The sequence below is a fragment of the Apis laboriosa genome, unplaced genomic scaffold (genome assembly GCF_014066325.1).
Source record: "Apis laboriosa isolate Shangri-la unplaced genomic scaffold, ASM1406632v1 scaffold14_cov150, whole genome shotgun sequence".
NCBI lineage: Eukaryota > Metazoa > Arthropoda > Insecta > Hymenoptera > Apidae > Apis > Apis laboriosa.
This window is the reverse complement of record NW_025221798.1, coordinates 1564970-1637058: the sequence shown is the minus strand read 5'-3', so window position 1 is coordinate 1637058 and position 72089 is coordinate 1564970. Positions and strand designations below refer to the sequence as shown.

Sequence of the window (72089 nt, the reverse complement as noted above, 5' to 3'; positions counted from 1 at the left end):
TCATCATAGTGAAATTACCATTACCATTACCTCCTCCTCCATTCTTCGAACATGCGCGTCTGGCATGCAAAAGTGTCACCTGGCCCCTCCAAAACAAGGTAAGGCCTCCGCTCGAGGAGGCTCGTACATATCTCCGGGAGCAAACGTCCACGTTATTAATGGCACGTCAGGTGAACGAAGAAACACACTTAAGGAGGAGGAGGCGAGCGTGCGTCGAGCGTGTCGCGTTGCGCAACACGATTCGATCGGGTCGCGAGGACTCGTCCCGAGTTATCGGGTCGCATCGATCACGAGGAAGTTTCCGCGAGGCGAAGGTGGATCGGTCAGGTGGACATCGAGGTCGCCGCGGAACCTGGAATAAGGTCAGCCGAGTCTCTCGGCCCTCGGCCGAGTGGCCTCGCCTCTCCTGGCCACTCTTGCCTCTGAACGTAGATATCATATCGGAGAGGACGAGCGACCGGGAGAGTGTATAAATTTGTAAAGCCGGGAGCCAGGCCACTCAAGCCGGAGTGGCATTAACGGCCGGCAATCGCCACTAAAACACTAAAGTATTAATGTAAAACACATTCTGATAGAGATACCCCCACGTAGGCTTCGAGACTGGGCCCCAACCGATTTTGCGTCTCCCGAACGAACTTGCGGAACTTCTTGTTTCTTCTTCCGTGATGAAGCGATAATTGAAGTTTTTTTTCTTTCCCTTCTCTTTTTCTTTTCTTCCTTCATCTTCTGTTTCTTCTTATAATCCCGATCTTCGTGATAATAAGCAACCACGATTCACGTATATGCATTTTTCTTGCGCGTGAAATTTCTCTTAAAGGGGGGGAGAATTATTTTACAAAATTACGTAAGAATTATTCGAAGATATTCGAAAAGTTATTCGAGGTACACTCGTTCTAGGCCTTTGTCCTAAGCGTATTGAAGGATCGTGAAATTAATAAATCGATGGGATATTTTCTTAAAGGTGAAGTAACGATTGTTACGTATCGGGCCATCCGTAATTCGATCGATCGATAATTTCTCGTCGAGTGAAAGGGTGACGAACGTTTCGCAAGACGGCGGCGCATCGAGGCGAGGTATCGAAGAAACGAATGGTTGGAAGATCGGTCGGCTGGCGCGAACTAATTGCCGCCGCTCGTAATCAACCGATCGTTTCGCTTTATCTGGTCTCGAAACCTGTTGAGAAGCGTTGCACGATTTCCAAGTGTTCGCTGTATCGCTTCCTGTATGTAAGAGCACGGTTGTAAACCTCGTTGCCTCGTTGAGAAACGTGATTGATGAACGTCCGCGATGCTCTCGACGGATCGGTGGAGAAAAACGAGCGGAGAAATCGTAACGCGATTGATGTTAATCCAGTTCCAGCCTCGCAGACGTGGAACGGATCGATACGATTTCTTGAGTGTTAGTGTCGGATCCAGTGTTGCAGGAGAAACGAAAAGTATCTAGAGGAACGGATTGGGTTGGAGCGTGCTCGATCGCGTGTTTTTGCCGTGTTTTGCGAAAGGGAAAGTTTGTAATAATTCCTCCTAGTGAAAACTTAAAATGAGTGTAAAAGTTGTTATCACGTAATTTTGTTATATTCCTTTCCAGAGAGAAGAAAGGAAATTATCAATATATGACACGAATGTAAATGACAAGCGATGGCTAAGGTCATTTTTTTTTAATCTATTGTCTATCAAAACCAAAAATGTATTGAATTGGAGTAGAATATTGAATCCATATTAATTTACAAATGATTAATTTTGACCTAATTAACAATTAAATATATTTGAATATATATACTCTCTCCACTTTTGATTCAATTGCTGTTAAATTAATTATTGAATTTTTTAATCCATTGTCTATCAAAACCAAAAATGTATGTTTGAATTGGAGTAGAATATTGAATCCATATTAATTTATAAATGTAAATTACTATTGACCTATCATTAATAATTGAATATATATACTCTTTCCACTTTTGATTCAATTGTTATTAAATTAATTATTGAATTTTTTAATCTATTGTCTATCAAAACCAAAAATGTATGTTTGAATTGGAGTAGAATATTGAATCTATATTAATTTACAAATATAAATTACTATTGACCTACAATTAATAATTGAATATATATACTCTCTCCACTTTTAATTCAATTGCTATTAAATTAATTATTAATTGAATTTTTTAATTTATTGTCTATCAAAACCAAAAATGTATGTTTGAATTGGAGTAGAATATTGAATCCATATTAATTTACAAATGATTAATTTTGACCTAATTAACAATTAAATATATTTGAATATATATATTCTCTCCACTTTTGATTCAATTATTGCTATTAAATTAATTATTGAATTATTAAAATTGATATAATTATTATAAACGCGAAATTAAATACGTTTCAATTTGATTATGATGATATTTTTCGATTAATCGAGAAAATTAGACATAGATCTGCTATTGGTTTCATGGCAAAAGGAGAGCGGCTTTTGTTTCCCGGATTGGTAATTGGGCGGACGTTCTATTATTTCGATGAACGGGCTACAAATTTAATAAAGCCGGGTTAGGTTTAATGGTCGAGCAGTGGTCTGTCCATGGTGTACGAAGTGGGGCAGAAGGGAGGTTTAATGATAAAACGACTAGATCCTCGGAAAGATAACGGTGCGTAATTAAATTCAACTTGATTTTATTGCCACGGACTCGAGGCCGCTTTATGTGGCTTTTATACCATCGCGAGCAAATTCTCAGGCCACGCTTCGATGCTGACTCGAGAGATGAGCATTATACGTCAGTCAAAAGATTCTTCGACATTTTATCACCCGTAATTCCATGCTGCAAATCCTCGTCCCTTTTGTTAGGTACACGATAAATTTCTATGACAATTAATTCCAGTCGATCAGCCAATCACTCGATTCTTCGTTGGTAAGTATTACATGTGAATTTAATCCTCATATTTGTGTAAAATTTTTGAGTAAGTAATTCTGTAGCGATAAAAAAAAATGTAATTTTGAAATAACGTTTAAAAACATTTGTTCTTTAACAAAATTAAAATATTAATAACTTACACTCTTCTCGATTGTCTCAATAAATTTTATTTCCAACTTATATTTCCTCAATCATCATCAAACTTATACTTAAGCTGAAAAACATTTATAAATCCACATTAAAATAAAAATACACATAAAAATTAATAAACTTAATTATTCCTATTATTCTATACAGACTCTATATTATATCATTATATATATACTTACAAAGCTTAGAAAAAATCGGAATGAAAAGAAATCTCAGATTCCCAAAATGTTCGATTTCCATGCTTTTCATTCCTATCGTGTACAAGCCGAGGAATTATAATCGAAGGGAAGAGAGAATTCGAACGACCGGATGTCCCAAAGACAGAGGCGGCCTCACGGGCCCTCGTAAAGCGTGAAATAATCAAGCGGACGAAAAGTGGCAATAAAATGTGTCGCCAGCCTTGGTAACGAGCCCGAATGGGCCGGCGACGGAGGCGGCGGACCACCCAAAGAATCTCGTACGGGGGGCGGCTGTGGTGGCGCAGGGGGAGCGGCGGACGGGGTCACTCGGCTACTCATTATGCATCTCGGATCTCTGCTCGCACCTCTGTTGTTAATCTCGCTAAGCGTTAATTTAATTAAACGCCTCTCCACCGTGGTCCGCGACCGCCCCATTCATTCTCTTTCTGCGTTCCACTCTTGTCCTCTTACCCATCCTCACTGTATACTGTGGCCAGATACCGCGGGGTACGGTAATTAACGCTGGTCGCGATGGAACGCTGGCTATCCTGACGGAATTATTCGCCTGTGAAAATGCGTACTACTTAAAATATTTCTCGAGGGAACCAATAGTTTTTCTCAGTTCATCGGGAAATATTGGACGATTTTAACGTTGTTGTTGTTATTATTCGATTTATTTTAAATCTCATCGATTATTGTATTGATATTATAGTTACCTTGTAGAAATATTTCAGTAGATTTCATAATTTTATCTCACCTCATTGCGCATTCTTTTATGATATTATCACAATGACCATATTTAAAATTTCTCTTCATTCGTTGTCGATTAACGAAGACTAAAATGAATTGACAAGTCAATTAAGTTATTATTTTCGTATTATTTTATGTAATTCTATTTTATAATATATATATATAGTATATATATAATTTTCTATTAATATTCGTTTTTAACTTTTATTGGCTTACATTGACTGGTTTCTATTTGATCGATTAGAATTTTTAAGGAGGAAATTATCGAGTGAATCATTCATAAAAATCTTTCGAAACATTCGGTTCGTTTCCTATTTTTAAACACGAGAAACATTATGGTTCCATGAAAACACAATCCAGGAAATTCTTACACTTGTACTTTTATAAAACATCCTTTCACCTTTCCCGTGTGACTTTCACAATATGAACGAAAACAAGTATTCCCACCAGAACGAAATATTCGAACATTAACTAACCTCAAAACATTTCTTTAAAAATGCACCGAACGTCGCACAATGATTTACATCTACATATCATTCAGTACTCTTCAAAGGATGATTCTTTTTATATTTCTTTCTTAAGCTTCATTTCTTTTTTACACAATCGACAATAGGGTCGATTGTCTTTGGTGTAAACAATGACCATCCATTGTCCCCATTATTACAGGATTACATGTCGCTTCTGGACGAGTAGAATACGCAAGAGGGCGCAAGAAATCGAAGGTAGAACGCGCGTCTACTAGGCGTCGCATCGGTCGGATTTTGACTCGATAGATCGATTGAAAATCAACGCGACATCTCGTTCAACTTGTCTAGCCCTGAGTCATCGATTCACAGACGCGTCTCTGGTATGGTCGCGCGACGCCAGGTGCACCCAGAATAATTATGAACGTGACACGTGGATCAGTGGCGTGTAATGGTTTCTAAGAAATAGTGAAGTGCTAGAATAATAACTTTTAATCAAATAAGAATAAGAATTTAAGATACTGAATCTTTGTTGAATAGACGGTGTAAGAATATTTTGATCAGAGAAGATTATAGGTTATGTAAATTAGATAAATTATTGAATTACATTTATACATATAAATATACAGTATTTTAATAAAATGAAAGGATAAGAATGTATGAGAATAATGATAATGATTGTGATAACATATTCGTTCGATCAAATTTTTATATGTATTGTTTTTTTAATCGAGATAATCTTTCGCTTTCCATAGTGTCTATTTCTGGCGTTTATCGTTCTCGACGATTATCTAATTTTGGCTCGAAATACTGTTTATAGGTATATACCAATTAAGGGGATCCGAATTCGTGGCAGAAGCATGTAACGGTCAAATTATCGACTGCCATATATCAACCGCCAGAATTTCGATATATTCGACATAGTGATCGATCTACAGGTTACGCAATAATTATGGCTCATTAACTATCTCTATCTTTCGATATTCAATTTCGATAATTTCTCTACCTCTTATAATATTTTAATCGCTTCAAAAAATTTTGATATTTAAATTTTGAAAATTAATTTACTTTTATCTATTATTATTATTTATTTCATAGATAAGTATAGTAATCAAGAACATCATATAAAAAAAAAAAATATGAGATATAAATGTTGAAAACCATTGGTTAGAGGCTATTGCAGAAACATTATGAACGAATAACAATAATGGATGTCAAATATTTTGAAAATAATCTAATGGAAGAAGTAAAAGGGTAAGAAAGCATTCTAACATTACAAATTGAAGTAGAAAAACGTAAGTTTTGTTAAAAGACCAGATTCCGATCATATCTTTTTTTTTTAGCTCCAAGAGGGAAGAAAAGGCGACAAAAAAAATTTTCATACGAATCGAAGTATGATTCACTTTAATGCGTTTATTATGCGCGACAAGGAATGTCGGCGTGTCGCGTTTAAGTGACAACGACAATGGCTCCGCCGGTTGTAACGATTTAGCTGGAATACACCAGGCCAAACCTAGCGACAATAGGCCGCCACGCGAATAGAGAGGAGAAAAAGGAAAAGATGAGGATAAAAGGAGGGAACGTAAGCCGGTGACGATGTTCCTCGTGGTACGTGACAGGATGCATCGCCACGTGCCCGCTTTGCGGGTGGTTGGCGAGCACATTCAAAGGTGGAACTTCGTCATCGAGTACGTGGAAGACACTGGGCACACGCTGCATGTAGATATCTGGACAATCGACACGCGATCAACCCCTTCTTTCTTTCTTAACGAGGCTTGAGAGAGGAACGCCTATTTCGATGTGTGGAAAGAAATAATGCTTCCTTTGTGGCTTCGTGTCGCGTTTGCTTAAATTTCTTTGATGAAACATTTTAGAATTCGAAATCGAAATTTATATATACGATATCCCTAAAGTTTTTCAGAATCTTTATATTCAAAAAAAAAAAAAAGAAATGAATAATAATTATAAATAATAGATGTACCATTTATGCACATAATCTACAAATATCAAATTGTATTTATCCTCATTGATTTTTCCTTTATTAATAAATGTAATGCATATGTACATGAATGTAAATGAATATAAAATAATAATTTTAATTTTAAAAAAGATCTTAATATAACTGTATTGTTCAATAATAATCAATTAAAAATTACATCAAATCTAATTGATCCAATCAAAGTAAAATAATCTCAAAAGTATTATAATTATTATATTTAATTCAATAGAGAAATATATGAAATTTATATATTTTATAGAAAATTGATGATTTTCTGAAAATAAATTAACATTAGAATTATCAAACTAAATCAAATTGATATTAAATTTTTCAATTTTTGTTAGATTTTTTGTTTTTGCAATTAAAAATATCCTCTTCAGAAATATAAATAATTATGTATCTTTACAACTTTAATATTTTAATTTTGTGAATATATTTAAGTGTACTTATTCCAACTATTAACTTATATTGTGTATTGAATTTTTATTAAAAAAACAACTATCCCAAGATATTCCATCGATATTGTCTCGCAAGAAGTATCTGTTCAACTCATCGCAAAACACACAGCCCCACCAGACCCAGGACAAAGACAATAGCCGAGATAGATCGCGACTTCCGTCTTCTTCGGTACCCCGGAAAGCGAGGAAAAAAACCGGGTGTCCTTCTATCGCGCAATCTCATCTCCTCGAGATGGCGACAGGCCCGCCTGTCGGCCAACGAAGAGGGGCCCCAACCGAGGAACAACTGTGCGTAGCCCGAGCAAGAAGAGAGCCAAGCCAAAGGAACCAAGAAAAAGAAACTTCGGTCGGAGAAAAGTCAACCGATGGAACAACGACAGAGGACAACTCACCGAGAAAGAAGAAGAAGAAGAAGAAGAAAAAGTCGACGTATAGACTCGTGCGGCTGGCCTTGATTCATTCAGACCCTTTTTATCTCGAGAATTCGTCCCGGAAAGGACGCTCGATTTCTCGGAACCTTCTCTCGGTCCCCTCTGGGTCCGAGATTTAGGCCGGGGCCCGTGGTCGCTGATAGCAGAAGAGAGAAGCGGACGCATCAATGGGCTCCATTCAAACTCGGGTCCAGATCCTATCTAAGAGTGGTTTTCGGGGCCCAGGACATCGATCTTGGTCCCCCTAATTATTTCCAAGATGGAGATCGTCGTGGTCCTAGCACACGGCTCGGTATCGAGGCTATTTTGGGTCCACGAGGAGAGAGAAGGAGAGAGAGAAAGAGACAGAGAGGAGTGTACCTGCTTTCTTTGGGCCTTGCGTATCCTATGGCGACGGACGCTTGGCCGATTGGTCACGCTCGCGGGCCCGCTTCGAAACGATTTCGCACGGTTTTCGTGGACATGTCTCTCGATGCTCTTGCCGACTTTTGTACTGGAGACACGAGAAAGATCGCCGTGGATAATCGCTCCTTGGCATCGGTCAGACGATGTTGTATCAATTTAGCTTCCGTTCCGACTTCGTTCAGAAAAGTGAATATAGAGTGATATTATATTCATTTGATAAAGTGATTGCAAAATATTGAAATTTTTATTTCAAATGTTTAATTTTTCATGGAATTATTGCATAACGAAATAATTTTGATTCGTTTGATGTTGATTTTATATACGTATCTTGTTTGCCATCGTTTCGACATTACAAGGATCGTTGTAGCATGTATTAATGTAATCAAATGCCACGTGATAATGAAGCTATTTAACATAATTTAGAAACCTTTCATCTATATTATCGCGTGACAACTTTCCATTAATTCTATTCATGGATTTACCAAGAATAAAAGCTCGTCAATTCTAACCTATTTGCAATAGCAATTGTACAAACTTTGTGCAATTTCCTTGAAATTTTTCTTGGCAATATAACGCATTCTATATATATAATCTGAATCATTTATATCTGAAACAAAATTTCATATTTTTAAAAGTAATATAGATATAATATAATGTAATATAAATTATTTGTGTGAAAAATATATTTACCGATAAAAGGTTATTTTGGATTAACCTATATAAACATATCCTTTCTACGATTCTAAAATAAATATATTGCGATTTATACATAAGATAATTAATGTTTAAATAATGTCTGTGATTAAACAAACATTCGTTGAATAAATTATAACTGATCGATTAACAACAAAACACCTTTACCCACGAGACAATGGTTCGAAGCGAACGTTCTATCAGCCTCGTGTCAAACGAGATCGACAACTCTGCGGATCCAGCCACGAACTCGTCCGCGAGTATCGCTGATATCTGGCGTCTAATGAAAACGTATCGTCGGAACGAGGCGACGAGGTACACAGAAACGTCGTTTCGTTTTAACAATAAGGGGCGTACAGTTCGAGCCGACAGCGACCCATCATCTCTCCTCCTCCTCCTCCTCAACTTACCACGGGGTAACGGATGAACTGGAACACCACGAGCATTTTTCAATTACGCGCAATAGGATCGGGTTGTTAGAAGGTTGGATGGATGGAATTCGTCTGGTCGACAGATTCGATACGTATACGATGTCCACTCACCTGTACTTTGTCCCTTTTACTCTTCCGTTTGGTCGAAGAGCTGTCATATACATGAAATTCCATCCATCTTTCTATACAAAATTTAAAATAGTTGGAAATAGGTTCGATAAGTTTTAAACTTGGTTAGCTTCTAACTTGGAAATGAGAAAACAGTAGATTACATTCAGTGCTGCCACCTAGTTAGAATTTCATCAGCCTAGTTACTTTTATGAAAAATAAAAATAGAAAGGAATATATTCTGAAATAATTTCTGGGAAAATAGATGAAATGTAATAATCATATCATAGTTATAAATAAAAATTATATAAAAATAATATAAAAATAAAGATCAAGTTTGATTATTTATTTATTCATTTATTTGTATTTATTAAGAAAGAAGAAAACGAAAATTTGTAAGATGAAAATTCTAATGTTATCATCAATTTAATTCCATTACATATATATATCGTAATAGTAGTAATAAAGTGCAAAATTACAATGAGAATTATACTTTACCCAAATTTTATATATATTTTATATATATGCATAATTCTTTCATCATTGATTATAATTTTAATTGCATGTTATACAAATAATAAAAACCTTTCTTTTATAAATTTTCCAATTTTATACATACAATTAATTATTATATATTACAATTCAGACTATAATATTACTCATTATAATACAATTGTCTAAAAAGCACATCTAATTACATGAGACTTTTTCCAAATTTCTATGCAATTGATTACTCTCGTTCCTATCTATAATTTTACTCATTACTTATTCCACATAAATATCCACCACGGTATTTTACAATGGAATTTACTTATCATCCTCTCACCATCAAATTTCAAGTTTCAACCGAATTATCCCACATAACCGATTACACTTTTCAAAATCGCCGCCACGTCTTCACTCGAACACCAGGCCAAATAAAACGCAGTTTCGGAACCCGAGTTAATGCCGCGGGAAGAGCGGCGTCCGTGTTCTGCATCTCGCGGCCATGTTTTGGCCGGCTTATGAATTTATTGGGGGCCATTCATTAGACATTAGGGACAGCCCCGCGAGCGCGTAGGAGTTTGGAAAAAGGATAGCCACTCTCCCTGCGGGTTACCGCGTCTCTAGCGTCCTTTCTTCTTCTACCTGCGCCTTCTTGCAACCAACTAACCAACCAACCAACCATTTCTGCATCTGCATATCGGCTCGAAACTCGAGCGTACCCGCGGCGTGAAACAAAACGCGCGGCTCGCGAACACGCGAGCTCGTTAGAAACGGGGCCGAAAAGGGATCTTTCCACCGTTCGTTGAGGTTAAGTTCGCGGATTCGGTCCGCGGACTCGGTACGCTGATTTATCTGCGCGGCGAGGAAGATCGGGCAAGGCTACTTTTTTTCGCGAAGGTAGATCGTGGTGATTAAGTGGCCGTGGTACCGCGCTGGACCGTTCGATAAATAAATAAACCGCGGTGAATTAATTGGCGCACCCTCGGCCGAGTTCACCTCGTGTCGAGCGTGTTCTCCACCGGGCCTTTCATTTCTCCGCGATCGATCGACGCCATTTTGTTCGCCTTCTCGCTCCCGATAAAACTCTGAATTGGGTAAATCGTTCTCTTTATTTATTCAATTATTTTCCCTCTTTTTTTTTCTTTTTTTTTAGAACTTATATCTTAACGTTTTATCGTAGTGTTGTATATCATATTGTTTGTTATATTGTTCTTAAAAGATTATATCTAGATAAATATTATCACACTTGTTTCTACTTGAAATATACACAATCTTGCGGAATTGGGTGGATTTATATTTACACTTGAAAAATATCGAAAATTCTCGAGAACTTGAGAAATATTGAGAGAGAATCACATTATGAACTTTAAAGAAACAAAATTTGGGAATACTAAAATGAAGAATTTAGAGAACAAAGATTCAATTTACGCTTAAAAGAGAGACTTTAATTTTTAAAAAAATTATTTTGTTTTTCTAAATCGAAACGCACAATTAACGCTCGGCTTGAAAAATTTATTGCAAGCCGTTCTTCGAAAGGAAAATTAAGGAAATTTCGTTTCCCCGTGTGTTGGAAACGAAATAAACAGAGAACGATCTCGAAATCGAAAAGGCGTCGAGCGGATTGATAAGAGGGAGCACGAGAGCCGCGTATCGTGGGTGCATGGAGGCGCGTAGATACGCGCGAACCCGCTCGCTTTCGTGGCCGGTGGTCGTATCCACGCGTTACGGTGATACGGCACAGTTTATGATATCGCGTACCGAGGTAGGCATGCCGTGGCGTATTCATTTCCACGCCAACCTCGTAAAACTGACTTAATTTAATGCGCGTCGTCTCTTCCACGCGCGCTTCTCCTCGACACCGCGGCGGGGCTCTGCTGTCGCGGGGTAACGTGCCAGAAATGAAGGGCTTTTATGGCGCGATAATGGTTTTCGATAATGGTGATAAAAGGTGGGATGGAGTTTAGTTTATTATTAGCGTACGTATACATTGCAATTTTAAGATGTTAATCGGTGATAAAGTTGAGTTTGATTTTTTTTTTTTGTTAAATTTATCCGCAGAAAGTTCTGTTTCCGAAATTTTAATTGTGGATGTGAATTAATTAATTGTGGATGTTGAAAGTTTTTGTATTTTTAATTATTAAAGAAAAATGGAATATTTTATAGTTATTATATGATTCAAATTTCTGGATCTTCAATGGAAACTTTAATTTTTCAGAGTTCTTAAGTATTTCTTCTAACTAGAACGTTTTATAACTTTTTAAAACTTTTATTTTTAAGATAAATTAACTTTCGATTTCCTCGATTCCCAAATTCGAAATTCATTAATATTGAAAATTATAATTAAAATTTCGCGCTCAATTTCCTAATTTCAGAATTTCAAATTCTCGAAAACTTCCATAATTTCCAAATATATAAACAATTGTTAAAGAGAAATTAATTTTTTATTTAACTGGCGAATAATACAACGCGAAAAATACTAATTAAGGAACACTTTCAAAAATACATAAAACTCGACGAATATCGAAGTTTTTTGGACCGTGAATGTAATTTGCAACAATGTATAACCATTCATCGACTCGATCTCCTTTTCCCCCCTGTGTAATTACGCTCGAGTAATTACCGGTTATAAACATAAGAAAGATGTTGGATAACATTTTTTCGAAGCTCGATCGTCGAAATTGCGTTAAATGGGTAACTCGTTGGTTAAGCAAACGAAAGACACGCCCGCGGCGTATCGCGTGTTCGGTGAAATTTTTCGTCGGGCCGGCTTAACTTTTCCTTAATATCCGGCGAGCATGATAATTGGTCGTTGCGAATTAATTAGACTCGAGAAAAATCGTTGTAATCGTATTTGCCTGTTTCGTGCATGCATAGATGTAACGTAATTACCGGCGAACACGGCCGAATTATACCGATATGTACGCTATTGTTGGACGAAATTTCAAATAAAATCAGGGCAAAAATCGGGTAATTAAAATTTATTACGATCAAATGATAAAATTTATCAAAACAAAAGTAACCTAAACCTTCGAAAGTTCACGATTCCTTTATTCGAAACGTGAATTGGAAAATTTTGAAATTCAAAATATAAATGATTTCAGAATCTGAAAATTAGAATTCGAGATATTTTCAATAAAGTGTCAAACTGGATATTCATATCATTATCAAATTCGAACCTCCAACAATGAAAAAAAATTAGAAATTAATCTAAATTTCGAAAATTCCTTTATTCAAAAACTAACCTAAAAAGTACGAATTAATCTAAGTTAACGATTCCTTTACTCAAAAACTGAATTTGAAAATTGGAAAATTTTGAAACTCAAAGTATAAATGACTTCAGAACCTAAAAAAGGCTAGAACTCGAGATATTTTCAATAAAGTGCCAAGCTTGATGATATTCATCTTATCAAATTCGAACCTCCAACAACGAAAAAAAATTAGAAATTAATCCAAATTTCGAAAATTCCTTTATTCAAAAATTGAATTTGAAAATTGGAAAATTTTGAAACTCAAAGTATAAATGATTTGAGAATCTGAAAACGCTAGAACTCGAGATATTTTCAAGCTTGACATTCATCTTATCAAATTCCAACAATGAAAAAAATTAAAAATTAATAAAAATTTCGAAAATTCGTCATTCCTTTATTCAAAAACTCACCAATCGCGTATCATCGACGATATTAATGAGCAAAATTGACTTAAAAATTACTTCAATAATTTACTGTTCAAAATAAACGAGGAATGGATCAACTATATAACAACTATAACAAATGTTATATCAATAATAAGTAATTACTTTCAACTTCTTGGTTAATGTCCAACTCCGATCGACCACCAGCCCAATCCCAATCTCCATTCAAGGATGAGATTCGAAACTCATCCTCGAATCTCATCCTTAAACCACTATCGATCCTTACATCGTTCCAAAATTCGACCATCCTCGTTGGATCATTCTTGATCTCTCCCGCTTCGAGGAGAGTCTCCTTCCTTCCTTCCTTCCTTCCTTCTTTCCTTCTCTCAGTAATGAGAACAATGCGAGGCACGTGACGCGCCGTGGCCATTCTTATCCCGAGATACCTTCCTCTCCCCCTCTCTCTCTCTCTTTCTCATTCTCTCACTCTCTTCCTTCTCTCCTTCTTTGAAACGCACAACGGAAAGTCGGGTACAGAGAGCGAGTTATAGCGGGCACGGATCGAGGTAAATAATATATTAATATAAGATACGAGTGGCGGTTCGGTGGTTGGCAGGGCACCAGGAGGTAATGGATGCCCGGTCTCGGTGGAAGTGACGGCTCTCCGCTGGTTGCGTGGCCATTCGTGGTTAAATTCCTGGTTCCACCGGGCGAGACCCCCCGCGGACTCTGGGCCCCGCTGTCACCACCCCCCGCCAAGGGCCCCCCTCGAAACTGCGCTCGCATGCCTCGGGGTTCTCCGCGTTCTCCGCCACGTTCCATCATCCGAAGCAAAATCGCCCCTCTCTCTCTCTCTCTGTTCGATGCCCGTTGCGTTGGCTCGAGTCGCTCCCATTTGTCCACGAGTATCTCCGTCCCTGTTTCGGGCACGTTTGCTCGCTCTTTCTCTTGTAATTCTTCCGCGCGAGCTTTCCTCGATAATCTCTTAATCCCCTCGGTATTTCGAGTTTTCTGTTTGGATGGACGAGAAGATTGGGTGGTTCGATTGCTCTGAATTTGGATGGGATGAGGATAGATATTTTTAGAAGAAGTTACGGCGAGATTCTAAACTTTTTAGGTTAGGTTCAGGTTGAATTTACTTGGTATTATATTTGGTAGAATTTTAATTTGTGATCGATCTACTTACGAGCATGTTGATTCGTTGAACGAATTATTGAGATTCTGAATATTGAAGAATATTGGAGAAGATATTCGTTTACGAAAGGAATGTAATGTGATGTATAATTGGTGAAGCGACGCTAGCGCCACCTGGTTATGACTACTTTTATTTATTACTTCTATCTGTATACCTTTTACTTTGACGATCAATTAAAATTGTCATTGTATTCGATCGTCACGATACATAGATACATACAGAAATTATATATGAGAAGCAAGTTAATAAATCTACGAGAATTAATATTCGAAATTTGTATCGTTTTATATAAAATATGATACATTGAAACTGTTGGCAAAAAAAGAAATATTTAATATCCGATATAAATCATCAAAGATCGAGATTAAATCAAGGAATCTCGCGCACTCTCGATCCTTCTTCTTAACGAGGAACAGGGAACAAGGGAACAATTACCAGGTACACCCGAATCGCCTTTAACTAGGCATACGGTTACCGACGCCCACGCGAATTCCTTTCGAATGTACGCGGAGGATGGAAATGCACGAGAGAGAGAGAGAAAGAGAGAGAGGTATGGAGGAGAAGGAATCTTGGCGGAGGGAAATGTAAAAAAATATTTTTCACCGACAATGGAGAGGAGGGAGGAGGGCACACACGAATGGCCATCCGCGACTTGACTTTCCGACGCAGCCTCCTGAATTTCTAATTGACTTTGGAGAGCTCAGTTCGGAGGTCTCGTGACCGCGAACTTCGCCATTGTATTCAGCGGTCCCGCGATTCGTCGTGCACGGCGAGAGCTCGTTAACATTCAGGGAGGCACGATTGCCCTCCTCGAGGACTGTAATTCGTCTCTTGCCTTCCCCCACCTCCCTCCCTCCCCTCTCCTTTCTCCCGTCGATGAAACGGTGCGTCAAAAACGAATCGAATTCGGTGGTCAAACCTTGGGATAAAGGTAGAGCTCGATACGTAAAATAGAAGAATAATCCGTATGTATTACGTATGAACACTTGTTTATAAAAGTGTGTAAAAAAAGTATATGATTTTGCATAAATTTTTGCATCGTATCTTACGAATCGAAAAGATGATCGCTATTGGTTAGAATTTCGGTTTGACGAATTCTGGAAATTAAAATTTTATTCGCTCTAAAGAGAGGTAAACCTTGAGAGGATCCAGCATTCGTATCACGGAGTATATTCTCATCCTTTACGACGAAAGTTTTGCGCGTGTTGAGACAACACGACACGGGGGAAGACTCGAGACGCTTGCAGTTACCGGAGTAATACAAGTCCCATGTCGATTCAAATTTTGCGGAAAATTGGGAATAAAGGTTATAATATAACGAATAATAATTTCTTGAAAAAAAATTTCCTTAAGGAAACGTTGTTTTAATCCGATACGAAAATTGACAAAGATAATTTCTGATTAGTTATTCCGTTAAACTTAAGATGGCAGTGATCGAGACAGTAGCGCCACGCGCGACCATAAACTATCGGTATCCTATGTACATCTTTATTTCGTCCATTCCTTCATTTTTCCATTTATCACAATTTTCCACCAAAAATATATTTCGTCGATCGTTAAGCAATTACTTATAACTCGAATAACATTTGTTCGTAGCTATTATTCGTATGCCAGTTACCGGTTACTCGATGTTTCGAACGATAAATTATCGAAGCAACTTTATCCGTTCAATTTCAACTATTAAATTTTGCCCATCGCCCGAACACGAGAGGCCGACCCATAATTCCACCGAGCAAGCAAGCCACAGTTACAAACTCAATCGCCTCATCCTTCCTTACACCTTCCCAACGAAGAATAATTCCCTCAACGGCCATACGGTCGAAAACGAACTTAATCCAAGAATAAAGTTTTCCCTCCTTCCTCCGTGTAGAGGGGCGAAAGGGGTGAGCGGAGGGAAGTTGAGGAAGGATCCAGAGAACTCGCTCGCTCGGTTCAGACTGTTTCCACTTCAACGTTTGCCGACACGTGCACGCCTCCCTCCTCCCTTCCTCCCCCCCTCCCGTCCCGCGCACTTCTTCCTCCTTCTGCCCCGTTTCCATGCTCTCGCGAGCGACGTTGTGTTTCCGTCGAAGCCGAGTTTCCACCGCTCTTTTCGCCTCCCCCCTCCCCTACCCCCACCCTTTCTTTCCAACGAAAGTTCCGTGTAAGTTTTGCTGCGTTACGACGCCGTTATATACCCAACCATCCCTACTTATCCGTCTATACTATACGCGCCTCGTATATACCTGCTCGAGTCCCTGTCGAAAACGTTCTACGTAGCACGGTGCAGTTTGTACAAGTACCAGAAACTTTCGTCCCCGATATGTGTCGTCTCTATTGGGGGAAGAAGGAAGTGGAAAAAAAAAGAAAGAAAGGAGTGGAAAATAAAGGATGCTCGCGAGTTTGTCTACAGACTAGACAGCTCCAAAGAGAGAGAGTTTTTTTATTTTCTTGCACCTCGTGTTAATTCGACGGTTTGTAATGTCGGTTTGAATGTCGGTTTTTTTGAGGAAGAGAGAATCAATGAATTTCACGATCTTATTATGTAATTTATTATGTTCGATTACGATAAATTCTCCTCTACTATTATAAACTATCATCTCTTTGTCCATTCCTCTCGATCCAAGGAATACATTATCGATATTAAATATCGAATTAACGCAGCGAGGGGAAGGGGGAAGGGAAGAACGTCTCGAGGGTTCCTCCACTGTCCTTGAGGATGCGTTTCGTTGCTCGTTGATCAGGATCGGAGGCGAGGAGGAGGAGGAGGGGAGGGTTGTGGCGCGCTCGCGTCCTGCCCGACGCGGCAATAATTATTCCGATGTAGATAGGGGCCGCGTAACTCGAGCGTTAATGCTTGCCGACGGTGTGTGTGTATGTGTGTGTGTGTGCAAGTCGGCGAGTTGCAACGACGGGAGGGAAGCGAAACGGGGGAGACAGATCACGAGGCTCGATTGCCTCACGGCTATAACCCGGAGCTCCTGAACGATATTCATGCCGGTCAACGGTAATAACGATAAATTGGCCGGCGGTAATGCCCGTACATCCGACGGCCAATCGAAGAGAGAGGATGACTCGCTCGGCCCGCCCTCTATCGCCGAAAAAATTGAAACTCGGGTCGAGTGTTCTAGGCTAGAATTCGCGATTCCGATCATTGTATTTCGACGAGTTTCGGTTTCGATTCGTACGTTCCTCTGCGAACTGACGAGCTGGGAAAATTGGAAAATTTTTAGCTAGTTTTTCCGTGAGCAATTAATGTTGTGTATTGTTATATATATTATATTTAACTGATCGATTAATCGAACTATGTTATTATTATTATTAATCGAACATTATACAGAATTTTTTTTAAGGAAAACCAGTCGGATTTCGATGGTTCTATTCGTTTAATTTTTAAAAATTAAAAATACTTAAAAGTATTTCGATTTAATTCCAACTTCTTCGATCTCACTTCCAAATTCAAGCGGATCGTAATCAAAAGCCTCGCTTTTACGTGTATATGAATGAAAACGAGAAAATCGAAGCAAAAGAGGCGAGTATGCTCGAGAAATTAATTACCCACGACTCAAGTTCGACTCGAAAGGGTCCAAAGGGTTAACAAGGGGGTGATGGTTCGAGGAAGTGTTCGATCCACGATTCGCCATCGGCGTTCCCTTGGTCGCGTTTAAGGGCACACGATCCGGACGGACATTATTCTCCGGTCACGGTCCATTGAATAAATCCGAATGGACCGCGATCGGGTTGCCGTGACTGAACCGTCAACGCAGGGCCCGCTCGTGTTCCTGCTCCGGGCCCCGTATTAAAATGTTCTTCATGCTTCACGGTTTGATTAATTCGGAGACGTATTTCCACTCCCTCGGGGGAGTAGAATAAATGTTGATAAGAATTACATAAAGAAAATATGGAAGAAATGGAAATATCATTGCGTATCGTTGTTTACGTGAAAATAAGGAATAACGTGTGCAAGCTATAAATAGTTTTTTTTATCGTCCAGCACGTGGATACATATATATATTTTTTCTTAATCTAACTTGTTTCCGTGAATCTTTATGTGAAGATGAAAATTTGAACGCGAGTCAAAACAAGAACGGAGTTTAATAGAACCCGCTAATTACTACTTATTAGAATTACTAATTCATATTGCGTTTTCATATATTATGCAAAATATATTATTGCGGGAACAGTGATACATTTGTAATTACGTTTCTATTTGATAAATAAGTAAATAATAATAAAAAAAAATTTTTTTCTTAAGAGAAAATGAATTGAGTTTTATGATAATTGCAAAAGTGAGCAACATGAAAAGTTTAAAAGTCAATTTGAATTTTTGATTTGACAAGTTTCTAGTGTTTTTTTTTTTTATTATTCTTCAAATCTGTGAATCTGTTTCATGCATTTTATATAAATATTAGTTTTTGCATAAATATTATATATTTCCATTTCATTATTGCATGTAAAAAAATAACTGTGTCCTTCAAGTAGTTATCACTTATCACTTTGAAATTTTAAATTAATTGTTTAATAGATTGAAAATCGTATTAAATTTATTCTCAAAGTACTCGTATTTTAGAATTTAATATCCCAACAAATAATAAAAAATAATGGAAATTTTCTTTCCATCAATATGCTTCTTCTTATAACCACTTTTATAAATTCGATAATTCGATTAATTTTTTTCTCAAATTTAATTAAAAGTTTCCGTAATATTTTCATACAATATTTGTGTATTACACAAACTTGCATAATATTATTTAAACGATTAAATAAGTTTCAATTACTTGAAACTTAATTATACTTGAAACTATTAATTACAAAAAATACTTTATTATTAATTTGTTATCAGATACAAATGATTATAAATTATTTGCACATTTCATTTTCTTAAAAATTAATTACACGATATAAATATACGGAATGTAAATATTTTCTCTCTTCTGTAATCATAATAAAATTACTCGAGCGATAATAATTTAAATTACAATTCATCCTTCCACTCGAATTGGCACAGGTGTCTACAAGTGGAAAGTAGAAAATTTCGTGGCGGCAAATGACAGACTCGGTTCGTTAAAGGATGTCGCTCGCGTTCTCGGGTAACGATCTAACGACACTTCGCACCTTTCGTCGCCTTCAACCAACAGCTATAATTACGGCAAGGGGAACATAGTGTTTTTCTGCACGTAACCGTTTCATTCTCTGCCCGTAGTGATTATCGAGTTCGTGCTGACAATCAGCACTCGAATCAAACCTCAAAGAAATCCGCCATTTTAAATCCAGATTACGATTCGATATTCTGTTTGCGAAACATCGTGCTCGAATCGTAAACAACAATATTTCAACAACTTTTAATCTGAAATTCGTGTTACCAATTCTTTATATCTCGTAAATTTACTTCATTACATTTCCATTCCCTGTTACTTTCTCTCTCTCTCTCTCTCTCTCTCTCTCTCTCTCTCTCTCTCTCTCTCTCTCTCTTTACTCAAGGTTTTAAGTAGCATTAATTATAGAGGGCGCTAACAGTGTCAAAACTCTCTAGAGGCACTTTCGTTATAGAAAAAAAAAAAAAAAAAGAATATTTCAAATCAACAGATTATTTTTTATTTTTTAAACGACACTATATATTTTTAATTTCATGGCATGGTATGGCTGAGTATTTTTTTGTAATAATAAAATTCTAAAGCTACGTTGCTACTATGTGTTTATTTTGCTCATTGATGAATGCAACGTCGCGTGTTAAGTAAACAAGTTAATTAATTAATTTTATTAAAAGTACTAATTATTTTTTTTTATCGCTTTATTTATTTATTTATTTTTTTTTGCCTCTCTTTTTTATTATTTTATACACCGTGCACCGTCACGTTCGAACACACACACACACACACATACACACTGTCGAGGAATGGGATCGTTGTTCATTAGCGGACTTTTATCGTCCAATCTCGGTTGCAGCAATCCCGACTCGTGTACTCGTAGTCATTTATTGCTGATAAGCCGGTGGAAAAGGCGGCGTTTATCGGCGCACGCATAATGGCAGATTTAGTATTCATTATCAGCGAAATGGCAGCTCGTAGCGTGATTTTCTGTATGACGTATATCACTTCGATTGGAATTATACTCAGTGGATGCAAATCGTAACTGTGTCGGGGATTTGATCGAACATGAAACGTCGTTTCCTAGAAGAAACTCTCCAATGTACTCGTTTAATAAACTTTCGATGGTTATTTTAATTGTAGGTTATGTTATCGTTGGATGAAAAGTATGGTATATGTAACAATAGGAAATTCTTTCGAAAATATCACAGCGTTTGGGATAAAATTCACGTAAAATTAAACGTGAAATATTAGTTTTGGACAATTTTGTGTTGCCGCATTTGATTGGAAATTTTTTGGTTTAAAAAGTTAACCTTGCTAATTTTTATATTTTCCTGAAAAAATAGAGAAATATTGGAGAATTTTTAATCTTTTTTCAATAAACTGAAAGATTCTGTTACTTGATTGTAAGTAATCGAATAATGAAATGGAACAAAGTTATCTTTTTTTTAGAAAATTTTAAGAAAATTGATATTACTGGTAAAATGATAACAAACTCACTTTTTATACAAGAAAGATGCAACTTAGAAAGATTTTCGAATCCAATTAGATCACAAAATCTATCTCAATTGTTAAATTTAAGTTTACTTACTTCAAACGAATTCTATTGATAATATAATTTTTATTTATTTTCACATCTTTACTGTCCAAAAATAAACATAAGCGAACTCTCCTCTACAACTTCGCGCATAAAACGGCAATCTCATTCGTACTGGACACCGATAACCGGTGCAGCCATCGAGCCGAATTAATCCTCGAAACACGCATTTGCATTCACTTTCGCGATAAATCATATCGAAAGAACGACCACTCTTCGAGACTGTTCAACGAATTACTTTAAATATGGCGAATCTTTACGCTAACCGTTGACGCGCAATAATAAACCAAAGTATTCGTCAAATTACAACGCATAAAAACGCTTAGTTCCCGCAAGTAGCAGAGGGCAGCACCGCACTGTGCGGCGTGGAATTAAAAAAGCCGTGGAAGTGGAGAAGGAGGAGGAGGAGGAGGAGAAAGAGGAACGGTTGAAGGCGGAGAGAGGAGAGATGAATGAAACGGAGAACCTCCGATCAAATGGACGAAGACGAAAACACGAAGGAAGAAGATGGAATCACGATAAAAAGGATGGAGAGAGCGCGAGAAAAGGAGGAAGAGAGAGACAGACGCGAGAAGAATGGCCGGTGGAAGGGGTATTACTTGGTGGAAGTAAAAGAAGAAGCCAAAGAAATCTAGGAAAGGGCAGCTGTAAAGATAAAAAGAGATAGTACAACGTTCGTGCGTGCACCACGTGACTGTGTGTGTTTAATCTCCTCTATAGCACGGAGGAGGGCTGATGGGAGTTCAGTCCGCGCCTCTTTGGAGGGAGATGACTTGGCCGCCTTAATGATTCCGGAGGAAAATAATGAAACATGACCAGGTATCAGAAAGGGGCGTTACTGAACGGCGAAAACGGTGGAGAGGGGCGAAGTCGCCCTTTTCCTACGCGTCGTTGATATAAGGACCAGGATACGACGTCTTGTCGGCCTGAGGAAGGTAGGAGGCACTAATGAGGACCGTGAGAGCTCGACGAAGAACCTGAAGGCACGAGAGAGACGAGGCAACGATCAGCTTATTCGAGGGAACGAGATGGAAAACGAAAGGAGGCTGTGGCTCTGGACCAACGATCATCAACCGGGATTGGCCCGTGGGCCCGACCACCGGCGCGACCTGGTTGGACGAACCGGACCCCTCGGTGCACCAGGTGAGAAAAACTCACCTGGAGAAACCATGCCTACGTGGCTGGGAGTGGTGAAGCTGGATGAACGTTACTCGGTACAGAGGATCCACTCTTAGAACGTGAACCAACGAGTTCGAAGCGTCCATATTGCTCTACACTAGCGCCACCATCTTTCTAATCGCTTCCCTCGTGGGCCTCGACGCTATTCGCGATTTATGGAAGGTTGGCGTGAGAATCGTAAAGGTTCTGCTTTATCGACAAGTCCTGATCCGGCTGCGATGGAAGACGAACGATGTTTTCGAAGCAGAAGAATCCTCGAACACACGATGCTCGTCCGACGATTTTTACGAGATGTAAGGAACGTGGGAACGGGTATAACGGTATTTGTTCGTTATAAGCTTACAGCCCTTCTTGGTAGAAATCTAGTATCTAACATTATTTTATTTTTCAAGATGTATGAAAATATTTGAACTTTTTAAAATTAAGTCTAATTTATTTTTTTTTATCTCTTTTACTCGAATCTCATCTTATCTTTGCCAACCATGACGATCATAAATGATAGCTTGTAAAAGATAAAAAGAAATTGAAAACAAATTAAAGAAAATATATCGTAATGTATCGTTTCATTGAATCAAAAGAAAATAAGAAATATATGGAAATATGGGAAAAAAAATACACATCAAATACTTGCTCTCAATTTTTCTTATGTCTTCTACTGTATACTTCTATCGTTGTTCACGTTCATTATTGTAATGAAAATAGAATAAGTTAAAATTTCATATGCTTAATAGATAATTGTATACAATCTGTGTAATCTTGAACTGTCAGCTTATAACGAATAAATATCATTGCGAATAAAAATCATGGATTAATATCCAATCTTTCATTGAACTCGATAATAATATTTATTCTTATTTAAAGATCCAAAATGTTTAAACAAATTTCTAATGCATTGGTTAAATTACTCGACTTATTGTTTCACAGACGATTTCCCCCGAACATACCCGATTTTTCTCGAACATACCCGACTATTTCCGAACACGTATTCGCGAGAAAAGCATATAGCGAATAAGTATTGTATCGCGTGGAATCGAGTATAATGTATCGAATTGTAAATAAAAGAAGCGAAATGTAGTTGGATATGATAAATACAAGCAGAGGAGGTAAAAATATTGCGGTTTTTCGCATAAAATGAAAATGTTTGACGTTTACCAATACACCAGATCTTCCGTTCATGGGTCGAAGTTACAACAGGAAGCGATTGTTACTTTGTTATCGAGCGGATGGAAACTCACGCAATTACCTTTAATTACCGTTTAATAGCGAGTGGAACGATAGTAGCACACCTGTCTTTCATCGCCGGAATGCATCGACATGGTGCACGATGTAGCCATTTAATTGCTTTGATTATTTGAAAAGATTGTCGCGATAAGCGTACAGGTTATGAAGGATAAATTTCATTATTGTATATATTAATACGTGTATAAAACATCTCGTATAATTATCAATCGGCTTCACTCGCTTAATACAAAGAAATATTATTTCGATTTAATTAATACAATTTAGTAAATAAATAATAATAAGTTGCTTGAGGTTATCTTGAGGTTATCTACCTTTTTCTATCGTTTTTATCGCCATTGTCTGTGAAATCTTAACTGACGTGAAATTAATTATCGGATGAAAAGTGTAATCCGCTACAATGTACATTAATGTCTTTTTAATCGTAATGATTAAACAATTACATCGATTTATGTAAGATACTTGCGGTATTTTCTACGATGAAATAATTAGTTGATTGAACGCATTTCTTCCAGATGTTTCCAGATAAGAGACGAGAAATTGAATTCGATAATATTTATACGTTATTCGATATATTGATAACGAATGAAAATAAATGAAGTTTTAATTTTTTTTTCTTATTTCAAAGTTATAAAATGTTGTTAACGATTAGTTATGGATAATTTATTAATTTTTGATATATTTAAAATATCAAAAACACGAATAGATATGGATAAAAGAGAAAAATTTATTACACGGATAATATTTTTACGTGTTCTGAATAAACACAAATAAATCATCTTGACGATTATCGATATATCGTAAAATTATCAATAAGATGTTGATAACGTATCGATAATCTAGTTTTCGAAACATAATGTTGTGAATTAAAAGAAAATCGTCATCGTCAATGTCGAAGTCATTCGCGTTAGACACGTGCACGTTAATTGCATACACGATGACATACTCGTTCCTAGATATGCATAATTGTATGCATAATTAACGTCAAAAGCAACTTTATCATTTCCGTTGAACACTAAGTTTTTTAATAGAACAACTAAAATCGTCTTCTACATTGCATTTTGCATTATGTAAAAATAGAAGAAAAAAAGTCCTTCTTTAGTTTGTTTTAACATTGTTTTCCTACATGTTAACTATATTTACATTATTTGAAAATTTGACATTGCAACATTTTTGTGCAACTATTTATCATTGGAGAGTAATTAAGATAAGTAGAAAATAATTATTTATTCTTTTTAAAAGTATTTTTTTTAACAAGTATATTCTTTTCAACTATTCTATTTTAGTATAATCTTTTTAACATGTACCTAATATTGGAAAAAAAGAAACTATTCCTTGCGTTATGCCATGGGTAAAAAATAATCCAAGGTCGAGTTTTCAAAGATTAAAATGGAAAAATAATACAATTTCTATTTTTGTCTCGAAATTAGAAAAAAAAAAATAGTAAATAGTTAGAATGTCTTTTAAAATGATAATATTATAATAATATCTTAATTTCATGGAAAACACGAAGATTCCTCTATTTAAAGTTTAACTCGGAACCAGAATCTCTTCGAGCTACAGATTTTGTCACTCTGAATCCCTCAATTCTTAATAATTCTTATTCCAAGAAAACTTCATCGAGATAAGATATTTACGCTACTGACTGAACCTTTTATTTGTTGAGAATATTAACGAACATATTCCACGATATCTAAATACATATTTAGAAAAGTATTTAAATTAGATTTCCATTATTATCAGAAAATTCCTCGAACTAAATTATTATTGATATTTTATTTGATACAAGGAATAATAAGTAAACAAAATATACTTCTAAATAAACATTTCCAAAATTTTCAATCTCATTTCTCAATCGCAGAATAATAATCTCTAATAAACAAACCTAATAATACACGATAAATAAGAATATATCTACATAATCGCCGGACGAAGTAAGATCAAATTGACGACAGATCTAGGGAACCCCAGATCTATCGAAAATGAATATCATTTACTTTATCATCTCGAAACACTTTGCATTGTTAAAGGCAAAATGCCATAGACCAACGTAACGATGCATACCAAGGCATTCGTTTATTTAATAGAAAAATAAAAAAAAAATAACAAGCGTGTCGCTCGCCAATATATCCCTAGATAAGGATGTGCAGCACGCTCGAAACGCGATTATCGACATTCGAGTATGCTCGAGTCGATTAGCCTGGCCCGCCTTTCGTTCCTCCCTCCCTCCCCCCTTCCCCCCTACCCCAGCCTTCCACGCTCTGTCGATTTCGATCGCGATAAATACGTACGCCATTAACTCGGACAGATACTGAATTTCAAGCTCGTTTCGCCGGATGTTGACGATCCGCATCGATTATCGTCGAGGACGACCGACATTGGCCCCCGGCAGAAAGGAGGAGAGGGGAGGGGAGCCTCCTCTGTCGAACGATAGTTCTTTCATCGGTCTTAATATCCGTGGTACCTGTGCATCGATCATGCTCTTTATCATTTGGGAAGAGTTGGAAATTTTTTTAGAAAGCCGCCTCGAGATAATTGAACGTTCCCAACGAGATAAGGGAACAAGGTTTCTTTGGTCGTCGAGTGATAAATCCGGAAACTTGGCGGGGAGAAAAAACCTACCCCCTCGATTGGGAAGAGCGGGACGCACTCAAGGGTGATTTAGACGAGTCGATCTCGAAATCGCGGTTACGAGGTTGTCATCCGCCGTCTAAATCACGATCAATCAGCCAAATTCGAAAGAAAGTCGTGGCTGTCCCTGATAAATGATGAATCGGCTCATCCGCGCCGATGGATACAAGCGACACTTGTGTTTCGTCGTTCTCGATTTGATTCGTACGCCTTTCGCCTGTATTTGTTTGAAAGATTAGCGGGCGATCGATCGCATCATTAATTATGATAAACTTCGTTTACGTAAATACTTGGAAAACGGCCTGTGAAAAATTATAATTCGATTATCAAACGATCGATGAAATATTTTGCAAGGACAGATTAAATGGAAAATTCTTTCTCTTCGAATAAAAAGCAAATATAAATTTTGCCAAAGCAGATTTTCAATAATTTAAGTATTATTTTTAAGTATTAATTTAAATATTTAATTAATTTTGATAAGAAAAATCCATCCATTGAAATTAATCAATTAATTTGATAAATTTTATTTTATTTTGCATTAAAAATCCTAATCGTAACGCGTGCCTTTTACCAATTTTACTACGTTCAAATTTTCCACGAACGCACAAACATCCACGATGATCTATTAATTTCAAAATAAACGGATTAAGGAGAATTACAAAAACTCGAGGAGAAGATTTGTTTTCATCCATAATGCTAGGTACACGCACTGGCCCGTCGATCCTTTGTTCCATTCATTTGATCCGTCCCAACAGTTTAACGACACAAGGGTAAAAAAGGGGGCACCGGGGACGGATTTACGAATCGGTCGATCGACTTTCTGCCGGATGATCGGCGGCTCCTTCAGATCGTCCGTGGGGGTTGGCCGTTTTGGAACAAAGGAGAGGTGGGGCCAAGGAAAAGGGGCCAGAGGGTTGAGAATCTCACGCTTCGTTTAATTAATGAGCGCCGGCACCGTTCCACCTCTCTTCCCTTTATAGGGTGGCCGCACCGCTCATCTAGCCCTTGGACCCCCTCCATTATCCCCCTCCGCTCTCTCTCTCTCTGACCGGTTGGATTCTTCTCACGTTTACACGCCCGAGTCCTGTGCGCGGATAGCAACGATCACACTGTTTATGGACCACTCAGCTCGCGGCAATGTATAGGGTTGGAACGGAACACAGACGAATCCGGCTTTTCTACCACGGACAATCTTTCATGTTGCCGCTCGATGAGATACGAGCCCACCTTTTCCGATGGACGAACATCGCTGTGTCGGATGAGGGAAGCGTCTGTCGACGCTGATCTGATACATCGAAGCATTTCTGGCCGTACTCGAATTTGCTCGAATTTTTTCGTGTCCATTTTCTCGATGATTCGTTTCCAAGTATACAGCTTTTGAAGTAAATTTGTTTTCTAATTTAATTTTTCACTTGTATGTTTCAGCTTTTGAAATTCGAACGAGAAAAAGTAATCTAAAAAGTTGAATATATTTCTATATTCGCGATTTTTCTTCACCAAAATGCTTAGCTAATCTAACCTTAAACTTTCCGAGTTTTTAGTGGAATATATTTTTCGTGGTAATTGTTTCGATGATTCATTTCCTCCTCGAATACGTTTTAACTTTTTTTTAAAATTTAGTTAGCACGTGTGAAAGACATGTGTGTAACGATTATTTCGATAAATTGTGAATGTTTAACAATTCGCGATTGTTGACGGTTGCCTCCTGCACGGGACACAATCGACGTGCCGAAGCGCAGACATATTATTTACTCGGACCAGATTTCAGATTTATCAGCCGATAGACTGACAAAGGGTCGGCCGAAATCCTTTGAAGATATCGGTTATCGATCGATTCGTTGTTTGATTTGCGTCGAAACATGGACGAGCACTTCGTCCATCATTGATAACAGGAGCGTGATCGTCGATGGTTCCAACGATCATGAGACATGCCACTCATCCTGGCCGATCCTTATCAGGCACGACGTATTTGTACTTATGTCGCTTGAAGTATTGCCGAATTGGGATCGGCACATGGATGACGAAAAATATTTCCATTTCGATAATTTCACGCTTAAAATATTGCGAGACTAAAGCAAATTTGTGAAGCAAATAGAAACATATTCGATTCTTCCCCATTATTTAATAATATGACAGAATTATAATTATAAACAACAAAAAAAAAAACATCTTTAATTCTTTCAATAATAATATGCATCAATGTAAATATGTAACATTGAATTTCAATTATTTATTAAATAAATAAATATGAAAGATAAATTTAATTGTTCAATGCGTTCTTTCGCTACGTTCAATTTCAAGAAATTGAATTGATAACAGAAAAATTTTCCCATAAGAAAAGTGCAACTTAAAGAGAATTAATAAAGTAATTATCCATTTGCTCGTTTGAAAAAAGTATTATCTTTATTAATAATATTTGTATACCATGGTTATGACTGACTATAATCAGACATAACAACTGTTATCTCATTAATAACTTGGGAATTACCAAGTAACGTAGTATTCTGACGACAATAAGTAGCAATGACTCGCGATATCTTGCAGTTCACAAGATCGCGCAATCCGTTCGAAATACCTAGCAGAATTCACGCGATGGATTTCATGGTGAAGTGATCATGGACAATGAAGGCGTGGAAACACCATCGCAGATCACCTTGTGTCAACTACGCGCAACAACGGCGTGCTTATGTACGGTAGGCGATATTAATTATCCCCGAGCCTCCTTATAACGTAATTTATGGGAGCACAAGGGTACGACCGAAAGGGGAGCGTTATCAATCCGGTAAGATTAATCACGCAAGTTTATACCCGGGCTTCCTATCCACTTCACTCCATAAGTAGTACACTTCGCTTTGCTTCCAAGGCTTTTCGTGCCTTACCGCCTTTAGTCCTTAGCATCTTTGATTTATGAGCAACCGTGCGTAAGGTCTCGATACGTATATTTTGACGGAGCTTTTAGCGAGTTTTAGTCGAAAAAAGTAGTAGAAAAAAAGTACGAGGAAAACTTGAATATTGTTTCGAACGTGTATTATATTGTAAAAATTCATAATAAAATTTATAATTATATATAATTATGAATACGAGTCATTCTTTATTAAATATAAAATATCTTGTACCTATTATCGGATTAACCTCAAAATCAATAATTAATTTTATAAGAATCATGATTAAAATTTTCAAATCTTGTAAAACTTCTCTTCTAACAATAAAAATATGATTGTGAATATTACTTACTACGACTCATGGACTTACTTCTTCGATTCAAGAATCTGTTTTAAAGGCAAGACCACGTTACATCCATGCCAATATCCGTTCAGCGATCAACGATTCGAGAGAAAAATGTAATGTAAGATTCAATTCAAAAATGCAACGGGCGCGCACTCTATCGAGTGCAGGCTGAACCCGTCCATGATTCTTTCCTCGTTGCACCGCGGTTTAGCGTTAGAAACGTCTCACTCGTGGAACCTGTCGAAGTGCGGGTATTCAACACGGTGACAACCGTTGCTGCACACATTGTCGAAAGTATACACGTCACCCCTTCCGTCCCATTCGGTGCGAGAGGGACGAGTAGTAAGAGGGGTGGTCGCGTGGAAAGTGGAAAGGGAAAGCCCCCACCTAATGGCCTCAAGCAAACCCCCACTTTTCCCACTGGCAATGATGCCAAGGTACCAACGAGGAGGGTCTATAACCGTCCTTTGTCGAGTCGTGCTGCCACCTGTGCAGCAGCTTTCGTCGACCTTGCCCGTGACTGGTCGCCAACCACTTCTTGACCGTCGATCTTGCGCAGGAAAAGTCTCTTTTTAACCGTCTTCCTTCGATTTTGTTCGAAGAAAACATCGTATTGGTTCGATAGCAGCATCTTAGATTCACGATGAAACTCCCATGTGTTTCAATAACGGCATAATTTTAACTGGACAATATCGATAGTGACGATATATGGAATAAGATTCGTGTTTGCATCTAAATTTTAGCAGCTTTAGCGTTTAAAACAATACAAGTGCACGAGGATAGAAAGGCGTACAGTTTTATCGAAGCAATCGGATGAAACGTGAGCAAATCGAATTACGTGTGGCACGCGCTTGTCGTTGAATCAGATAAGCCGTGGGGTTATTTAGGAAAATTGTAACCTTTGAATATATTAGATAAACATTTTAAACATGCTCGCAATATATATCGTGCAAATAATTATGGATTCAACCTATAGTTTAATCTATACGCGGATGGATTTACACTGGGTATTACGTATGCTTCTCGTATCGTGCATAATCTGCAATTATAGGCGGTAATTGTATGATAGCTCGTACGCATTTTCAAAGTAATGGATAAAGAAAAAAAATACTCTTGCATACAGTAGTCATTGTATACCTGAACGGGCTTCACATGAGAAATTTTATTGCGGTGTATAATAATACTTACTATATATATGTAATCTTAACTTATCCATGTTCAGGCATTCTAGGGAAATCCGGTGATAAAGAGCACGATAATCGTGTTCAAATATATTACAAAGGGAAAGTATAACGTATAACATGTTTTTACAATCTGATTAGCATTTCGTTCTATTTTTAGTTCAACTATTTAATAACATGTTGCAAGAATTTAATTGCGAATCACATTATGAAAACGTTCATTACATTTAATAAATATGAATGATTTCTATATAAATACTATATTAACAAGCGTCCCATTGAAGAAAAAGATTTTTAATTATTGCATTATTTTAATTATTTTTTTTCAAAATTAATATCAAACATGTATTTATCGATTTAAAAATTCAAGCCGATAACATATTATGCATAACAGTAGCATTAAACCGTATCATCTTTCCTTTCATTTACATTCAAATTCGCGGCAGAATGCGAATCATTAGTTGAAGCGTAACAATGCGTAGAGCCGATGCATTTAACATGAATTGCATGTACGTACTGTGCTAGACTATAGCCTATAGAGTAGGACGCATTAACATGTTAATGCCTTGTCTCGCGCTACAGTTAACTGTCTCGTCTCACTACAGTTAAACGTGTTGGTTGATCCATTGGCATTAGTAATTCAAAGCGTGGAGACACCTATATAGCAGGCACAGTCATAATAAAACATCCCCAATGGTATACCACCGTTTGTAGATCGACTCGCTACAAATTGCTCCATTACGATTAATTCCGTTTTGCAAATCGATATTTTGGTTACGAATTAAACACACGTGAAAAAGAGGAGGAAAAATGTCGATAAAAAAAAATATAATTTTCAATAAGGAACAATGGTCACTTGATGAATAATTCAACGTTTTATTAGATAAACGTAACGCAGCTATTTTAAAAATCTTTTACCGAGAATTCCACGATATTAAACGTCGGTAATAGTAATATAAAGGAGCCACGATACAAAGCCACTATTACTCTCTGTTGGCTTCTTAATTCCCGATTCCGAAGACGCGCGGTTGATCCTCGTAACACACGCACAGAGACAGAAATCCAAAATCGATGTGCGATGACATCGGTCAGTGGCTTAGTTTGGGCGTAGTCGTAGCGGACGTCCACGTTCTGTACCGTTGACAAATTCGGTATCGCATTCTCGGAAAGTCACCGGTATAGGGATAGAAACTGATCGGAGGAAGGGAGTTTTAAGGTGGAGTCAAAGAGCGGAAGAGAGAAAAAGAGAGAGAATGAATAAAACAAAGAGAGAGAATCCCTTCGAGCAAGAGCACACACTGCAATGACACTCGCGTATATTGACTCATACACTTGCACGTGGGCTTACAAAGCGTATACGCATAGTAGCGGCCTCTTGAAGTCACCGGTGGTAGAAGGGTACGGAGGAGAGGAGTGAGAGTTGCGCGCGGCTATGTGTAGACCGCGGTGTTAACAAACGGTACACTAATGTTTCACGTCTCAGTGTGCCTCCACCGTATGTTTCCATCTCGCTCCAGTTTCTGGACTCTCTTTGTCCTGCAATGTGTTCCTCCGTCGACGTCGCCGTGGCGAGCAAGAGCGCGAAGTAGTAGCTCAACGTGCTGCGCACACTGAGGGGTGACGAGAAAGGCAGTGGCACACGATTTGGTGGTAGTACGAGTAGCTTCGAGTATACAGGAGGGGATAGGGAAAGGTGGTAGGGGGCGGAGCAAGGCTAGTCCGCGCCCACGGAGGGGAAAAAAGCCGAGCTCCGCACCCACCGCGGCATATTAGAGGGGGGCGAAAGAAGTGTGGAAGGGGACGATTTATCCAGTTTGTTCTCTCTCCCTTCCTCCTATGCACCGGTATGCACCACTACAAAGATCTGTTTAAGCGAGGGGGTAAACGTGAGAGCGTGTGAGTTTCACCACGAAACGCAAAAATATCTTCGCTGGCAGGTACTTTTCGTAGGTAGGTGTGTATATCGGCAATCTGCCGGCCGGCGAAAAATGTCAGTGCACCTTTTTATTCACCCCGCGAACCACATCGTCCCCTTCGGTTGTCCCCACCGCCGTTCCACCGAATGTCCTCCCCCGCAACCTCTATGCTCGCGATCCACCACCTACAGCCGCCCCTACCCGCCCCTTTGATCGGCGGTCGCGCCAGGAGGGCGACAAGTAAGCGCGAGGAGGCGAGTTCCCTTGAAAGAACTGCGCAAAACACACTTTCGCGATGCCACGGCCGAAGTCGTCGTTGTCGTCATCGTATCCGTCGCTCGCCGGATTGTCAACTTGTATATTGTTAGTGATCATCGGCACGTTGCCGCACTCGCGTACAACGGTAGACCAACAACAATCATTTGACTTGGTTAGTCTATACGATCGAACTTGTCGTTCGACGTGGATCACGTTTTTTTAAATTCGACCGTAACTACGTGAACAAAATTTAAAAAGTCAACGATCAATAGCGTCGTTTGTTATCGCGACTTTCTAAAAGCCGATGACAATTGGTGGTGAAACGCGATGGGACATACACGCATCATCAGCGCATTAAACTGCTGGTACGCGTTTATGTCGCGTAAATGTGCCCGTGTAATACGTTCGTCAGCTGGTGATGTTCGTGCGTTTCACTGTGTAAGTGTCGAGCGAGAGAGACATCGCGGTGGTATATTGAAGTGAAAAGTAAACGTGGAGTCAAAGTTGGAGGGAAAGAGAGAAAAGTTGTGTAGTCAAGTGTCGCGTTGTGTGTGGAGTAAGGAGGAGGATCTGAGGAGGTGGGGGCCAGAGGTATAGTGAGGGGGCACGAAGTAGTTGACGATCGCCACGGTGAAGGAGAAGAGAGAGAAAGAGAAAGAAAGAGAGTGGGAACACCGCGGTGGTGGGGAACCGTCAGAGTGTGCGGTCGTGTCCAAGAAAGAGGTGGAGAAGCGAACAGCAACGGCAGGGAGGGGACAACGGGGGAGAGCGAACAAACTACCGGGAAGAAGTCAGCGGCAAGTAAAGCAGCGCCGCCGAGGCTAAACTTCAGGATCTATCGAACTAAAATTGTCGTGTAGTTTCTGCCTCCTCTTCTCGCCCCTCCTAACGCAACCTACCTCTCCCTTGACCCCACCAGAGCCGAACACGGTGGCAACGGCAGCATCTCGGCCGGTTGCGCCCCCTCTGGCTCGAGCACCCATCCCCTCCACAAAACGAAAGCCGAACGAAGAGGGAAGAAAGCGGCGACGGTGGGGCGTCACGAGGGACGAGGAGCGTACGGACGAGGGAGAAGAAGAGATTGGAACGTGTCGTGAAAGAGAGAGACGGAGAAACAGAAAGAGGAAAAGGAGAGAAAGAGAGGGAAGAACGGGAATCGGAGTGAGAGGGGGTAGGCTGGGAGCGCGTTAGCTGGCCCCACGGGCGACTCACCATATTTTATTGTCGCGTTTGCCGACGCTAACCGCTGGTGTACGGCTCCGTGCCCGATCTACGAAGATGCCGACCTGACTCGAGAGAAGAGAAGTATACACAGAACACTCGGCCTACTAGTAGAGTGCGGTACGAATTCGCGTGGGTACGAGGTGCCGGTAGTGGCATCATCAGCCACCAGCAGAGGTGGCACCAGGCTCCCCCACCACACTGCGCGGCGTGCCGGCCTGGACCCTCCCACCCGTCTCACCGAGGGCAAACCATCTCGCAAAAATCGTCCCCCTTTCCATGGAAGGAAAAGAACTACGGCGACGACTCTGCCACCACCACTGTCGAGCCGACCGTTTCTCGTCACTACCACCACCACCATCGGCACACTACCATCGTTATCGCCAGCGCCACCGTCACTGTACCGCCGCCTCCTCCTACACCGATCAACCGTCATCTCGAGGAACGAGGATACCAGAACTTACGGATTTGGATCGCGTTATCCGGACCTTCGACGAACGCGTTACTTATAACCTACTGTTGGATTTACCATCTCTTATATATCTTTATTGGTGATTATCCGATCAAAATCGGATATAAGTGACGATTTACAAAAGTGCGCGTGTGAATCATATTAGACGGATAATTGAAATACTTATTCGATCGAATAATTATTCCGTAAGCGCGCGCGAAAGAAGTTTCCGCCAAGTTCGAAAGTAGAGAGGGAAGACTCGTCGCATGGACACGCGCCCTCCTTGTACCCCCTCTAAACACGAGTGAAAACATACACATACATGTGGACGCACACGCACGCGAATCATGCAGAGGTGAAGACAAAAGTGCCGAGGCGTTATACACATGTGACTCGCGCCAGTTTGTAGTTACTATTTGTTTAGAGTGCGCGTATATAGATTTGGTGATATAATTTGTGAGTTAAAAAAATTCATATCGATCAATTTTCAATTTTAATTATAAAAAAAATAACAAAAACGAATACGAGTCTCCCTATGTCGTGATTTCACGGGGTGTAAAGCAATTCAACGTGTAGACGGATTTTACAAGCAAGGAAGGAAAAAAAAGGAGATCGGTGTGCGCGAACAAGTCGATCCTCGCCTTTCCTTTTTCACGAGTCTCTTCGTCACCATCGCTCGAGTTCTCGATCTACCACTCTCTCCCTCTCTATCTCTCGTTTCGCCTCTTGTCCGTCCCTCTAGCGTTTCCTCTCGCTCGCTCCTCCCTCTATTTCGTCTCGCTTTCTCATTTCCTCTCTCTCTATATCGCGCTTTCTTCTTCGCACTCGTACTTATGTACCTCCGCCTTCCTAACCGCTGAGCGGAGGTCTGGATTCCGTCGAAAAGAAACGACGATTCGGAGGATAGTCGCGACCGATCATAGCTGGCGCGTCGATCGGATCAACGGCGTGAGTTACATGAACGAATCATCCACCGGTGCATATAATACTTATATTTAAGTAACGCGTTAATTGTATTTCTACCGTTATTAATTTATGATTTATCAATTTCGACTTGTGTCATATCATTTTTATCATCTGGACAAATCTACAATCTTTGTTTTTCGATCTCTAGTGATTAGTGTGAACTGTTCCTGTTGACTTATAGTTGTCATCGGTCTGTGTTGATCGTGAAATCCCGAAACCGACAGTGTCATCTTTATAACTGCATTGTGGTCGAAGATCGGAAAACTGGTCCCTGCTTCTCACAGTGCCTGCGTTTGTGACAGTGCAAGTGTATATACGACCGGAGACCGCCTTCAGAATCAAGTAGAGTCGGGTACTAGACAGTGCAATAAAACAGGCGTGAGTTTTACAGTGAAAAATTTTTTGCCATTTTTTTTTACGTTGTTTTGCCATTTAGTGACTTGCTCTGGTTTTCCGACCGGCAATTATATCCGCACGATTTTATCTTTCTCGTCGTGTTACGTGGTGAAAAAATAAAATTAAAAAGAGAAGAAAAAACAAAAGTGATCTGATACTTGTTCCGAGTGACTTGGTGACACTGCAACAGATGCTACGGTCTGGAAGGATGATCGCGTAGCGGCGCCCGACCATCACGGCCCTGAGTGGCCGACACAACATGTCACAGTTCTCTTTTCGAGGATCGCCAAATCTACAGGTGAGTCCTCGTCATTTCGTGTTAATTCGTTTTTTCAACTCTAAATTCTATCTACCATTTTTTTAATATAATCGAGTGATACGATTAACGTGATCATCTTTAAAGGATACATCTTTAAATCGATATCTTTCGATGATATCAAGCAATATAAGTGAAATCGATCATGTCATGTAGGAACTTTGTTACTTCGTTGTTAATACGATTCGAGGATTTTTTTTAAAATTTCAAATAATATTTAAAATTATTGAACTATATGATAGTGTTTTAACAGATAAAATTATTAGACTGGTCGTAAAACATATTTATGAATTCTTTTAATTATTCGCATTATGTTATTCATTATATGTAGTTCATTATCTATCGTCGACATTACTTAATCATTATCATAAAAGTATCACAAATTAGTAAAAATTCTAATATTTTATTTTAATATTATATTAATTTTAATATATTTGAAAATTGTCGTATAAAAATTCGTTATTTCGTGTCGTTTTGTGCTATAATATTTATTTAGGTATTTTTATAAAATTTTTATTATTTACATTATTTTTTATTGTAATATATAAAGTATGATTATCAAAAAATTTTACATCAGTTTCTAATAAAATTTTGTCTTGCAAGAGAAAAATCTTACAATGATTGGAAAAACAAAACATGATATTGAAATATTCGTGACAAGTGCACATATATTTCAGCATTCAGAGTACACGATTCGAGAAACTATGGTCGTTGTATTTCAGGTCTGTAGATATATGAATCCGGATATAATTTCAACCGTTTGAAAGTCAAATGTATTCAACGGTCAAAAGCCTCACCTATTTGTGTCTATCTGTTCTCTTCCCGTGTGTGACTTCGCATATGCCAGGCTAACCAGCGAATGAATCGTTTATGCTGTTGACTATTCACCGCGAAAGCGGATATCGTCCCTGCTGTTTGCGGATGCGCTTTTACGAGCAGTCAAGGAAGTTGCTTTCTTCGTTCCCCCGAATTACGATCGTTGCTTGATTTCATTGGAAGAGGCTATTAATGAAATTACATTCAATATATTTTCAATCTCTTCACTTTCTTTATATATACGATATTAATGTAATATATAAATTTACAAAATTAATTAACTAGCAAAAATGTAATAAAATTGAAATTTTATTTTGTAATATGACGCTCAAATTTCGAACGTCATGCAAAAGATTTCTTAATATAACTATTCAAATTTAAATTTGATCTCGATTATTTAAATCAAATGTAATATGTATCTTCATTAGGAAAAAAAAAATGTTAATGACTTTTTAGAAATTGAGATTTAAATTAATTTTCAAATTGCAAAGTATAAAATTTAAAATTCAAAGATGGTGCTGTCATAAAATCATATCCTACAAATTTCAATATATGGCATGTGTGATGTATTACACGTTTATAATTTTCCAACTTATTACTTGTTTCCCGATTATATCAATTCAAATGGATTACCTATGAAAATTCTGACGAGTTGAAAGCATAATTAGTCGTTGCACCGATTCATTTCGGTTCCGTGACCGCAAGGGATAATTTGTAGCGTGGGATCTTGTTCGTAGCGAAAATGGATAGCCGTTGGCAAGCCTGAGAGATTCGGTACCACGTGTCCTGACATGTTGCATATAGGTATACGTTGCATACCTATGCACTGTGCATAGCGCCGAGCTGAGAACATGTGTTGCCACGCCTAAAGCAACGTTCCGAAATGATCGAAGAGCTTGCGCCGGGCTAGAATAATTATCTCGTCTTACCATCAACGAGCTTTTTGTTACCATATCCTCGCCATTGTATGGCCATAATGGATCTTCGAAATGGCGATTCGAACATTCTTTTTTTTTATTATCTCTAATTACACGATTTTTACTCTTTGCATTTTTCTAATAAGAAAAATTATTGAAAGAACGAAATAAAACGATAATTCGAAAGTTCCTTTTTCTGTCATTTTCTTGAAATTTTTTTTTTTTTTTTTTTCATAACATTTATATTATAATTTTTATACTTCTCTCGAAATAAGAACTAAGTTTTAAAATATGTTTTCTAAATTTTTAAAGACAACGTTATTGATCTTCTATTCTGCGCGAAAATGTTCACGTGTAATGAGCTGGAACCGAGTACCTTGTATAAAATACAACACGTTTGAAAGGTAGCAATTCTTCATGCAAGCAATGAGGCAGACAGTGGAATCGTTCGCGTATCACATATTGTTTAAGTGCCGATAAAAATTAATGGCCTATTATCTATGAATATTATTCCACTTATAAAACAGAGTTACAAACAAGCAAGCACTTTAGTCACGGTTGTCGTTTTATCGTTGACATATTTTTCTTTCGAATTCCCATTTCCTCGTCATCTTTTACACGTTAATCAATCGCCTCTACTCTACACACATCATTTGTTACGCCACCGCTATATAGATTGTAGTAATTCAATCGTAAACTTAACTGTAGCGTTTCAATTTTTATGAAATAAAACAAAGAGAAATAGAAGATGGTAGTTGAATCATCGGACATTACTTTCTCGAAATGCGTGTGCGCGACACTTCTTATCGTAATTATGTCACAACCTGACTAAAAATCAATGATAAGCTGATTATTTCCATCGTTCGTAAAGTTCAGTTACTCGATCGTGTACATAGTATGTACGATTTATCCAAGTTTCTTTATCATTTTTTTTTCTTTTTTTTCCGCTGTGCGTTTGGCCCGATAAATGAGTTAATCGTACGCCTCTATTATTGTAGCTGTACCGGAGTCGGTTGACATTTGCACTGGTGTCGATGATGTAATGAGTCGTCGGAGAAATTGGCGGTGATAAATACGACACGTGAAACGTGTAAATTTTATCATTAATAATCGTAAACCGCGTTCAGGTATGCTTATACCACTTTCTTAATTTCTAACTGGTTGTACAAGAAACGTTCGACTTTTATTTCTTCATCACGGCAGAAGTCTTTCTGGTATCCCTATTTCTTGCATCATCGTTTCGATTAGATTTCTCTCATTCAAACCAACACCGACCCTGTGGGTCATTTCTGATCCGTGTTATTATATACGTAAACAGAAATAATTTCTCTAATAAAATTTATAGATACGTTATTATATGATCGTTAATTTTCCGCCGGCGGGTATCGAATTTTACGACGCGACGCTATTTTACTGTTTATTGTTAAATACATTATATTTTGTAAAGAGATAATGGAGGGACGTATGTGGGTTAAAAGCGACCCGACGCTCGCCGATTTTTCTTTTTTTTTTCTTTTTTTTTTTTTTGAACGAGAAAAATTTTTTATCACGGATCGAAATAGCCCGAGCACTGCCAATTTGTTTCTTCATGACCTAAACAGGAGAAATTCCGTTCCGTGGGTCAAAAGTGACCACCGATTTGTTTTATGACATTAGCGAGGGAATTTCCGTTTTGGATCAAAAATGGACCTATCATCTGCCTTTCGAGAGTTTAAAGAGTTTAACTTTTCCAAAGTTAAAAAAGATACTAAAAAAAAAAATATGTTTTAAAAAATAATTAATTATTGTTCGATGAATCAGAGTGAAATTTATTTCGAAATATTTAAAAATGTTAAAAAAGACTCACGACAATGAACATATCGGTTTTCGCACGAGTGTAACGTATTTACAGGGGAAGAGGAATCAAGGAATGTCCTCGGTGTGGCAACGAGCTTTAATTTTGGCCCGAAAAATTCAGAGCCGCACCCTCGAAGAATGAAGATACCATAGCGACGACGGACGTGTATATTAAATTTAGAACGCGGCGAATTCATATCGCTAATCTGCGTCACTCAATCTAATTGAAATAACGATCCTTCCACTGCTTCGTATTCTCTTTCTTTTGTAATCTAACGTGTATTTTTGGAATTTCGTCTCGAGAGAAATAAAGTGTCGACGTATCGTAAGAAACAAAATCAAGAAATCTGTAATCGAACGAGTATATAAGTAAATATATATTAATACATATTAATATCGCGGACAGCTTTGACATTAAATTGAAATCATTTTGGATAACTTGTGATTAATTATCAGTTACTTATCTTGTAAGCGATATTATAATCGAAGGAAAGAAAAAGAAATTGAAAAGAAAGGTTATCTTGCTACCAAGGTAGAATTTCTGTATACACTGTTATATAAATATTAAATTAAAGGTAGTTTTATGTGTATAGAATTCGATATATAATCGTGAATCACTCTTTACACATTTATTTTTTCGATCTTTATTTAGTTTTTGTATATCAAATTTGAACATATGTTCCACTTGTACAATTATTTTTAATATGTGTATAGTTCAAAAATTAAAAATATTAACGATAAAATTTTCGAAACTCAGATAAAAATAATTCATTAATCAATGATAATTGATTCACTTTATGTGTAAATTTTAGGTTTATTTCGCAAAAACATGATTATTATTATTATTATTATTATTTAAAAAAGAAAATAAAAAATTACTTAAATATTCTCTATTTTAGTTTCGAAAATTGCAGAATTTCGAATTTGAATTTAAAATTCGAGTTTCAAATTAGTTATCAATATAAAAATTAATACATAATTTATAATGTTATATATTTTCCTTGTAAAAAAAGTCTTTATCCGTTTTTATCAGCTTCTACTAAAATTTCATAAACTTTCTCTCATACCTCTCTCCAAGCATAGCAACGTTGTCTTCGATACGGCGGTGTCCCGCGTTCGAAACCGCAAAAAGGCGGCCCGTCCGCGTCGAGCGCGATTATAGCGCAAGCTCGCCACGAAATTACCTTCGTGGCCGCCCCTCGTGACCGCCCTCCCTCGACCAGTCGAATCATGAGTCTCCATCCGCCTTGGAATTCGCGGAATTGCGCGATCTGCGGCGCGCAAGTGTGGTGGGCAGAGGGAAAGAAAATTCGGCCGCGTTTCCAACACCTTTCAACCAGGAATGCGCTACGAGCAAACCAGAATTCCTCAATGACGCTTGCTCGCGTAAAAATTATGAATGGCCATATTATTGCAAGTTGGCAGCGCGATGCACCGCGGCACGATACGTCGCTATATAGATACGATCTCCGGTAGTAGTTTGCGCCCGGCAGTTAGCGCTGTTTCGCTCGCTGACTCGGCGCTACTCGATCCAATCGAGCTGACTCAGATCCTCCGCCCTCACTCTCTTGCACTTGTTCTTTCTCTCCTTCTTTCTTGCTCTTTTTCACTTCTTTTTTCCTCGTCCTCCTGCCTCCGCCACGTTGCATTCATTCACTCTCGCATGCTCGCGTTCCGTTCTTTTCTTTCTGCTTCGGTCTCTTGTTCCTTCCGATCGTTGTTACCTTCTTCCTCTCGCCCACTTCTGCCCTCCTTTCTCTCTCCGTTTCACCGGTGTCTTCTATTCATTCACTCGAGTGCACGCTTTCTCGCTGCATTTTGCACTCGATTTTTTTTTTCTCTCTCTCTCTTTTTTCCTGTACTTTTTTTTTTTAATTCCTCTCGCCATGACCGTAGCCTACGCAGCACAAGTGGGGCACTTGCTTTCCTGATGGTATTTTGTACGATCTTGCAAATGTATCTCTAAAAAGTGTTAAAAAACTCGTCAAAGATCAAAAATGATTAGTTTTTTTGATCTAAATTTTTTTTAATCTTATTCAAATATTAATGTATATGAAAAATAAAATTAAAATTTGTTTTAGTTTAAAATTCTCCCCTCTTCCCCCTAAACAAATCTTGGTTAAGTTCTTTCTTGTTTTTTGCTTCTTCTTCTATCTCTTTTCTTAGTCGTTTCTTTCTTCGAATCCATTCAACCATATTTCTAACTATCAACCTCCCCTTTCTTGTCCCCCTTGCGCGATGTAAAGTTAACATGCGTGGAACGCGTACAAGGAGCCGTGCGCACAACATTATGACAGAAACATTGTTGCTGGTTGACGGTCACCATGCTCTTGAGACTTCCGGCGGTCCGATTACATTTCGACATATAGCGGTCCAATTGTCGCCGTCGATAAATCATCCGGTCATTATCGTTCGCGATTAGTCTTATGAAACCTGCTCTCTCTTCCGCTTCGATTCTGCTACGTAGAATCGGTAGATAAGAGGTCGAGAAGCAAACCTTTCGCGGTTCTCGAGCGCACGTTCCAACGATGTCATACATGCCTCGTACTTTCTTTATCTCTTTATAATTGGAATAAATTGTATCAGTATAAAAAAAATCATTGAATACGGTATATTCGTATAGCAATTAAGAGATTCGAGGAAATTTCGAGTCACAAAGAAATCGTTGAATAGAAAAAGAGATTATTCCAAACTGTGTGTTTTTAATCTAGAAAATGTCTTCACTTCGTGAAGATTAACTCGATTTACGAACCTCTCTTGTGAAGAATAGACTCTTGACAACTTAATGATTCCCGGATATGGAAACCCCTTCTCCCAAAGAGTTCGTCAATACCTAAAACCACTCACACTTCACCGATCCCGATATTTATCTCTTGAAAAACAAAAACTATCATCAACTGATTGATCTAAACTAATCCATTCGTATACGCCGCAAGAACCACCTATAAAGAAACGCCTCTACTAGAGTGCAGATCTTGTCAAAATTTACCACCAGATGTCTCTCTAAGAACGCTGTCTCACGAACAATGGTGATCCTTTCGCGAGGATATTCGATCAGTTTTTACGCGGAGAGACGTTGCTGTATGCATTTTCGTCGCTCGAGGGGATTCATCCGAAGAGAGAGAACGCGCTCCGGGTAAGAGATCGGCATGTAATCGATGTTCGAAGAAAGGCGAGACGGCGATCTCTGATCGGTCGCGTACCGCGGGATAATTTATTGAAATTGTCGTTACGGGAGTCGTTCACTGTTTTATCCGCGCAAAGACGTGAGCACACGTTTTCCGCGCATGCGCACGCGCGTGCGCATGTGTAACAGTAGTGGTGAAACGAGAAGGGTTCAACCGCGAATGCCTAATCTTTCTCACGGTATAAATCATTGGTTCGCGGGCAACGATCTTTGTGTATGTGTTGTGTATGTTCACGCGGCGATGCAATAAATTCCGCGAGGCCGCTTGTAAACGAACCATTACGAATTCGGTGTCCCGTGACTTTCCTGTTCAAGCGGTTTCCCCGTCTGTCTCTCTGAATTCCGAGATCGTTTAACCCTTAGCCGGTAACGCGGACATTGCCGTGCTAGATCCAATTCGTGTTAGAACGAATTTTTCTTTTTTTCTTTTTTTTCGAGATATAGGAGCTTGTACAGCAGAGGAAACGGTTACGTGTTGTTAGGTTGGACTACGCGAAACTTGCTTTCGAGAGGGAAATAGATTTTCTGGTAATTGATGTTGTTTAGAGACGTTTAGGTAAGGATTATGTTTCTCTTTTGGTGCGGTGTTTCGATTTTATTCGAAAGGTGAAAAATGTTCTCGAAGTGTAATGGTAATGGGAAGTTACGATTTCTTCGAGGCGAATTTTACTGATTTTTCATCATCTCAAGATCTTTTATGAATCAAATTTTCTTAGCGGTAAGAAAGGAATTTTTTTTTATCGATTATTAATCTTCGATCCTGGATCATTTTTGTTACTGTCTATAAACAAAAATATTTTTTCTGTCAAAATTATATAATAGAATAGAAAAAGAAAATGCATTTTAAGAAATCATTTATTATTTTTAATGATTCAGAATCGATCGAAAAAATAACATATGTAGTTCAAGAACCTCTTTATTGAGACAAATCAATTGAATCCGTTCTTGGAACGTTATACGAGAGCCGATTATATTTTATTTTGTTCTATTATCAACACAGAACAAATATCGCTTAACAATGTATTAAGAAACCACGATGAATATCATTAATAAATACGTAACGCTATCCCTAATCTAACTTCAGTATCTTTCTTGACTACACCTAGACCACACAGCCAAATAAAGTAAAAAATAAAGAGTTCCTTATCAAATTACATTTAGATATCTATGTAAGCGGTTTGATCATCGAAGGAATGAGAAAAAACAGATCGCGTCCCGACTGGTCTCAGGAAGACCGTGTCTCGAGTTTTGTTTCTCTCGGCGCAACATCTAACACGTTGCTTCGAGATTACAAAGTAACTCTTTTCCTCGCGATAAGAGCCGGTATATGTGTATGTTTAATAAATAGAGATCAGGCGCGTAGGGTCTATAGGGTATAATACAGTCTTAGGAGGAATACGATCGTGCCAACGAGGACGAAAGTATCGCGCGACAATGCGTAGAAGACAGACGTATACCTTTATCGTTCAAGTGACAGTGTTAGCAAATGACGCCGGATGCGCCATTGTATCGTCGCGGGTTCTCTCCCGATAACGCCACTCACGCCTTTAATCGCTTTACGGCGAAACTTGGGTGTCGGATGGCCGATCCTGCGGCGAGAGACTAAACCCTTTTGTCGAAACGCGTGCACAAAGCTCCTTCAATTCTTGAATAATAATTGCACCCAGATCTAAGAACATTTAAATGATATTATTATATATTAAAATATTAAATTTCAAATATAATATTTCAAATATAATAATTATTTATCGTATTTGAAATCGCGCGCCATTAATTTCTTCTGCCCATTAGTTATCCAATTTGTGATGCCATTGATTCAGAACGATTGTGACAATTGCGAATAAACAATGTAATTTCATAAGTTATCATAAAAATAATAATACAAATTAATTCTTTCTTTTAAATCAATTTAAAATTACCAAATCAAGTTGGATTTAGTTTCAAATTTTTATTATTGACAGATAGAAAAGTTATTACATGTGTCTAATTATTTTCATAAAAGTATTTTAATTTCTGTGTATAATATTATAGTTCTAGCATTGAAAATCTCGAAATATTTATAATTTCTTATTTTAATTTCAAACAAAATTTCTTCAGATCCGATTGTGCGTTCCCGTTTCGTTCGCGCAACCCTTTCTAAAGATCCTAAATCGAGATAATGCGATTCCGACCGCCGCGTCGCGAGTGTGAAGGAGAGTATAACGATTAGTAAGGAGGAGCGAATTAATTTAGCCAGATACCGAGCGGTATCATGGAGAAACCCCGTGAGAACGAACGATTTCACGGTTTATCAGATTTCGTTTACATTCGAGGCCCTAGATCTTGGCTTTCCTACCTTTTTCGAATGGTGCGGTTCCCTTGGGATTCCTCTAAGCTTTTGCCTTTAATGCTATGGAAAATACGTGAAAATATTCGAATTTGGGAATTTAACTCGAAATCATCGTGCTTTTTTTAATACATATATTATTGATATTTTGATAATTAAATTGATAATTAATTTTTTTTATAGATAATGTTTTTACGTGTTTTCTAATACGCGTTGTTTCGTAATTATTTATTAATTTTATACGAAAAAATAAATTCCATCAAATTATTTATTGCTATTTATAATTTCAAAATTGCCGAAATATTAATATTATTGGTTTATAACAAAATATTTTTCTTTCATAAGACGATTTTCTATAAAATCAAAATATAATATAGGTATTTAACTATTTCTTGTTTTGTGTTTTTTCAGGAAAGAAAATTATTTTTCATTACTCACGACTTGTATCGATTATTTGTTTCTACTTCGCGTCTTCGATAAAAATAAAAACTTCCGCCACGAATATAGCCTATTTTTTAATATTTCTCTCGACGAAATTGGCTTGATCAATTTCTAAGAATATACGTGATTTCGGTTACGTTACTCGATCAAACGTTTTGCGATCAATGAATCGCTCGATTACAAGTAGTTTGTTTTCATTCTGTTCCCTTTGTACATTGGAGCGGAGCGGAAGTCGCTCCTGATAATAATATAAAAGCCGTATCAATGTTCCTAGAAATTATTGTAAAACGAAGTGCAAGTGGGTATTGTTTAATCGTATTTTCTGCGAAGGATTTCTTATTCGATTGTAAAATTTGGTGCAATTAAATGTCTTAAATTATAAACGATCGTATATATAGCAATCGAAATAATATTATTAATAAATTTTCTTTGGTAACAAAATATATAAAATTTCAGAAATAAATTAACAAGTTTCAAATTAAAATTAAAATATTTTAGAAAAGAAGTGTACAATTTGTTACTTGTAATACTTATTATTATAGTATGATTAAATTATTAGATAAAAGGGTCTAGAATTTAACCAAACTTTAAACAAACAATTGTCAAAATTAAATTAGCACAGTCACAATCCGCCATTTTGCAGCAACTAAAGTTACTGCCCTTTCCAGTTAAAACGTTTCGTCTAACAATTTAAAACGTTCGAGAAATTTAAACTTTTCATAGTCTTTTTCACGGTCTTTTTACTAGGATAAACAAATTAAACTGTTTCCAGACTTTTGAAAAATTTATACGAATATTTTAATTTTGCATAAAAGCAAGCTGTCTGCGTAAAAAAAAAAAAAAAGTACAGAACATTCTACATTTTAAAATATCTCGAAAAAAATGAAAAAGTACTAGATAAAACATTCTAGCTATATAGAGGATAGAATGGAACTGAACAGGGACTAACGAGAACAGGGTGGAAACATAAGTGAGTGCCGTGAGGCCTAAACACACATGCGAAGAAGGTCCATCAATCTGGGCTGGGGTCAATATTGACTCGGCTGGGCCTCGTTGCAAAGAGGGCATCATCTCTCGACCGGTCCCTTTTCTCTCGCCCAGGACACGCGTGACAAATGCTTCGTGTGCAAACAGCGGCGCATCTGTGTCTACAGGATAACCGATTCTCTTTTCGGGATCTATAAATCGTGGAAACACGGCGTACCTCGTTGCTCCTGTGGATCCTCGTACAGATCCAATGGAACATTCTCCATCCGCTTCAAATACTCGCTCTTTGGCTTTTTCTACGAGACATTATTTTAACTGATTGCGCAGTTAGTCACGATTTTTTAAGAATTTTTTCCGCAAATGCGTTTATTCATCTTGCGACGATTGCATCTCATGCTACGATTTTTTTTTTTAGAGAAAAATCGATAAAAAAACGCGTACATCGGTGTATATTACGTATATTCATTCGTTATATGTATTCTTGGACTTTTATCGGATGTAATTCTCCAGAGTCTTCTTCCTTGGACACAGTGAAGCGAGTAATTTAATTTCGAATCAATATATTTCTTTAAATGCTTGAATTCGCATCTCTTCGTCTTTTGCTATCATTCTCTACGGTCTCCGTATTGGCAAAGATAAAATAAGATTCGAATTTCCTCGCAGTATTTTTATTGCGAAAAATAAATTAAAAGATAAAACTTCAAATATCTGAAATGTCTTAAAGAATAAAATAATATTAGAATTATTTAACAGAATTATCAAAAAATCAAGGGACTCGTATCTTTGTAATTATTAAAATTAATATTATTTTTTATTCAAATTTAATATATTACTTTCATCATTTATCTCTATATTTAGACATATTACAATTCTACTAAATAAGGAGAATTGTAAATTAAATAAATATCCTGTATTTTTCCTCTTTCTTTTTCCCTTTCGTTCACGGAAAAGCACGAACAAGCGGCACGAGAGCGACGATGAATGCGTTAGAGCAAACGATTGTCCCTCTGAATATGGATACGCAATAAATTCGAAGCCAGGCCGCGAGGCGAACCGCGAGCAGCACCAAAAAAACCCATTGGTCAATCTCTAGCATCGCGATCGCGTGCCTTTCCCCCTTGGCCCCTGATCATCTTTCTCTTCCCGGCTCGGAACGTAGAACGAAGGGTGGGGAGTAGGACAGTTCTTGTCGGGTCGCGCAGAAGAAAGGAACGACACGAGATCGCGACGTAACCGTGTTCCCACGTCGACGCGACTGTTACATTGTGCATATAAATCGCGTCATAAAACGCGTGTATACCGGGGGCTGATCTCTCTCTGTGCAACACACGATTCGAGGGAAGAAGCGAAGAAGTGTAAGTCACTTACTGGTTTCTCTCGATCGCGCAGCGAGCCATTCGTTCCACCACGACTGTTTCCGAGGACTTCCAGTTTTTTTCCTTAGTTGGGATCGGACGTCTATCGATCATCCACTCTCGAGAGAGAAAGAGAGTTATACGAGATATATAGGTTTTTCGAGGGGTCCTATGAGGCAGGTATGTGCCGTGGTTAAAGCCAGCCTTGCCCATGAACGGAATCGCGAAGAATTTTCTGCAAAGCCGTGCGCACGAGGTGTCATATGTTTCCTCAGCCTTCCGCGAATCCTTCTTTTACTCTTTTCGCACGATTTCACATCGATACGGCTAATTTCTAGTGGTGTTATTGGATACTTTTTATATATCGAAGGAGTTATAGTATAGCTTGGGATGAGATACGAATATTTGTTATTAGTTAAATAATTATTCTATTAATGTAAACAGAAATATAATAATAAAAATAGAAAAATTGAGTTATTTATGTTTTTTGTATTTCTTTTTATATTATATTCAATTAAAATTGCTAATGTTATTTCATAACTAACTATTGTATAAATAACAAGTAACAACTAACGTTTGTTACAATGATATTTAAATTTTTTTTTATATTCAATACATTTTATTTTCACGTTTATTTATCGTTGTAATAATTTATTTTTAAACTATTTAAAAAACTATTTATCAGTGTAGTCAGTTAATAAGCTATGTTTCTTTAGTTATTTAACACAAGCAATTAATGACGCACAAAGATATTCATTCTGATTATAATATTACAGAATAGTTAAAAATATACAGTTTACATAATCATTTTTCTAATTATTCTAATCTAAAAATAGATATATTAATGAATTTTTAGAATTTTTAATTAACATCAGAATTATCAACTTATATAGCATTAATTTTAACAAAAATTAAACAGAAAATCTAAAATCAATTATCAATTTGAAATTTTCAGTTAAATATCAATCACGTCTAACGGTCGATTTAATTTTGTTATAAAAAATTTCATCTCTAAGCTATCTATTAAAAATATTTTAAAGCAATATTAGCAGTTTTCAACCTATAGTAAAATTCTTTCTCAACACGTAGACAGAGCAACGTACCAAGAACATTTGCGCGTAGCAATCCTATCGTAATGCATCCCCCTTCCCCGATACGTGACGCTGTTCTCACAGCTTCCGTTTCCCTTTAGAGCTGCGCGAATCCCGGAGAAGGAATCGTGGCTCCGGCAATTAGCATCGTCGTGGAACAAACGAGCCATCCTATCGGGCTAATGCCTCGATATATCGATCCCCCGGCGCACGAATAATTATCGCCCTTCGCGGTAGCCAACCTTCGATGAACTCGAGGACAAGGATACAACCGTAGAGCGGCTACCTCGAACGCTACTTTAAAGGCGACGAACCAAAGGCGAAACCGTAGTCCACGCGAGGCACGTTGGGTGTGATATAGTTGGCGGTCCTGCGCGCACACGGTTGCGCGGTGCATCGGGACTCACTTCGATGCGATCGCGTCGAGTAACTCAGGGACTGGCGGCCGCTTCTTCTTTCTCCGTAGAGGACCGTGGAGGACTGAATTATGGGCCGTGGCCGTGGACACTCGGCAACACGCTTCGTCGTTTAACCCCTTGCCCGATCCCGAGCCCCGAAGCGCATTCTTATACCGTCCTCTCCATCCTCTCCTCGTCGACTGGCCGAGGATTCTTACGATTCTTGGTGAGAACGGCTGCATAGCAGTATATCTGCCGCCCCGGCGCACACTCTTCCTGAGACCTTCTGTCTTCGGTTGTATACGGGGACGTACCGAATCTTGTCTTTCGAAGTGTGGTGTGGAGAGCCGTAGTTGTTTCAGGGTCCGTGCAAATGTCGAGGTATTCGAAATTTATGCGAAAGTAGGATAAATTTTGTTAGGATGTTATTAGTAATAAAATGAAATCATAATATTTATAGATTCGTGAAAATAAAAAATATAACATATCTGTATGAAATAAAACGTTTCGGTTAACGGTAAATTCTTGTACAGTTCCCGTCGATTTTTAACGAAATTTTCTCGAATCGATTATAGAGAGGAACAATGAACAAATAAATAAATCCAATAAATCGCAAAACAGTGTGTCGATCGATCATCGTGGTCGCGATTAAAATATCAACCGGTGTAAGCCTGACTAGCTTACAATCCGTGCGCGCGCGCGAATTACTAAAAAATGAAACGTGGCAGGAAAGAAGGATAGCGCGATCCCAAATACGTATGTATATATATATATATTCGTCTACATCGAATTTAAACCAGCGCTGTGGATCGTGATCATCGCGTTGTTATTCCGCCAGGCAGGCAGTTGGAAGCGTCAAACGGAAAAGCGTAACCGGGACACGCATTAACGCCGCTCTCGATACGCCATAATACGCGGCGGGTCACGTTTTTCGTCCTCGACACAATGCACGCTCGTAGTGCTCGCTTTCTCTCTCTCTCTCTCTCTCTCTCTCTCTCTCTCTCTCTCTCTCTCTCTCTGCCTTTCGGCAATATGTTCGAAACGATGGATGGATGGATGGATGGATGGAGAGAACGAGCGAATAGGGACGGTTCCACACGCCGGGGGTTTGTTTAGGCTCCGCCGCGCGAAAGCCACTCAACCCGCTAATCTATTTAGCCGTGCTGTTTGATATGGAATTAATGAGGACCCCCTGGTATTATGTGCACGGGCCTGATTTTCGGTTTACCTTCCCGAGAATGGAAAGAGAGGGGGTCACATTCGTGGCCTCGACTTAACAGTTGCTCCTCTGCCTTTTCACACTGTTGTTGGAAAAGTCCTTTTGGGATGATCGTCATCTCTCTTTCTTTCTGGGTGTGGTTCGTTCGCGCAGCTGCTCTACCGTTGGCTGTCGCCGATTATCGGCATCGAACGTGCCACTGGAGGCGTTTATTGTTTCGTAAATCGGAAACAATCGCGTTGGCAGGTGTGTGTTTAACGGAAGTTCCCTGGAGACTGCGCGCTAGGGATATATTGGGTTAAGTGGATACGTTTGGTAGTGTGTTTCGTATATACGATGTAGCAAAATCGTGATATAGTATTTATTCGTTACGAATAATATACTTTGAATATTACCGTGGAAAAATCATTCTTGAACTTAACGATTGATATGTTTTAAATTTCTCGAAATGTTTGCTCTTTCTCGAACTTTTCGTTTTTCGCTAACCGTCGTTTCTTATAGAGTCGTAAAGATAAAGAAGCTCGAATTTCGTATTTATGGGTTGCGGTCGTAAAGTTATATTGAATAAATACTTTACAAAATGATTCTTCTACTTCTGTACAGAAGGAAAATATAAAATAATAATTTTTAAAATAATATAGACGAAATACGATAGAATAAATACATCGATTTATTTAATATAAATTTGTTTTCTCAATTATTGATATATTGAATATTATGAAAATTTTATTTAAATTTTTTTTCGATTTTTCGACGAGATACTTTTTAGACTTGCATTACAATTTTCGGTGCAACATTTTGTATACGTTTGTCGAGAGAAAGTTGTTCGATTAATATGGAAATGTTACATCGTTTATTATTGTGTTCAGATAACGTTGGATAAATTAAATGCATGTTTCTTAGAGAAGTTGGCCAAATTCAAGAACATTTGATATAATTTGTAATAATTTCTAGGTTACATAGAACACTGTCTTTCTAATCTTGCCGTGCAATCTGATTCGCGTATCAGCAAATCCAGCGGTCCGTTTCGAGAAACGTTTAAATTCAACCGGATCTGCAACGAGATATCTTTCGCAGTTTACCTCGTGAACTATTTCATAACGTGATTCGATCAATTTTCCCTTCGATCAACGACCATTAATTCCCTCTTAACGAGTTGCTGGCAGAGTGCAACTGAAAATGATCTCTCCAGCAAAATGGGAAGCTCGCGATCCGCTTCACTTCGCGTGCAATCCGTGCAATTGGAGAACGTGTAACACGGCTCGAGATCGAGTGACGATTAAAACGTCCGAGTCTCCCGACGTTGTCAGCGAATCTTCGATGGTGATACCAGTAGCATCCACGAAAAGCAAACTTCTCCTATGTTAATATACCTCCCCTATATGTGTACCCAGTCGCGTACGGTCATAAGAGCGAGACGTGATGTGTATGGGAGTGTCGAACGAGTGTCTACAAACGCGAAAACATGATCGATTACAAGTTTTCGAATTTCGTAGCCGGTCAATAGTATTTATAGTAATATCTTAATAATAAGACGTAAAATCAAACACGATCATATTCTGAAATTGGTTTGATCTAACGAATCTCTATATTTTTTCGCGTCAAACAATAATCGAATAATCTTTTTCTTTCATTTTCTCTATAAAGTGAACGAACCAAAAAGTAAGTACGATAATGTCGAAAAAATTTTTTAAACATTTTCGTTAATAGAATTTTTAGAATCTTCTTCGTTAATAGACTCGAAATGTTGACTTTACTTTTACTGATGTAGAGAATAACCGTTAAAGAAAGGCGAAACATTTGAAATTATTCGCTTCACTGTGCCCAAGAACGATTATTGCCGAACATACTCGATGACTCCCGAACTTATATCCGCGAGAACGCATAAATACTGTCATGGCGCGACGCGACAGACGACGATTCGTCGCACCTGGTACACGCGGTCGGTCATTCGTCGTTGTCGTTGTAACGACGAACGTAAATCTGACCACGAATGGGTCAAGAGATGGAGGTAAACGTTAACCTCCCACTATAAAAAATTACGGGAAAAAGAGGAGCAGTTAGCGTGTAACGCGAGAAAAGGTAAAGAGAGGGATCCACGGAGAGTGGGTGACCCACGTAACGTAAACGTGTATACTTCTCCTGTCCAGGGTTGTTTGCCGAGAGAAAGAGCGAGAGAGGGAAAAGAAAGGAGCGAGTCACCGGGAATTTTCAAGCAAACAGTGTCGATGTAACGCGTTGTTTAAGCTTCTCGTTTTCGAAAACGATTTTGTCGAAAGACGCGTACAACATCTTGTTTTCATTAAGATATGCAAGTTGTCCTCTTCCCCCTTTCGAAGCATGGCTCGATACCGATACAACGCAATGCAAATATCATTTGGCCAAGAATGTATCTCCTGTTTAGATTACGATATGTAAAGAACGAATGTTCGAGACACCGGGCATGTACGCCATCGATCACGTAACCGGCTGTTGTTTGGTAAATATAATAAGACGCTGTGTTTCTCTCGAAGCTAAGAAATATTTTTATCTAGAAACATATTTATTGTTTGATATTACAATGTGTATCGAGCAAACGCTGTGTATCCTAAAACTTTTCTTTATACATTATTTTTTAAACGGATATCACGCATGATCTATATTATATTAAATACGAATTTCGCAATATTTGCGATCTATTTATATGAAATCAATTCGATTATCAAATATAATTTCTTTAAACGCTTTCTTATAAACGCTTTTTATCATCGATGATAATTATCTCATTCGATAAATTAATATCATAAAAACATTTTCGCGATCATCGCGTATTTTAATCATTTATATTTTTATATGTTTTCTTTCTTCCTTAATCATTTATATTTTGATATGTTTTTTTCTTCCTTAATCTTTGCAAAACAGCAAAGATGGATCAGAATGATATTTTCTTTCGTTTTCAATAAGGAAACCACCGATATGTCGATGATATAAACATCTTCGATCATTAATCTCGAATATTCTCACTTTTCCAGTGTCCTGTGACAGTGAGTTCGTCGCTGACGTCTTCTTCGACCTCGCCGGTGTCCGGCGCGATCCTGAGCGCAGGCGGTTCGTCGTTGGTCAGCGTAGCGAGCACTGCCACGAATCATCCCTTGGGAGTAGCTGCCGGCCTGTCGAACGCGAGGATGGCGGTGACCAGCGCGGTTGTGAGGCCGCCTGGCAGTCCAACCACGTCGGTCAGCCCGTCGCAGGGTCATCCGCCTCCGACGACCGGCGGTCCAACGCCGACGGGGCGATGTTGCGACACCGGAAGACCGATCTTCACGGATCCCCTCACGGGCCAGACCGTGTGCTCCTGCCAATACGAGCTTATCGGCGGTTATCAACGGCTCGGCGCGCTACCGACGGCCGCGCTTTCCATGTATAGCGCGCCGTACGCGGCTGCAGCCGCCGCCGCCGCCTCCGAGGGCATGGCCGCCTATTTCCCGAGCCTTGGGGCCGAGCAAGCGCCCTTCTATACACCTACGGTGAGTTAACGATAAATATCGAAATGGAACGAAAGAATGAAAATTGTTGTATGATTATTTTCTAATAGCGAAAAAATTTGCCTCTCATCTTTCGAATCGGAAAAAGAATAGAAGAGAAAAAGTTTTCTGTAAATTCTTGAAATTTCAAATAATATGCTTAAATTTTTTTTTTAATATTAAATAAGAATGTATAGAAACAAGTTGTTTATGATTATTGTTTAAATTCAGAATTTAGCTTATAAAATATTATTGGAAGGTAATTTTTGTTCGCTATTAGAACTCGTGAAAAGGGATTTTTATTATTCGGATTTTATTTAATAAGCGAAATGTATTATTAAATTGGAATGGTTGATTTTTGAAAAAAATTACCATCGATTAAGGATTTTATTAAACATGGCCGTCAAATAAATTATTCTCTAAACTTCATCCATTTGATCTTAATAGCGTACTCGCTGGTGCGTATTTTCCCGATTTCGCCGTGCATTGTTTAATTATGCTATCATGGCTCGCGCGACTGTTCCCGCGTAATAAACGTCAATGCAATGCACGGCTCATGTCCGATGTTCATACAGGCGTTTCACCCTACCAAACCTTAAAAATTCATTTTATTGCATCCACGGTCGTTCGAAGATACTTTCGAGTTTATTACCATCGTCGTGATTAACTTCGTGAATCGGCCAAAATCTTCGCGAGTTTTTATCAAATATTTCACCTATTAATTTTCCTAACCTAATGATCGATGAAATGATAAATAAAGTCAATCAATCGAATGTAAAGTAACTATATATTGAATGTCACATCGTGGTCAGATAAGGGTTTGAAATTTCCAACTTTACTTGACATAGGTCGATGTCGCCATGATTTGATTTATGATATATTATATCGTAACTATAATAACGTTTGTACCAATATGCCGCTTATCTTTACTCGATACTTCAATCAATGAATTTCCAGCAAATGAAATTTTCATCTAAACGATAAGGAATTTATAAATTACCTAATTCTTAACGATAGTTTCAATGTTTTGTTCTAAATTATAGAAAAAATTTCGTAACTCACCACTATTTTTCATCAATTTGCTCCTACATCATATTTTCACGTTATTAGTTGGCCATCCTAACCTAACATTCTCTCTCGTGCGTTCAAACACAAATCACATTTCGAAAAGTTGAATCACAAATATTTTATATTGTATATCACAAATATATATATATATTGTAAATTCACATTAAATAGTTTCTGTACAAACATCCAGTCCCATTTATGCTCTATAGAAAAGCGAGAAAAAATACGTATTCAATGTTTGAATCTTTAGCCAGCAATCTACGATTTCTATCTGATCTCTACGTCTACTACCGAAACGCCTTCTTGCGTCTATTTCTCATCACTTTATTTCCTATATCGTTCGCAAAGCGTATATCGAATCGAATTTTTCTTCTCGACTGTTAGGATAAAGAAACATATATACCTTGTTTTAGTATATACGCTCGCGAGACGTTTTATAATAATCGAGATGTTATCGTGGCGAAATGTCCTGGACAGTATGATGTTAATATGCGAGCAAGAGAAAAGAGAAGCGCTGCGATTTGGGATAGGCAATCGCGTGTATTCGTCGGGCCCAGAGAGGTTATCGGACCACACACAAAGCGTATATATGCGAAGAAAATAGCCGCGAAGCGTAAATTTATGAATCCGTCCTGCCGTAACAGTGGGACACTGTCGTGTTCGAGCCGTCGCCGGGGCAAGCTTGTTATCGTCGCTCTTTATGATCGAGCTTAAAGGCCGGACGTATAGAGTGGGGCCTCTCGTAACCGGATTGCATATTGCATATACAGGTTGATCCACGTAACAGAATACCTTTGCAGCTAATATTAACAAGATTCTGGTACTCACTTGGTAATGTTTTTAATGATAATAATCTTTATATAAAATTTTTTCGATTTTCTGCTCTTCTTGATAAGTTTGAGGTTACAAGTCGAAAGAGGGTTATAGGTCTATGGGATTTTTTTTTGTTAATCTTTTTTATCAGTATAATAAATAGAAATAGATTGAAATTGGAATTTTAAATCCGCGAAACTCGAATTCGAAATTTTCTTCTTTCTTTTTTAAATATTATTTTCATCAAGTAATAAAATTAGTAATTATTATAACAATTTGATTGTTACAAAATTGCTAATTAAATTCAAATGTTAAATAATTTCGAAAATTTTAGATATTCATATAAAATGTTATAAAAAATTATAAAATTTGTTGTTGCGAGTCTTTCAATTATATTAAAATAATTCTATAAAATTAGAATAATATAAATTTCATAATAAAAGATGCAATAATTTCGGTTGAAATAAACGAGAGAATTTTCATTCGTGATAGTAGTAAACATGTGTAATTAAACGCTTGGATTTTAGAATATTCCTCGTCCGCTTTTGAGTTCAGTTTAAACACTCGAAAATTACACGGATCGAGCAACAGTTTTCGAAGAGTTTCAAATAAACGATGTTAAATTCTTGATTGAACTCTGACCCCTGTTCACTATTTTCGAGTGCTAATTACGCCAGTTCAACGATGACTATGTCATTCGAAACACAATGTATAATTAATGCCATTAATGCAAGATTAAATGCATACGAAAAAAGCGAGGCAGAAAGAGAGAGATAGAAAAAACGTTTTAAATTGAGTCTTGGGTGAAGGAGAGGAGAGGGAGGATTGTATAGTTCTATTATTCTACCAATTGATGATTTAAATACTGACCTGATATAATATAAAATCGTCGTTGGGATTTCAGTAACAAACAAAACTGGCACACATCGATTCTAATTATTATTATTGGTGCTTTGTCAGCTATTTTTCTCATTACAATCGATGAATTGTTAATCGATTGCAGTGGCGTTGCTTAATTGCGTCATGTTCTTATAAAAGTGGGTATTTCCGCTAATCAAACTAGTCGAATATTTTTTTCTCTATCGTTCGACAGAATAAACGCGAAAACTACTAGAAATTTATAATATCGACAAAATATTTATTTTTGGAAAGTTAATTGATTTTGACGATTACTTCGTCGTTGAATGGCGCACATTTTAAATCAAAAAGTAACCGTTGTTTCGTTCGTTTTGTAATTACGGCATTTATTCGTGTGCGTTGGAAACTCTTATCCCCACCAATTGCTCTTGAACCCAGTGAAGCGAGAGTAATGTCACACCATAAATTTTTAGTGTCCTTTTTCGTCTTTCGTTAACTGTCCTTTTTTATTTCCTACGTTCTTCGTTATTTTACGTAAACGTAAAATGAGAAGAAGAAGAAGAAGAATTAGAAATTCGTATCCTTAACATTTGATTTCGAATTGTTAAGTTACATCGAATAAATAATATATTGTCGAGTGTTCTAGATCGAAACAAAAATTTCGAGCAATCGTGGAATTCGTCTTTTTCAGCTGTGATAATTAGTCACGCGAAACGTTGCTATATTAACAAGTATAATCGGTTACAGGCTGCTGGCCTCGATCTGAAGGCGGAAAATCTTGGGGCTGGAGCCGCGGCAGCATGGCCTTATCCTTCCGTGTACCATCCCTATGATGCGGCCTTCGCTAGTTATCCCTTCAATGGGTGAGTTTTCAATATATTTCAATAATTCTTTTATACACGGTGTGTTTTAATTTAATTATCATAATGTAACTAACAAAGAAAATTTTCGATTTTTTTATCTCTCTACGAATATTGAAACATTCTGTGTATATATCATCTTACCATTTTCTTACTCGAAATAATAAAACGAAATAAAATAAACGAATTATTCTTCGTTCGAGAAATTTACATTTTTCTCCGAGAAAGTAATATCCGTGGCAAATTCCAAATGGCTTGTATCACTTTCGACAATTAGGGGATCATTTTTATGGACTATTTAAAAAGAAATATCGCGTATTTAAAGCAACGACGCCTTTTCGAAACGTTTCCAAAGTACCGTATAGTTCATGCAGCGATAGTCGCATTCTAAGTTATATTATGTTCTTTTCGATTTTAATCGAAAAGACACGTAATCGCCATGAAACTGTTTCCAACGAATCTGAAAATACGTAAGATACGTAATTATTTTTTAAGTCGTGTTAAAAATAATGTCGATGGTGTTTTCGAAAACTTTTCTTTTTTTTCCCCTCAAATTTTCATCACAAGTCAACATATTTGCATTTTCTTTTGCGTTATTGTCAGGAATAAAGTCGAAGAGACAAAGGTGGCATCGCTTGGAAAGTTTTTCTGCTCGTTATCTCAATAATTGCATTTCGATTCGAGGTATCGAATCTCCAACCGCTCCTGTCTTCACGCGAAACAGAGGATTCTCCCCTTTCACGTGCATTCGAACTAATATTGTATATATTTCTTTTGCTTACGATGTCGAGTCTCACGCGCTTAAGCTCCGATAACGCTCGACAGAGAAACACATAAACATTCCAATAAATTAGCGCTCCGTTGACCCGGGACTGTCGCCTTGGGCGTTTTTATTCTCGCGCTCCTCGAATCGGTCAACGCGTGTCACGATGCGACCGGTGAAAGGTCTTACCCGCAAGATAAGTGGGAATCGTATTTATCGGCGCCGGGCGAGATTACGGATATTCGGAATGGTGGAGTGCCTCGAACTCTGCCGATGATTAATCGGTCTAATCTAAGTTTCCTGAATTTTTCAATTTTTCCTTCGTCTCTTTTTTTCCTTCTTCCCCTTACAACAAGTCTCGTTATCGTGTACCGTTATCGTGGCTCTCGTCGTTGGAACGCGTGCACGGATGCTAAACCGTGCGTGAGTACTGCGAGTGATTTGTAAACTTGCTTTTTACGACTCGCTAATTAAATGTAAACAATTAGAAAAGTGGGAAACGATTGTTGACTCTGTAGCGGGATATCGACATGAGTTATATCGTAAATATGAAAATGCTTATTTCTAATTCAATTAATTAATTTATTTATATAATATGAAAGTAAAATACATTATGTGTATATATATATATATATCGGAAACAGTTCTTGTAATTTATTTTACAATCATAATGTATTATACTTTATACTTTGCTTCTGTAATACATATTATCAACTATAATTTCTCTATAAAGAAACATCATCGAGATAATGGATGGTATATCGAAAATAGCGATTAAAAATTATTTACAATTAAACGTATTTTAAAATTTCTCATCCTCGTGTTCTTACGTTATTTTAACTTTCATAATTACGAGATTGTTTCACAAGCTTAGCCAACGGAATGAGCTTAGTTTGTAAACCTCTGGCTACACTTGTTAACGCATTGTGGCAGCGGTGTTTTTTCAACAGGCGAGCGATAACGTTGCAGAAGATGAAACATCCTGCTTATATCAGTGGTCTCGATCAATCATTGCCGCGTCTCGTTATCTGGCCCGTGGAAACGCGATCCTCGGTCACGTAGGTATTATCCAACGACCCGGTGATGACGAGTCGAGACGAACGTCGTGCCGTTCTCTCTCTCTCTCTCTCTCTCTCTGTCAACGTCTCGTGGAATCTACACTGTTGCCGCGTGACGCACTTCCGGCGGAGACTGCTTCGTATGCAAGGAAGCGATCGGGTACTACAGCTTGCTTAGCATCCATTCGCTCTAGTCGGTTCGCGCACCGGGTCTTCCTTTGGAGGAGACCTACCGCCGGTCCACACCGGAACCGAGACTCCTCCGCGCGATAACAATTACCGGAAGATCCGAGGATGCACCTGTCCCTCGAGATCCCTTGTCTATGAATTACGATTTTTTTTATATCAGGTTGCAGATATAAATTTTATCGAAGATAAAAATTAACAATTTAGAGCTAAGTTAAATCGATCGTGCTATGGATTTTTTTTTTATCTTTTAATGTTACTTTGAAAATATAAAATGTAAAATTGGTAAAATCGAATCTCGATATATTGAAAGAGAAATTTAAATAGTACCGTCTTATATTTTCTATCTTACTTCTTTTATCGATCGAAAGAAGGGAAATCAAATGACTTAAGGAAATAAAATTCTACTAATAGAGATGTAACAAATTCGAGTTGTACATAGATGAAATAATGTGGACACGTGAAAAATAATTCGAATCGAAGTAAATTTTATTTCGATTTAATTATTTTTAAGAAATTAAAAGTTAGGTTTTACAAATTATTGTAACATCCTCTCTTCAAAATTTTACTTTCACATTATCGAAAAATTAAAAATTATCGATAGAAGAATAAGGAAGTAATCGGTTCATATAATAAACTTCGTTCAACGTCGAAACGACACGTTCACGAAATATGCATACGTGTTTAAATTTCTTTTTGGATTGATTGTTACGATCGATTCGTCTCAATTTCTCGCGCGCGTAATTCCATTTGACGAGATAAGCAGGTATTAACACGAAACCACCTTCGACGTTTCTTCGTTCGGTTTTTCACCGGACATTTGCCCCACAAGAATTAATACGTTGATTAATGCAAACAACGTATCGATACGTGAAGATAGCCGCGCCGTTACCTGACTAATCAAATTCAAATTTAACGCGATATTATTGAAATCAATTTTCCTCGACGACATATTTGCAACGTCATCGAAACATTCACGAATAATTCAACGTATTAAACGGCGCTAATTTCCCACCTTCGATTTCGTTTCCGCGCGAGCGGAACAAATAATTGCCAATCTTCCCCCCCTCCTCCTTTTTTTCGCATCGTGACTGATATTTTAAAATGTCGAGGTAAAATTTTATTTATTATTCCGCCTGTTTGTTTGCTTTTAACAAATTAAGTGCGAAATTCGATCAAATTGTTTTATTATATTACGTTTTCTCGTACGTGTCCATTATAATGCAATACGACTCGAAGTTGAAGAGGCAAGCTCGATTTACAAATAATACACAAATTAATTTTCTACACTTTTATACGTGGATATATATTGTATCGTATACGAGTTGTTTCTGGATAAATTCTAAAAAATTTAATCTTTTGCTATTTAAAACAAGAAGGAAATTATACAAAGTTCATCTAATGTAATACTTGTTATACGAATCAAATGATCGATCAATTTTTACTTTGTTTGCATTTATATAATGTTTTTCAATCCTTTCGTGAAATGGACGAAATTCTTTTCTCGTATCCATTTTGTAAGTGGATTAGAAAAAGATACTATACTATACTATTGTTGAAAAGAAAAATCTGTATTTATATTTGTATTTGCATGCACGAGATTTATTTCTACGTCTGTCTTCGATACGAAACTTTTCAACTTTTGGCAGTGCGTGCCAGCCACGTTTGAAGATACTTTACCTATTTATACCCTCCCCTCTGTGTGCGTGCAACCCTCGACGAAGAAGTCCTCCAACTCGTTAATGTAACCGAGTAGCAGATGAGGCCAATTAAAATTAAAATTCAAACGCATCTGTCATAAATTCATAACGTCGACTAATATCCGTGGTAATTAAGCTTTTTCTTGCTGTGGAAAATGAAATCTCTTACGAGCCTCTTTTCTATGAGTGGCTGCTCACAAATAATAATCAATCTTTATTCATTTGAATTGACGATATGAATTCGATAATTTGTTTAAATTAATTATTTAAAAATCGTTTCTTATTTGAGAGATGCCATTTTTGGATGCCATTTTTTTTTAGATACATTCACAATATGTTACTATGTTAAATTTCAACAATTATCCATAACAAAGCAAAATACGATATCCATTTATAGAATTATATTAAAATCTTTTCAAAACGATTACGAAAGTTTTTCATTCAATAAATAACATAGAATTGAAAATATACCAATATATATATGAATACAAGAACGAAACGTGTTATAAAACAGACACATCTTAAAAAAAGTCGAAAGAAATAAGAGCTACCTGTCTAGTAGAGATAAGTGAAACAACAAATTCAAGCAGCAAGCTAAGCAAGAAAAGAAGAAGAAAATGAAAATCGACGAAGGTGGCAATAGTATAGTATATATATATATGTATATATATATATATATATATGTCGTAGGCCATTACCATAGCCTGCGTGTGCACCATCGGCCGCTTTAACATAAGCGGCATAAGCATACAAAAAGCCAATAATGCAGAGTTGGAATGCACGGCCGCGAGGTCTCGGGATCGTGCGGGTTAACGGTCCCGTCTTTCCGGCGGATTGGCCCTGCTTCCGGGGACATATAGGGTAAACAATAAGAAACACAACTGGGCAGCCACTGGTTGTACGAACACGGCTGGTTGTACGGCTCCACGCTCCTATGTCCGGCTTCGGCCCTCTCCTCGCCCCCCCCACTCTCGATCAAACACACGTATTATTAAGTGTGTCCGTACAACGACCGATGTGTCGGCACGCGCTTCACGGACCTTCGAGCGCGTTTAAGGACGTCGCGACGATCCGCGAATCTTAATGATCGTTCGACTCTTGGGTAAGGGGAGGGGAGGGGAGAGGGAGGCTCGCGCTCGTTAAGATTATCGTCGAAACGGGATTGTTATGAGGAAGGAAAGAAAAGGATGATGAGATCTGGAACTTGCGTTTTTATAAAAGGTTTTTCGTAACTTTCCAAGGGATCGAAGGTGTGTTGTGTTCGTGTTCGTGTTCGTGGAAATGGATCGTTGGATTGTGTAGGAAGGTGATTTGGAATTTATATTTTGCGAGTGAGCGAGTTTAGACAAATTTCTTTCGTTGATCATCGCGTTGAAAAGTTTTAAGAAAGGAGAGAGGAAGAAAGAGATATTTATAATATCCATTTATTCGATCATTTGTTGCTTCCAAAAAGAAAATTCTTTTTCTTAATTTTTAAGAAATTATGTTTGAATCATCGAGATAGATAAAAATTATCAGACGGAAATTTAATATATATCTTTCTAAATAATTAATTGTGAATGTGAACGTGTAAAGATTTACAAATAATATGGTATTTATTGATTCGAAGAATTCTTTTTAATCCGATATTATATCTTTATATATATATCGATTTCGATCATTAGAAGAATGATTTTCTCCCATTCTGTTTGATGAGTTATTACTGTGGGGACCTTTATTTGCCCACGACACCAATTGGCTCTTAGTCGAATTGATTTTCACCGATAGCCTCGACTTCATTTCTCACGGATAAGATTATTGAACATTTTTACACGGAAACGTATCTTGGTGATCGACTTTTATTGTTATACACCGATACATAATTTTATTTTCAACAATCTTATCAATATTATTTTGCATAAAGGGAAGAAAATTCTTCAAAAACAAGAAAAGAATTCAAATAATTTATTTATCAAAAGATGATTTTCCAAATTGTGATTCACTTTAAAACGAGATTAAAGATTTATAAATAACAAACTAAAAATAACAAGAGCAAAGAAAAGTGTAGATATTCTTTATTTATTCTATTCCGTGAACATTTTTTTTATCAACTAAGAAAGTGAGCATTGTACACGTTAGAACTGCTAATTCAATTTACTTAATTGTTGGAATTAGAGGAATCCCATCGTGTCAGGTATCCGTTGACAAAATCGCTTATTTGATTTTATCGCTCTCGATCCTTTCTAGAAGCTTGGACAAATAGAATTACATGGAATTATTCCATGTTTCTGATCCATTCTACGGTCAACTATCTAACAAGATTTGACACATAGATCCTTGTTCTATCTGTGTAGAACGTGCAACAATGCGTTGAAATCTATTTAATCTTGTTTTCTAAAGCGTCTACACAGCTTAAGTTGATTCTATAAGTCGAAATTACTTGTAGCCCATTGGTTGGCGGCCGTTCAGAAAATTCGATAATCGATACGACTTTGGCTGAAAGTCGTAAGTATATCCTCGTCTAATGTTGCAAATCGCGTTTGGAAGAAATTGAATTATTGGAAGAGGTTTATTTCCATTTGATTTTATCACTGTGATGAAATTTATTCTAGGCAAATTTAAAAATTTATCTTATATCCCTTTATTTACTTTTACCAAATGATATTCTTTTAATTTTAAAAATATATATATATAAATCTTTTTGTAAATAATAAGTGAATGAATTACTAATCCAAAATCTACAATAATTAATTATTTATCCCATTTTCATAGAAATCCTACAAATTGACTCAAAGGTATTATCTATACCAAACTTCTCAAATCTCAAATATACATCCATTAGACACACTATATATATGATAAAAATTAATCAATATTGTATCATTATACAATATGAAATTTCTACGATTTCAATTAACAAATTCATACCCATCTCGCGTTCCCAGAGAGAGGATACGTTCCCTCGTCAAAGGGAGCCCCATATCCGGGCCCCAAACCGGAGGAATACGAGCCTAATGAGGGTTTTCAGGACGTGCCACGATGATGTACGGCCATTTAATGACCCGGTTAACTCCCTCCTGAGGGGTGGTTTTTGTCCTTTGCAAGGGTTGTGAAAAGTCACCAACACGCGTCTCTCCTCCTTTTTTTAAACTGATGTTCCTCCCCTTTCCCCCTAGCCCCAATAAGATCGACGTTTCAAGGCGTCTAAGAGAATAAGTTGGGAAAAATCTACCACCTATAACATACATAATTTCTTTCAATTCCTTTGGATCTCGCACACTATACTTAAAAATTACAATTCTCCTCTCCCCTTATTAATCTTCCTCCTAGAAGGCTCTCTTCTCTCATTCGAGCTCATGCGCGCTGCAACCAAGGCGGCAAGTCCCAGCCTTTTGTAAATTTTCGCTGGTTAGCCATAACAGAGAGGGACGGGCGGCGCGGTCGACGATAATTCAGCGGCGAGCGACTTTAATCGCCGCGCCTCGTGATGGATTTAAACGATCGTGTGACAAAGTAGCGAACCGTGTATCATTTTATATAAACAAAGAGAGAGAGAGAGAGAGGAGAGGAAAGGGAGAGAGATTGTATAATCTTGGTCGGCGAAAGGGGGAAGGGGCGTTCAACCGAGCCGTGTTTTCCCTCCAAACTTACTACCTAGAAATCTGCCCTGTGTATTTACGCGTGTGCACACGCGCAAACAGTGAGTTTACGATCGATCTGTCACGTCGTATGCGAGCAACTGGTAATAAAGTTAGATGTGGAACAACCGACTGTCACCACTCTCGCCAAACTTATTTTGCCAAACGTGTTGCTAATTGTCTCTGCTCGCGATTCAGATGGCATTCTCGAGAGAGACGCGGCGAAAAAGTTGGGGGAAGGGGAAGGGTTGGTTGTCGAGGTGATTTGAAAGGAGAATTAAAATAAATGTTGATAGGTTTGAGAATGAAATTTTCGAGTGATTTTCATTTATAGTTTATGTTGGAATGTATAATAACTTGATTTATAAATATAATTGGTAATAAGTAAGTATGTTAGCTATTTGGGAAATAATTCAATAGAAACTTATATCTGAGAATATAAAATGTCTTTTTAAAAATGTCCGAATCCCAGTGCTTCGAAATATATGGAAAATCAGATGTCTTCTAATCTAGGGATCCCTAGATTCTAAAAAGGATTTTCTAAAAAGTATATAAAGCTTTCTTAAAGTTTGGTTAAAAATAAAAACATATGAGAAATAGAGAGAATAGTAATTTTTACTCTCAGCGCAATCAATTCATTCGAGAAAAAGAAATTTTACAGAATTGTTTAAATAATTTCAGAGGATCGATAATTAAGAATAAATTAAAAAAAAAAGAAAAAATTGTCAAGAATATTTTTCGAATAGTAAATAGTAAATAAATTTTCGAAACCTCGTGTCAAATTTTCGATAAAGGAAAAAAAAAAAAAAAGAAAGATCCATGTATCAAGCCACACGTCGATATATTCCGTCTGACCACGGAAAAGGGCGGAGGCGGATGGACAGATGAAAGGGGCCGCAGAAGGTTGGCGTGGCTTCGCGGTTGATTAAACCAAAAGCGACCACGAGACAGGTATCCAGCCTTCTAGCCGACTGAACGCGTGCTAGCGTTCACCACGTATGCGTGCATGCGAGTATCTTGCCAAGTAAAGATGGCGACTCCACCGAAATGGCTGCACCTTCTTTGTTGATAAAGCGCGGGAAGCCTCATACCTGTGAAACGTGTGCGTCGGCGATAGAGCTTTAAGGGTGGCGTGGATGGGGTTGGTAACGGGAGAACAGAGAGGGGAAAAAAGAAGTTGGATATCACCCCTAGTTACGAGCGGTAACGAGGGGCGGAGTCGTTCGTGTCTCCGCACACCTGCCTCGTTTCGAACTGGCCATGGTCACTCAACCCTCTGTTCTTATCCCCGTTAAAGGCTACGCCATGACAAACGCGTTTACGGTAACCGCGGTGCGGTTGAAGGGTCGCGAGAAATGGTCGTTTCAGCGGGTTTTAATGGTTGATTTGGTCGGATCGTTCTTTCGAGGGGTGTATCTTCCACCCTTTTAAAAATGTCCGATCCCAATGCTTCGAAATATATGAAAATGAGATGTCTTCTAATCTAGGGATCCCTAGATTCGAAAAAGGATTTTCTAAAAAGTATATAAAGCTTTCTTAGAGTTTGATTAAAAATAAAAATATATGAGAAAAAATGAAGAATTAGATGCTTGGATTCTAGATTCCTAAAAAGCATATAAAAATTTTTAATAATATATATTTTAAAAAGTAAGAAAAAATATATCTTGAAAATAGTATATCGAAATAAAATTTCACCAAATATTAGAACTGATGCAATTTTCGCGAATTCTGATTCCTTTTTTAAAACACGGAAAGCACGAAAAGTCGTTCAATCTAGACGTATTGCCTCAAGTGGGAGCGAGAAATACAAAGGACCCCGTTCCGATTAGCGATCGCCATGGAAACACAAACGCGTTGAGGCGCGCCCCCTAGCGGAAAAGGAAAAAAAAAGCCGATCATAGCTGCGCCTATATACGCGTATATAACGCGATTTGTATATATCTATACAACGTCTCTATCTGCGACCAGGAACGGTTTGGCGCTTATACACATCGGCCGTATTTAAATCTGTGTGTCCCCTCGCTCCTGCGCGCCTACGTGCGGTTGTATAGCCGGAGAGACAGATTGGGAGAGAAAAGTTGGGACGCGGTGGTGCGCCGCGCGAGGAAAAGGAAACAGAGAAACGGTCGAAAGAGAAAGAGGAAGAGACGGATGGACGCGGAAGAGGCGGAGAGATAGAGGCGCTCGACAAAAGAGTAGTGGGGTGGTAGCGCTGGCAGGGAGAGACGGAATCGGTAGAAAGCAGCAGTTCCCGCTCTCGGGAGCCGGCTGGGCTGTTATCATGAGAAACAAGCTTCCACTCTGATTTTTTAATCCGATCCGCACCCCCTGCCACCCGGTTGAATTTTAAAATAACTGCAGAACGCCATTTGCTCCTCGCAAACAGACCGGGGGTTAAGCCATCGTATTCCGTCTCCCTTTCTCCCTCCTCCGTGCCACTTTGCTATCTTCCTGTACCTCTCTGTTTCACCGGTACGCCGCGCGATCCTGGCGTCGCCACCTCCACCCCCTTCTTCCTACTCTCTTCGCCGTTTCTGATTCTCTTTCGCGAGCATTCCACGAGAACTCGAACTCTCGACGCGGTTCGGATGGATGGGATATATAGCGACTCTGGGAAATGTTGTATATTGGGAATAATCGTTTTATTGGTTTTATAAGTTATTATTAATTTCAAGTTTGATTTATTTCATAATGGAAAATTTGTTAAATACGTTAACGTGCGTTAGAATTATTTTCAAGTATTATTCTATTTTGGATTTTATTTTATATTTTTTTCCTAATGTTTCTCGATTGATGAATGAACTTGTGAAAATATTAATCTGTTAATTATTTTAGGTAAACATACATATTGTTGAAATACATCGTTGAACAAACTTTTATAATCTTTTATTTCATCCGTTATACCAAAATGTTGTACGTGTCACAACATTTTTATTATCAAAATAAAAACAAATTGTCATTTTCAAATTAACTGTACCGACACGGTTGAGAAAATATTTTTCGCGCAAACATTTTTATTTTTCTCTTCAAATACCATTATCCAAGCCGGATAAAAACATCTACAATGTAGATTCTCATCCATGCGATGTCAAATTGAAATGTTTAGCGCCTCCTTTCAGCTGTTGCGAATCCCTCGTGTGAAAAAGAGAGAGAGAGAGAGAGAGAGAGAAATACGGGAAACAATCAGAAAGAATACAGGGAGAAGAGAGATGGAAGAGAAGATAGGTTGTGTAGGCCTGCCTCGGGGAAGGGTAGATAAGTGACAGTTTTATTAATTTCCCATCTCATCCCATCCCAACCCCCTCGACACCAGGAACGTCAGTCCACACGCGTTTCTCCTTCCATCTCTGTTCTTCCTGGAACGAAAGAGGGTGGAAATAAAACTCGATAATGGCGGCCGCCCGTCACGGCCATCACCAAGGTGCACTTTCGTGTTGGTTTCTGCTGGGATTTTGATCGACCATTATATACATACATACTCTATCTCATCGGTATTTACTATTGTACACGTAATAACGAATAATTTCAATCGAAATAAGAATTTTAAGTATCAAATAAGATAAAACTTATATCTCCAAAGAAGGGCATCTAAAAAAAAAAAAAAANAAAAACAAGACCGGAACTTTAGAAAGGATGTCGAGATGTCGCTAAGGGGATGGAACAAGGGAAAAAGCTCAACTATGCTCTGCAAAGGAAGAAAGAAGGGGGAAAAAACGGAGGGAGAGGGGGAGGGGGAGAGGAAGTAAGCATCTCCCAGCCGCGCTCGCCGCTGGAAAATTTAATTTCGATCCCGTCGATTCAGCAGTTATACCGAAGTTTAATCTTTGATAAGGGTTAGTCTTTTAGTAATGGGATCCCAGGGGTCTCTCCGTGGGCGAAGCGTTTCGAGGGGGTCGAAAAGAGAGAGGATCACTCGTTCCTACTCTCTCTCGTTCCACTCTCGTTTCCAGTCTCCTCCACTCCTCTGGAATGGAAGGAAGGAGCTTAAACCGTTAGATAGAGATCTGCTCTTGGGATGAAAGTAGTAGCTTATATCGTTCCTCTAACCGAGCAGGACTCCTTGGACTTTTATACCAAACTGTAGGGGAAGGCGTAACGAGCCCCACGATTGGATAAGTTTCCCGACACGAGCTTCCACTGGAGCCTTCTTCTTCCTCCTCTTCTTCTTTGTTCCCCTCCCCCCACTTGCGGTCCAATGTGTCTCTTTGTTGCGTCCAACTGGCTCGAGTAACGTATCGAGACTTGCGTGCACCTTTTACATTTCCCGGCTGGGTCACGTGCCACGAGAACGGCTGACGTCGAAAGTTTTTAATAAAAGGATGATCGAGTGGCTACCAGATTTTGCGTTACAAAAGCTTGATGGACTTAAAAAAAAGTAGTGAAAAATATTCATTTTTGATTTTATAGACAACAAGACACACAAGATTGGATCCATGAATTAGATTTGCATTTATCCTGCTAGCTGTGGGCAAAACGAATATTACATAAAATTACATAAATTGGATCAAGAGTAGTGAAAAAGGAATCAAAGTATATTTTGATACTTGACGCATGTCTAAATTGTATCGTTTCAGTTATGGGATGGATCTAAACGGGGCCAGACGAAAGAACGCGACGCGAGAGACGACGAGTACGTTGAAGGCCTGGCTTAACGATCATAAGAAGAATCCTTATCCAACGAAGGGCGAGAAGATCATGTTGGCAATCATCACGAAGATGACTCTGACCCAAGTGTCCACGTGGTTCGCGAACGCGCGGAGACGTTTGAAGAAGGAGAACAAGATGACGTGGGAGCCAAGGAACAGGGTCGAGGACGAGGATAATAATAACGAGGATGACGACAGTGGAAGAAAGAGCGTCGACGAGAAAGATCGGCTAGGTAAGTACAGCAATAAATGCCTCCCCCCTCCTCCCAGGTGTTTCTTCAGTTTTTTTTTTCTCTAATAGCCAAAGATCCACACGAATCATTTTTTCAAACTGGTAAATTCTCGTACCATTTTTTTGGCCAAAATTTTTTAACAAAGAGCACATCACTCGAAAGGAATCCTCAAATGCCTCGCTCCTTTTCTCACCGTCCAAAAGTCCACAAAAATCCACTTCTCTGCCACAGACTCGAAAGACTCTGGCACCGGATCAAGCGAGGACGGCGAGCGGCCGGCGCACCGGATGGACCTCCTCGGCACCAGCGGCGGTTCCACGGGTGTCCAAGGCAGAACCGAGAGCGAATGGAGCGAATCCCGAGCAGACAGCGGTCCAGACAGCCCGGAGTGCCTCTACGACCAAAGAGAACCTCCCAGACACCCTTTGCAGCTACAACATCCCGCCTATCTCGCCTCCTCTCACGGCCGACTGTTGCGCCACCCGTCTCCCGAGAGCACGCCACCTAGCAGTCACCACGTCCCGCCAAGCACAACAGCGTCCTCGACGGGCAGCGGCGTAACCACGAAGCCTAGGATCTGGTCCCTGGCCGACATGGCGAGCAAAGATGGCGAACAGCAGAGCCCGATACCGACCACGATGACAGGTCTCTCATCGCCTTACGGTGGAAGCGGTGGAGCTGGTGGTGGAGGAGTGGCGGGCGGGGGTGGAGGTGGGGGCAAGTTGATGAGCCCTTTGGCCAGTCGCCTGCCGCCTCATCATCCGCTTGCAATGCACTCTGGGACGCAATTTGTTCGACATCATCCGGATTTCTACCGCAACCTGTACGGCGCCTCTCATCTCGGCTCAGGAGACATGTCACTGTTGGAGACTTACTCGAGGACCTTGGGCGGACTGAGCGGTGTCATGCCCCCCTCCACAGCGCCCAGTATACTGACGTCGTCCGCGTCAGCCGTGTCGGCCACTGGTAAACCTTTCTCGATTAACGGTGGCAGCACTGCTCCAGGTGGCGCTGTGCTCCTCACCACAGCGACCTCTGGCCTATCTCCCTCGTCCTCGTCCACGGCGTCCTCGGGTGGGTCGGATCAGTCCCCTCACCCGAGCCTGTCGTCCACGCAGGAGCTCAAGTCACCTGGCCGAGTGTGATTATGAAGGGGTGAGTGTGACGATCACGGACTTTAATATTAAATAAGTTTCGCCGCGCAGGCGTTGTGTGGTGTGTGGATGACAATAATAATCAGAGACTATGATTCTTGTAATTAGTGTACAGTTAACTGGAAACGATATACGAACGACGATATGTAACTGCCCTCACTTAAAACCCATTTGATCCGTTTCCACCGTTCTTAGTCTTCTTCGATCCCCCTCGTTTTGCTTATCCTCATCCTGTGGCGCGAAATTTCGTCTTGGGCCATTTTTAACTTCCTTTCCTTTTCTTTGTATTTTCTCGTGGTTATTTCATTGGATAATAATCCGCGTATCAACATTTCGAAGAAAATTTGAATTTTCTAATTTTTATCTGAATACGAAAAACGAAGAGAAATTATTTACAGTTTTAATTACCACGATTATCGTAATTGAATCCGTTTAATGTTAACGAAAAAATACAGGGAAAAAGGTTTAGAAAAAAATATTGGTCTCTCGAGAAACGAAATTCCTGCCAATTCCTGCTCTCTCTATCCTTCCTTCGTTGTGAGCTTTCTTCCCGACCTCGAATACGAGAATACGTATGTTAAAGGAGAAGAAGAAGAAGTTTGGACATGAACCGATGAAAGGAAATAAAAAAAAAAAAAAAAGGAAAGAAAATGGAGGAATCGTAGGATCGTTTATCACTTCCGTTAGAGCAGCGTCGCGACATAAAAAAAAAAAAAAGAAATCGCGATTTAAAAAAAAAAACAGGAAAAATAAAGAAAAGAAAAAAAACGAAAAGATACACTATCCTAGGCGTGTGTCTACTTTACGACAGGTAATATTATACATAAAAAAAATACAATATATATATAAATACACGATAATAATTAATAATTATTTATGCGTTTGTAAATAGTAGAGAGGGCCCAGTAGAGAGCGTCCGGCCAGTGTATGTATTGTATGTAGAGTAGGTACGATATTATTATTATAATATTGGAGATCATAATTCATACTAACGATGACGACAATGATTATTATTATTATTATTATTATTATTATTATTATTATTATTATTATTATTATTATGGATTATTATTAATATTATTATTGTTATCGCAATGTTTACGACATTATCGATTCACACGTCGACT

General features: G+C 38.3%; 1 protein-coding gene across 2 annotated transcripts; it reads left to right on the top strand.

Annotated features, from left to right (window-relative positions):
* The first annotated feature begins 33741 nt into the window (after positions 1-33741).
* LOC122710722 (iroquois-class homeodomain protein IRX-6) lies at positions 33742-71430 on the top strand. 2 transcript variants are annotated; one of them, XM_043928766.1, is made up of 6 exons: positions 33742-35228; positions 35367-35912; positions 53515-54009; positions 57493-57608; positions 69504-69808; positions 70040-71430. In XM_043928766.1, exons 2-6 carry the CDS (start codon positions 35874-35876, stop codon positions 70951-70953), a joined length of 1869 nt encoding a protein of 622 aa, XP_043784701.1. In that variant the 5' UTR covers positions 33742-35228; positions 35367-35873; the 3' UTR covers positions 70954-71430. The 2 variants fall into 2 exon arrangements, with proteins under 2 accessions (XP_043784701.1, XP_043784700.1); XM_043928765.1 differs by having other exon boundaries at positions 33742-35912.
* The last annotated feature ends 659 nt before the right edge of the window (positions 71431-72089 follow it).

What these genes read in the sequence shown, in the direction of transcription:
- LOC122710722 (XM_043928766.1), top strand. Translation starts at nt 35,874, where the DNA reads ATGTCACAGTTCTCTTTTCGAGGATCGCCAAATCTACAG. An exon ending in GAGGATCGCCAAATCTACAG is followed by an intron (nt 35,913 to 53,514) that starts GTGAGTCCTCGT and finishes TCACTTTTCCAG; the next exon opens with TGTCCTGTGACAGTGAGTTC. An exon ending in CGACGAGAAAGATCGGCTAG is followed by an intron (nt 69,809 to 70,039) that starts GTAAGTACAGCA and finishes TCTCTGCCACAG; the next exon opens with ACTCGAAAGACTCTGGCACC.